At 36.9% G+C, this 72,089-nt stretch overlaps 3 protein-coding genes across 6 annotated transcripts; 2 read left to right on the top strand and 1 right to left on the bottom strand.

Annotated features, from left to right (window-relative positions):
• Positions 1 to 14,814: 14,814 nt before the first annotated feature.
• Positions 14,815 to 28,039, bottom strand: LOC109006876. The gene is made up of 8 exons (XM_035683907.1): positions 27,889 to 28,039; positions 27,682 to 27,779; positions 19,816 to 20,151; positions 19,610 to 19,703; positions 17,700 to 17,821; positions 17,449 to 17,598; positions 15,796 to 15,894; positions 14,815 to 15,245 (listed from the first exon to the last, which is right to left on the bottom strand). Exons 3-8 carry the CDS (start codon positions 20,134 to 20,136, stop codon positions 15,201 to 15,203), a joined length of 831 nt encoding a protein of 276 aa, XP_035539800.1. The 5' UTR covers positions 20,137 to 20,151; positions 27,682 to 27,779; positions 27,889 to 28,039; the 3' UTR covers positions 14,815 to 15,200.
• Positions 28,040 to 42,608: 14,569 nt separating this feature from the next.
• Positions 42,609 to 49,979, top strand: LOC109006878 (digalactosyldiacylglycerol synthase 2, chloroplastic-like). The gene is made up of 4 exons (XM_018986292.2): positions 42,609 to 43,870; positions 44,344 to 44,610; positions 47,705 to 48,054; positions 49,350 to 49,979. The coding sequence occupies exons 1-4, from the start codon at positions 43,589 to 43,591 to the stop codon at positions 49,858 to 49,860; spliced, it is 1,410 nt and encodes a 469-aa protein (XP_018841837.1). The 5' UTR covers positions 42,609 to 43,588; the 3' UTR covers positions 49,861 to 49,979.
• Positions 49,980 to 54,573: 4,594 nt separating this feature from the next.
• LOC108983213 lies at positions 54,574 to 66,788 on the top strand. Of its 4 annotated transcripts, none has more exons than XR_004797795.1 (4): positions 54,574 to 54,988; positions 55,905 to 56,106; positions 65,964 to 66,159; positions 66,355 to 66,788. XR_004797795.1 is itself a non-coding variant. In XM_035683542.1 (4 exons), the coding sequence occupies exons 2-4, from the start codon at positions 64,099 to 64,101 to the stop codon at positions 66,501 to 66,503; spliced, it is 396 nt and encodes a 131-aa protein (XP_035539435.1). In that variant the 5' UTR covers positions 54,574 to 54,988; positions 64,048 to 64,098; the 3' UTR covers positions 66,504 to 66,775. The 4 variants fall into 4 exon arrangements, 3 of the variants coding, with proteins under 3 accessions (XP_035539435.1, XP_035539433.1, XP_035539434.1); XM_035683542.1 differs by lacking the exon at positions 55,905 to 56,106 and adding an exon at positions 64,048 to 64,149 and having other exon boundaries at positions 66,355 to 66,775; XM_035683541.1 differs by lacking the exons at positions 54,574 to 54,988; positions 55,905 to 56,106 and adding exons at positions 63,006 to 63,400; positions 64,048 to 64,149 and having other exon boundaries at positions 66,355 to 66,776.
• The last annotated feature ends 5,301 nt before the right edge of the window (positions 66,789 to 72,089 follow it).

The following is a 72,089-nucleotide window of genomic DNA, read 5'->3' as shown; positions in this document are numbered from 1 at the left end:
TTGTTTAACTGTTAGGAGGTAAGCGGCCAAGCGTCTCCTTTTTCAGCTTGCCATGAACTGGTCATGAAAAGGCAAGGCAGCTCGTCAAAGCTTTCTATGATGCCAATCGACAGAGACTCAAACCAGGCCTAGGCAGCTCTTTTCAGTGTTAGTGGGAAGGCTGGACATGCCATCTCTCCTGGGAAACCGTGCAAGGTCATGTGGGCCTTGAACGTCTACAGGTGCTCCAATGGGTCCTTGGACCAGTCGAACACTTCCATCTGGGGTACCCTAAACTTGAGTGGGAGTGGTACTGTCATAACTCCCACGCTATATGGGAGGTTGGTGCTGAAAAGTAGCTGGTCTACGGTGGATGGCGTGCCCATTCGCTTAGCCATTTCTCCGTATTTGTCCCCGAGCTCTCGGAGTTCAAGGTGCATCTTGCGCCTTTCCTCCTCTGTTGCGGTATTCGCAAGGACCCGCCGCAAGTTCTCCCCTTCATTGCTGCTAGGTTCTCCTCCTCCAACTAGCTCCTCATTGGTCCGCTTGAGCATCGTGTTCTTCTAATGGAGCGTCCCAGTTTCCTCCGTCAGCTTCCTTATTGTCTCCTCCATCCCGGTGAGTCTTGCTTTCATTTCTTCACATTGGTTTTCCTCTCTTCACATAGTTTGGGATCATGTTGTTGTCGGCATTCAAAGTACACCCTTTTATAGAAAAGATCCCACAGACAGTGCCACTGTTGATGTTGTATTTCATAGCCTGAGCAGCTCCACAACAACCAAACTCACTAGACCTGCAACTGAGAGGAAGAAGAGGCTCCAGTGACTTCCAAGGTCACTCCAATGCCAAAGTTAGTAAAGAATTCTCGTGTGATGGGAAAAGTTTAAAGAACTAGAGAGAATGGCAAAAGGGTTCAAAGAGCATTCCTCTGGGAGGGATGATTGTTATTTATACCTGGTTTGGTCCCAATTGCCAAGGGAGATTGTGGTGTGTCAGGTCGTACTTGGGTCAGACCGGCTACCGCCCCCTGTCGTGACAGTGTGTCAGGCCACGGCTCAAATTCCCGAAGGAGATTGTGGCATGTCAGGGCGTGCTCGGGTCAGACCTGCTGCCACCATCCTATCATAGCAAGGTGCCAGGTCGTGGTCAAGCCATCCTTCGATCCCTCTACTAGCAAGTAGGTTTGTAAAATGAACAGGCTACTTGATAGACAACTCGAGTTCGACTCGACTCGAATATTAAATGAGACGTTCGTAAACATAGAATTAGGCTCGATTATTAAACAATACAAACTCGTATAAAGCTCAACCAGCTCGAGTAATGTTCGTAAACAAACTCGTATGAAGCTCGGCTCAACTTGTATATATTTATACATATATAATACAATATATTATATATAATAACCAAAATTTAGATATGTATATAATTTATAATATTCATAATTAAGTATATAGACTTAGTGTTATTACGATAGACCTATAGTCCACTACATATACTATATATAAATTTATAATATTAACTTATAGGCTTATAAAACTAGAAGTTATGATGAATACATGCAATAAATATATAACATTATAAATTTACAAATTACACCATATGATCCATATTATATATATATATATAAATATATATATATATATTCATATTAGTAAATGTATGTTAGAAATATGGTATATTGTCTATTGATATTAGTAATAGTATATTAGTATATGTATGTTAATATATTACTGGTGTTAGAAAGATGGTGGACTGGTGGTGTTAGAAAGATGATACATTCATATACTATTACTAATGTATGGTGGTGTATGATATACTAATATACTAATATTAATATGGAAGAAAGATGGTAGTGTATTAGTATAAGATATTAGTATATGTTACTATGTATGTATGATGGATAATATTAACATATCATATTAGAATTAGTATATACATATGGTGGTGTATCAAAATTAGTGGTGTATTAATAACTATATAGTATTATTAACTTATTAGTGGTATAATCTTACATAATATATAACATTTTAACATTACAAATTACACCATCTCCTTATCATTTTAGTATAATAGTATTATAGTATTATAGTATTATAGTATTAGTATATAATAGAACTATAATATTATATCATGATTAATAAATTTAAAATTATAATGTTTGATAAAATATAAAGTTAGACAATGTTATATACTTATAGTTATACTATTATACTATTAGTATAGTTATATATTATAATAGTATTAATATTATACTATTAATACTATTATACTATTAGTATAGTATAAAGATCCAAGGGCCTCAATAATTCCAAATGTCATACGATACGGGTAGCCTCTCTAACATGTAGCACTACTAACACATTACAATGTTATAAGCTGTAAAATGTAAAACTATATTTTAATATTAAAGTTTTGTACTATAACTTAAATACTAATATAATACTATTATACTATTAGTATAGTTATATATTATAATAGTATTAATATTATACTATTAGCATAGTTATATATTAGTATTAGTTATAAACTTATAGTGATTTAGTATAACTATATTAGTATAAGTATAACTATAGTCTATATTATATATTAGTATTAGTTATAAACTTATGGTGATTTAGTATAGCTATATAATATATTAGACTATATGATAGTATTAATAAATACATATTAAATATATAGTTTTATAGGATATAACTTATAACTTATAACATTGTACTGTTTTGTACTATAACTTAAATATTAACTTAAATATAGCATATAACTTAAATATTAACTTATAATAATATACTAATATATAATTTTATAGTATGTAACATGTGTTACAACTTTAATATTAAAATATAGTTTTACATTTTACAGCCAGTTATAACATTGTAATGTGTTAGTAGTGTTACATGTTAGAGAGGCTACTCGTATCGTATGACATTTGGAGTTATTGAGACCCTTTGATCTTTATATCCAAGTCTGAGCCGTTGATTCATTACAAAACCCTAGCCGCCCCACCCACTTGGCCACTTGCATCTCGATTCTCATTTCTCCTTCAATCGTTTCGCACTTCCTCGTTTATTCTCTCAAAACCAGCGTGAAACCCTAGCCTCCTACGCTTGTCGCTTACCTCGCGATTGCCATGGAATGAAGCCGATTCTTGATTCTTGAAGGCTTGCAGCCATCAAGATTGAGAATGAATACATGAAATCAATGGTAAAGAAAATGACTGCTAAGTTTGACAGATATTTGGGGGAGTGTAATCTATTGATGGCAATCGCTGTGGTGTTAGACCCTAGATTCAAAATGGTCCTGGTCCAATTCTGCTTTCCTTTAATTTATCAAGAGTTGGACGCTTCTAAGAATATTGATTACGCCTCTCAAGTGTTGCATGAGTTATATGATGAGTATGTTCATGAATACAATTCAACTCTTGAGGCACAAAGAGAGCAGGAAAATGCTCGAATAAACGTATCTAGTTGTTCCTCAAGTGTTGGGAGAAACATGCAAAGTGGCCAGTCATTATTTAAATCTTTTGTTAGAAATGTTGATACCGTGCAACCTAGTAAATCAAAATTGGACAATTATTTAGAGGAGAGTATATATATCTGTGAAATGGGTTCAGATGCAAGTTTCGAGAATGGTGGAAAGCAAATAGTCTTAAGTTTCGAACTTTGTCCAAATTGGCCCAAGATATATTGGCTACACCAATTACCACAGTTAGCTTAGAATCAACATTCAATGCAGGAGGCAGAGTCATTGATCCTCATCGAGCTTCATTGTCAACTAAAATTGTCCAGATGTTGTTATGTGAGTCTGATTGGGTTAGAGCATTATATGGGCTTAAAAGATCATCAACAAATTCTGCAAGTGTAATCTATTTATTTTAACTGCCTATTGCTTTTTTACTATTTTATTCTTACTATTATTAATTTATTTACAAAAATACTAATGCCTATTTTTTTCTTCTCAATAGAAGGATGTTCCATCAGAAACTCAGATTCTCTTGCCATAGCCATAGGCCCATACAGACTCAGATTATGTTTTTTTATCATGTTTAATCTATGGAACATTTGGGCAGCTTTCTAGTTTTATCCGGTCTGTATTGTTTAATCTATATGATTTGCTATCTGATATTTGGATAGTTTGGTTCTATCTAATTTTGTTTGGGATGATATAAGTCATGCCAGTTCAGGTAATTTCTAAGTTCTAACTCTTCACCATCCAAATTTCCTAAATTTCTTTAAATGGCAAATTAAATTTTGCATTGCAAACATCCCTTGACAATATTTTCAAGTTAAAAGTACTTGAGTAATTATGCAAGGAAATAAAAATGATATTAATATTTTTTATTGTATCAGTGTGTGCAGGTTGTCATGGTGGTTTTCTTAAAATTTGGGAACTTGCTGACTTCTGTCATGGTGAACTCAGATTTTGTATAAGTTTGGTATTTTCTTGTCATTGTGATTTTGATGAATTTTGGTAAGTGCAGTCTGCAATTGTCTAGTTGATTTTGTTGAACTTTGGTAACTTGTTGTGAACTTGTTTTGGTAAAAAAAAAACAAGTTGTCTATTGATTTTTTCTGGCTATTTTTGTTGGACTGTGGTAACTTGTTGTGAACTTTTTTGATAACTACAGCTGTCTGTCTTGGTAATATGGCTGATTTTGCTAAACTTTGTAAACTTGTTACTGAACTTGTAACTTCTTTGATAATTTATTTGGTAACTTTCTGTGGTATTAGTGTATGCCTATTGACTATTGCATACTGCTGCCTTCTGGTTGGCGGATTCGATTGTTCTTGTGGGCATGTGGCTGAATGGTTGGTAACTGCATGTTGTATTAGTCTATGCCTATTGAAGTTGTCAATTTGTCTACCTAACAGTTTGTTGTTTGATTGATATGAGTCATGCCTATTGCTGGGTCGCTGTTTTGGATCTGTTCTGTGGTAACTGCATAGTCTGCATTTGGTAACTTAGTTGAATCCTTGATGCACATCTTTCTATCTGATTTTGGAAACTTGCTGACTTCTGTGACTCTGTCATGGTGATTTCAGATTTTAATGAATCTGAATCCCTAATGCACATATTTGTTTATGAGATTGCTTGTATAATTGTATTGTGTAACTTGTTGGAGATATGCCATTGATTTTTTACACAAATTAAGTTTTGCAATTTTTGTCAAACATCCCTTGACAGTATTACTAAGTTAACAGTACTTGAGTAAGGGATTAAAAATAACCTTAAATTCTTTAGTGTATTAGTGTATGCAAGGCAACAATGTCAAGATTTCTAGTTCCATCCATCAACAAATGAGGACTTCATTCATTTCACAACCCTTTTTTTTTTTTAAGTTTAATGTATCTTATTTCATAATTTATTGTTGTAATTTGTAAAGTATTTTTTGATTCACTAGTTCCATTATGATGTAAAAATTAAAAATGTAATTTAATGTATCATAGGTCCATAGCCATAATACTCTTGAAGGTTTTATAATATAAATTTGTATTTAATTTTTTATTTTACTGATGCATTTATTTTAATTTTATATTAAACATTTTAGTCTTTAAATTCTGTAATAAGCGATTCGAGCTCGAGCTCACTTCCCTTTTACATGAGTCGAGCTCAGACGCTATAATATGTCTGGCTGATAAACGAGCCGAGCCCGAGCTCAACTCGAGTAGTGAATGAGCCAAGCTCGCACACCCCAGGCTCACTTACAGGCCTACCAGCAAGTTGTTGCATGCTGAGTTCCTTGACACACATCGAATGTAACACGTCTTGGGTCTGGCGTGCCCACGATCGGACACGCCTAGCCGCCTGTGTCCAACGACGATGATTTGCAATGCATCTTATGATAGGGCTAGGTAGGTCATCGAGCCCCGAGGCGATCACGGTCCTAGGGTGGAGTGCTTGGCATGGTCGAGCTTGGTACTGAAACCTTTCTGGATTGACACATGGTCGTGGGCTTGGTACGCAATTTCCTGGCCTAGGCTTATGGCCTGTATGGGCTTTTGCCTGAGGGGCCTAAGGCCTTCGTGGCTTGATCTCTTCGGCCTGGGCCCTTCTCTCAAAGTGGTCCCCCTCACAATATCAGACTAGCATTTTAAAGATAGATGCAAATTAAAATCTCTTACAAATTAAATATTAATATATCAAAGCCATGGAAGGTATATCCTCCACACACTGTCTTGAAAATGCAATTTCTATTTTAGATATTCTTAATTCTATCAAACAACTTATGGCTTACTGTTCCATATGACAACAAACATACTAGACTGTTCTCAACTTAAAAACCAAAAGGGAAAAGACAACAATCCTTTTATACATTCAAGAATCCTGACCTATTCTAACAGTCATTTTCATCTAACCATATTCGTTTAACAGTCACTGTGTACTTAACAGCCATTTTTATCTAACCATCATCTTCTTTATCTAACAGTCATTGTGCACTTAACTGTCATTTGCAGACATGATTTATAAGACCTGATTTGGCACAAAGCATATATCCAAGTCCTATAATCAAGAGGTCTACGAGAACTTCAAAACTAGAAAGCACACCTTCAACTGGGTTTCTATAAACAACATCAAATTTATAATACGAAATGCCAAGAACCAAATAAAACACTTAAAAACCCTAGAAACCCCAAAAAATAAATGGATATGAGAGAGGTGTGTGTGTGTGAGAGAGAGAGAGAGAGAGAGAGAGAGAGAGAGAGAGAGAGAGAGAGATGGGAGGATCTGATCTAGTGAGGCTGTATTGGTGAAATGAATTGTTGGAAATGAGAGTTGCTATGGTGTCTTTTAAGTTATAACACATGTTGGCGCAAAAACTGAGTTTAGCCAAGAATGGACTAATCCAATACAACAAGACCATTTTCATCCAAGTTGGTTTTAATATGCATAATAGCTATATATTGAATTGATGTCAAACTGAGGCAAAGGGTTCTACTACAGGGACCAATGGGTACCCTTTTTAACTTGTCTAATCTTTACGTATGCGTGACAGTGACTAACAAAGTTATATTTTGCACCAAACAGACACACCTCTATTATTTGATTATTTAAATAAATAAATGCTCCTTCATAACAGGGTTCGTATCACACTCATTTCCAAACTTCAAAAGAAAATCTAGCAATTCTAAACACTACATTAGGAAAAACAATTAAGACTGTATTTGGATGTTGAGTTGAGTTCTTTATAAATAGTAATGAGTTGAGATGGTGAAGTGAGTTTTATGGTGTCCACCTAAGATGAGTTTAAATATGTTTGAATGTTAAGATGAGTTTAGATATATTTATGAAAGGAAAATTCTATATACCATACTATCATCTCACTTTCATCCCACTAAGTATGATGTAGCACATTTATCACCATTAAATGATCATATATTGCATACTTCTTTATCATCTAATGGTGATGAATGTGCCACATACCACTTAGTATGATCAAAATAAGATGAGAGTGTGGTGTATAACATTACTCTAAAAGGAAAAGTTGAAAAAAGTTGTGAATCTCACGTGTAAAAAAATGTTGAATTGAAAAGGTTGTGGGTCTCGCGTATAAAGAGGTTTTGAATTGAGATGAATTTAATAATTTAAGAATTGTGTGTTTAGATATTAGACTCAACTTAAAATTAGACTAAACTGAGTTGATCTTAACTGAATCTGTCAACCAAACAGGACCTAAGAGAGACTCAATTGGAAGGTGTTGGATGTGTTCACCCCCGATTGCAGGATGCAAAAGACCCACAATCATTTTTTTCGAGACTCGAGTTCTGGCCTAATCTAGTAATTATTCAATACATGAAGTAAGGATTATACAATAAATAAATTTATTTGCTAGCCTATTAGGGGCTGTTTGGATTCGAAGGTGACTTCGAATATATGAGGATGATTTCAAATATCTGAAGATGATTTCGTACGGTCCCCAGTTGTCTGTCCAACCCGTCTCATTCAACAGAAAGTTTCGCATACGACAAACAAAGGCTTCGTGCCCAACCTTTCGTGAAGTTGCTTTATGCCTTTTGACTGGGCAAGACAGAGGGCGAGTAATGGCTCTTCAAGGCCCTCCCACCCACCCTTCACCCATTCGGTTCACGCAGACTCCTGGCAAAGTCACGAATCGCCCTCACCGAAGCTCCTCAGGCTCAGCTATGGCTCCGCGCAGAGCTCGTCTCAACGCTCCGTAGTCATACTCCCTGCCATCATCAACGCCAGACCGAATGCGACTCACTGAGGCAATTTTGGTTTTTCTTAGAACAGAGGCAACCCAGGGAGGTCAGCCCGTACACATCTCAGTCCAAGCAACCGAGAGCAGTTCCTCTTCCATTCCTGCACACCGTACCCAATCACGTCCCCCTTCCATTACAGAGATTCCCCTGCCCCTGACCCAAACGCTGCGACCCTTTGTCTAGGGTTTTCATGATAGATTCGCAGCAAACAGTGTAGATTTAGGGGTCTGTTTCCGTGGGATTTTACATTACAAATTGATTGTGTCCCCCTCACTAATGAAGGCCACAATTCCGAAAACCACCAAACACCCAACCTCAAGAACTCGAATCCACCGTAACCACCTTCGGGGTACCCGTATCACCACCACGGCTCCGAGGACACGATCCTTCCAAGTATGTGTATCTCATCTCAATGCATCTACTGCCGTCTCCCTTATGCGAAATGTGTAAATTTTTCTGGGCATTACTCTTGTTTTTTGAACATGAATTTGAGCCTAATTTGGTTCGGCTTGTGGTTATTGACCTTGATTATTATGAATAATAGAATGCATGTTATCCTTAGATTAGATGAATGAAAAAGTTTGGTTACTCACAAATCTCTGTGGATGCGCCCGAGGCTTTTATTTTTCCCCCATGAAGTTCGGACTTGAAGCAGAAACTGTATATTAGCCCCCTTATTTCCCATATATATGGGACACCTAAGTGCACTTTCATTTTAGTACCATTCCGCTTACTTGTTTATAGTGCATGAGGTTAGACAAATCTGCTAGACCGTATGTAGATGCTGGGTAATTTATATCTGTTGTATGGATAGTTGAACATTGCCTCATTTTCCAGGGTAGATGCTTGGGGCCTCATTTCATAGGTTAGTTGTGAGTGTGATTATAATTGATTATTTGGGAGTTTTGGTTTTGGTATGCATGTGGTTGAATGTGGGAATGGGGTGTTAGTTTTTCTTTCAAAAATCTGCTACAGCCGTGCACCATATTTGGGGACATTTTTGCAGTTGCATGTATTTTAGTTTTTAAACATTAGTTTGTTTTGGTTTTGGTATGCATGTGGTTGACAGTGGTTGAATGGGGATGCAGAATTTTCTTTGTCAAATCTGCTACTCGATGCATAAATATTGGACACACTTTTTGCATTTGCATGGATTTTGTAGGAGATTATTGTTGGCTGTAATGTGGGGAGATTTTTGCATTTGCATGTATTTTCTGGTTGGGTTATTAGTTTGCTTGGGGCATGTATTAAGTGTCTATGAAATCAGTCCATTCATTTGCAATTTTGACTCATGGAGTTGATGGCATAAAAACTTCCCTATATTTTTACCCCACCAAACAGCACCATTTCCAAAATCAATATAGTCCCCAAAGTACACTGATAAAAAAAAGTTTTGAAAAAGAAAAAAGAAGTCCCCAAAGTTTTGTGGACGCACTACGTATCCACCTCACCTCCCCCTACCCTTCGTAATTGCCACACTAGCATGCCCCATCTTATGCCAAACCACATGTCTCTTGTGTACATGTCTTTTCTCCATCCTTTTAATTTCATTGATTGGTTTTGCAACATGAGCCAAGCCAATAAACTCTTGTTCGAGCTATGGTGCTGGCTCCTTTGGAAAGTATTAGGGATGGTTTTAAAACTCAGTACGTTAGTTAATATCGAAAACAAAATATGTTTATATAGTAAGCCAATATAACGAGTTCATCTGTTTTCTTCCTCTAGTTCTTGGAGTCTTAAAACTGTGAAATCACGTTTTTAGTTGGGCTGCGGAAGTAAATACTACAAAATCAATATGCCAAACCCTTTCTTCTTTATTTTATTTCTATGAACGATATAGGCGTAAGCAGATATCATTTTTACCGGAATAGTTTGTCAGTGATTGGAATGGTCCATGCATGGGTTTGTTGTAATTTTTTTTAAATATTTTTATTTTATTTTACTTGCCTTTTGCTTGGATCTTTTACTTACGGAAAATGTTTGGTGTCCCCGATGACATGTCCCGACAGTGGGTTCCGATACTTTGTTTTTTTTCTTTTTTTTTACTTAATACTTGAAAAAGTGTTTTTTAATGATGTGATTTTTTTTTTAAATATTTAAAGATATAAAAGGCCAAGTGGCCTTGTCGGGACAAGTTCTCGGTAGTGTAGTGTTTTGATTTTGGTTTTTCTCCTACAACTGTTGTGTATTTATATACAACAAAGCTTCATGGGGATTAATAAACTTACGTCATCCATATTTTCTTTCAAAAATATGCTGTTGCCTTGCACCATATCTGTGAAAGATTTTTGCATTTGCATGTATTTTATAGTTGAAACAATTATTTTGCTTGGGGCCTCATTTTATAACAGAGTTATAAATGGGATTATTGTTCTGTTTTTGGGGGTTTTGGTTTTGCTATGCATGTGGTTGAATGTGGTAGTGTAGTGTTTTGATTTTGGTTTTTCTCCTACAACTGTTGTGTATTTATATATAACAAAGTTTCATGGGGATTAATAAACTTACGTCATCCATGTTCCCATAGCGATACTCCTTACGCTCATCTGCTAGACATCAGCCGTATCAACAGGTATGGGTCATTTGTAATTCCGGCTCGTTACTCATATTAACGCATATAACGTAGCGTAGTTGACATGCAAAACCTTTTTTCTTTTTTCCTTATATTACCATTTTAGCTATTTGAAATGGAGGACCCCGAAGATACGAGCCGGGATAATGTGCTTTGGGGCGATGCCATGGAGGAGATATTCATCGACATGCTCTACCAGGACGCGCTTCAAGGTAGATTAAAGGGCGGAAAGATAACGTTTAGAGAGCATGGAGTTTATGCACAGCGACTCACTGCTGTTGGGAAGAAAGTGTTTGACGGGAACCAGGTTCGTGGAAAATTGACGAGGTTGAAGGGGATGCGGCGCTTGTTTACCGATTTGTTGAGCCAAACTGGTATGGGTTGGGATCCCGACACAAAGACAGTTGTCGCGAGTGACGAGTGCTGGGAGAATGCCATTAGGGTAAAATTTTAATTAAACTTCCCTATATTATTATTGCACCCTTCAAATTTGTTTTTTGAGCACTCGATGTTTGATTATTAACTGCGTCTATTTCTTCTATAATTGTTAGGTTAAATCGAAATGGGGGAGGTTTCGTACTTTTGGCTGCCCAAAGTACGAGGAGCTATGCACCATATTTGGCGCGTCCGTTGCATACGGGACTATGCAACACGCATCAACACAGCTCCCCGCAGATAGCGACGACGAGCGGCGCCTGGATGAGGAGATGCGAGCTCGAGTGCCTCCCGCACTAGGCCATCGACAGGGATTGCCCATTGGCAATGATGACTTTATTGACTTGATGGGGATCGGGTCCCCTGCAGTGGATGCCGTGACTGGGTCATCACGTAGGCCGAAGCCAAGAAAGAAGAGCGATTTTGAGGTGCAGCTTTCTGAGGCCGTCGAGGAGGTTAAACTGACGCAGAGAGCGAGGCGTAAACGATATGAGGATGCAGAAGCTGTGGCATCATCAAAGCGCAGCAAAGAGTCAGAGCCTAGTGAGGGGACCAATGCGGGGTATGATCCGATTAGTCATTGTGCGACGTTGCTAAGCGAGCTTTCCCCTCCGTTGGATCCATCCCAACTTGTTCGCGCAATTAAGGAATTACTGAACCCAGAGATGCGACAGTTTTTCTTGTCCTTGGATGCTGCAAGGAGGGACTCTTGGGCCCGTCATTGTTAAAGGATTTGGGGTTTTAATTCTTAGGCTATATTTTCTATGGCATTGTCACCCTTTATGTAGAAGTGAGACTATTTGTATTTCGTTGATGAGTTTATAAACAGCCTCATTTTCCAATGCGGGGTTGTCTGTTTGATTTGTTGTAATTTGATTGAAATGAGGACGGATTATGGAGGACCTGTTTTAGGCTCTGTTCGGGTTTTGTATGATTATATTGGATTATGTTTAATATATTATATGATTATCGTAGTACCGCCTTATTATTTTGTTAACTTGTGACAGATTATTTACAATTGTTGTAAAGATAAAATAGTACGAATTAACCCACTGTGCACAATGGGAATTGGTCAGCAGGAAGGTACTCGATGAACGTGAATCGAGATTCAGATGATACGTTCCCTAATGTGTGTTTGACTGATAGTAGTGAAGATGACCTTGCAACTGAGGATCTTGAGACCCTCGCATTTCTTGTGAGGGCTGGTAGAGAAGCACAACAACAGCTTAGACAGCCACAACACAATATCGGATTACGGGGACATCAATATATTTTGGAAGTTTTGAATGGGAATCCAAGAAATTGTCGCGAGTTATTTCGACTTGAGGTTGATGCCTTCCGCGCATTATGCAGCTTGTTACGTTCAAATAGTTTTTTGAAGGATACTAGAAAAGGGTTGACCGTCGAGGAACAAATAGGCATGTTCACATCTGTAGTGGCAGCTGGAGACGAACAACGGATTGTGGGGCAGCGCTTTCAACATTCAACAGAAACTGTTAATGCCCATGTGAGGAACGTTATGAAGGCCCTGTGTAAGCTGGGGACACATCTTATTTACCCAACTCACACATCCGGGGTGCACCCAACAATCGCAGCCAATCCGAGAAATTATCCTTGGTTTGAGGTAAGTTGTTTATAGTAGATAATAAAATATAATTCTGTACATATTGGATAATTATTTTGTAAATTACTTAAACTGTATGTATTCGTATGTATCATGTCCGCTTACTCGTTCGCAGGGATGCATTGGTGCAATTGATGGGACCATGATCGACGATGTTGTACCTACAGAGGTGCGTGAGGCATATCGCAACCGGCATGGCAAAGTTGCCCAAAACGTATTGTGTGTATGTGACTTGGACATGAAATTCACATTCCTGTACACTGGTTGGGAGGGGAGCTCGCATGATGCACGTGTATTCATCGATGCATTGTCTCAGGGCCGCAACGCATTTCCAATGCCTCTCGATGGTAAATCAGTTCGACAGCCACAATTATTTTTGTCTGATTATATTGGATCTTTATATCTGTTGTTTTTAAAAAGCTCGGGATTCGTTGCTTGGGGCCTGATTATCTCATAATATTAATGGTTGACAGGTCATTATTATCTAGTCGATTCGGCGTATCCATGTACTCGAGGATTTATGCCCCCTTACCCTAGAGAGAGATATCATAGAAGTGACCGTCAGGGTCAGCGGGGATTTAGGGGGTATAAAGATTATTTTAATCATCGTCATTCATGTATTCGTAACGTAATAGAACGTACATTTGGGGTCTTGAAATCACGATTTAGAATTCTAAGACTCATGCCTGGTTATAAAGTTGGGAGGCAAGGGGATCTGATCATTGCATGTTGTACGTTACACAATTTTATTAGAATGACGAGCCCGAATGACTGGTTGTTCGAGGAGTGGAGAGATATGGAGCTCAGTCCAAGCGGTCGTGCATATAGCGACGCCGCTGTTTCAGGAAATCATCCTAACATGACCGTCGAATCAGCCCGAGCTATGGCTGCAATTAGGGATGACATTGCCAAACGTATGTGGGAAGCTAGGAGTGGTCATTGACTTATATTGATAAATATTGACATTATTGAGACTATATAAGGGTGTAGTTAGAGATTCAAATGTATGTAAATTTTATTTTGGTCTGCCAATATATAAGCAATAATTTATATACATAGGGAAGTTTGTAGCAAATTTATTTAGAAATATGGTTGCTAATATTATAAGCTATATACGTAAATTTAGTTTCATAAATAATTGGTCTTCATGTAAATTTTATCGTACACAAATTTACAAGGATTGATTTTATAATTTAATGATGTTATTTTCCTAATTGATTATCATTGACTATAGTTGAAAATTAGAGGTTGGAAAAATTTCCGATTACTACGGTGAATATGGGAAATGAATTTAAGCACAGCTAATTGAACAAATTATTTTATAATATATTAATATTATTTAACGTGTTTTTTGCGGCTAATTACAATTGGGATTTTTGAGTAAATGATTAAATTTATTATGGAAATTTTGTTGTATTTTCATTAGAAAAGACTATTGTAATCCAAACATTTTTATTATTCATTTCATTAAAAAAAAAAAAAGTATATGGGTAATTAATAATTTATTTAATACTTCTTTATCAATAATTTATAAAAAACATTTAATATAAAGTTAAAACCATATCAATTCATAAATAAATTACAACAACTTATAGCCTTTATCTCAACTCATCTCACTACTATTCATAAATCATCTCAACTCATCTCAACTCATCTCACTACTGTTTAAAACTCATCTCAACTCATCTCAACCCATCTTCGAATCCAAACGAGGCCTTAATACAACAAGCACACCACTTTTGTGAAACCATGCTACATCAGCTTATATATATATATAATTTATTCATATTTACCACTTTTATGAATATGATATAATAGATCCTAATAAGGGGTCTATTATATACCAGGCTTGTAAATAGCATTAACTCTTCTAATATTTGTATGTCAAGAGAACAGTTGGGGTAAATAATTTCAGACACCTTGTCAATATATATATATATATATATATATATATATTAAAAAAAAAAAAAGAGTATTTTCTCTCAAGGAAGTAAATAAGCCAAGTTTTGGCATGTAGGGCCGATTCCAAAATTTAATGAAATCCTTGAATCCACAGTTCAATTCATTACAGCAACGTACCCTCTTGGATTTCTCAGCTGATTCGAGCATTCGAAATAAAAATGACTCAGGAGCTGATAAATAGGAAGCTATAAGGGCTGAGGGACAAAACAAAACCATTCATAGATTTCCAACCTTAATTCTATACATATGAAAAGTAACGAGGCAATTGGAATTGGATAGATGACAAGGTGATTATAATTGACCACCATTTCTCCTATGCTTGTCGTATAGACAAAGTAACAAGATCAAAGTCCTCTCCAGTTTGCTGATTGCCGAAAGTTGGGACGGCAAAATAAGGACAAAACTTGACACCAATTCAGCTGCTTTCGGGGGAGGACTTCTCAATGAGCAACTCAATTTTCTGGTCATAAAGTTACCAAAAGATCATTATCTTCAATTTTTACATAAATGAAGGCAGTCAAAAAAACAATCGAAGCATCAATTTCATAAAAAACAATAGATGATAAGCAAGAAATTAGAGGCATAGCTTCTCCATCCGAAAACATGGAAGTGTTTAAACTTAAAAACAGAATGAAATAGGAGGAACGGCATTTCCTTTGGTATGGAATTCAAAATATATATACTATATGATAGCACTGCCTGTAGGTGGGGTGGGGCTCCATCATGGATTATCCCTTCGATAAGAATCTATTTGTTATTTCTTTAAATATCCAATAAAGTTGTCTGAGTTTCAAAATCTAAAATGGTCACCATCCTAAATGACAACGGAAGTACAAGTTCATTTTTGTTGGGGACAGACAGCACTGGAAGAAAATAGGATTGGAGGTTTTCTTTCTCAAAGGAAATCTTTGCGGATTTCAGGAATTTCATAGGGACTTCACTCCTATGGCAAAAAATATAAAATTCATTTGTATGCACTTCCTCCCTAAACAACTAGAAAAGTTATTCACCTTTACTGATTTATTGACTTCTTCCAGTTTGTTTAGCAGCGCTTCCCCAGTTGCTATGCTTCTGCGCTCTATTGTAGCATGGCGCGGTGAACTTATCATCTGCATTAGTACAATTTTAATAATACTAATCAACATTAATTCCAAACAATCAGCTGATAGAAGATAATAAATACGACATAAGAATTTATGGCACAGAAATTACAATAGATAAATAACAACAAAAACCACAAACAAGCATTATTAGTGTGCCCCTAATAAGACATGCATTTAAATGCTCCTACATTTATTTTTATTAATAGTTATAAAAAGAGAAATGATATTTGCAATCATAGAGTACGCAAGCACTGCACACTCTTTCTGAAATAAGTAAAGAGAAATCATATTTGCAGTCGTGGAATACGCAAGTGCTGCGCAATCGTTTTAAAAAAGAGTGGAGTCCATTATTAAAAAACTAATTTTTTTAATAATGGACCCCACTCTTTTTCAAATGAATTGTGCGGCGCTTACGCACTTCACGACTGCATGTAGCAATACTCATAAGTAAATATAAGACCTACATGAAAAAATTAATGTTTTAATGGTGGACTCCACTCTTTTTCAAAAAGAGTGCGCGGCGTTTACACAACTCATGATTGTATGCATTACTCAATGTAAGCTAATATATGCGCAATGAAAACGGTAATCCGTTTATTCGTTTATCAAGAACACACCCAACAACAACAACAATAATAATATAACAAAAATAACAATCATAGAGATTTAGCAACCACAAACATAGTTGAAAATGGGATCCGTACTTGTGGGCTCAATCAGGCTTCAAAAACCTTAGAGATTCCACATTTATATAAAACCAGCCCAGAAACAAACTTTCCAAAAGCCTTAAATTGTCTTCTTCGCATGTATCCACCACAACCCCCTGCCCATTATAGCTTTTCTGGTTTGAAGCTAACCTTCTCCAGTTCAGATAGTTAATTCTGAACAAACTCAAACCAATCAATCCCTATTTGTTACCATCCAGGCTTCTGACAAGTCTCAGAAGTCAGAGAGATGTTTGGGGGACACCAGACATCCCAATTAGCAGACATACTAGAGCTAAGGAATCCAAACGGGAAGCAAAGAACTCAAACATATTCTAACAAGCTGGTAAAGAACGAACACCTCAATGGGTTCATATAGTGTAGAATAACAAATCCTGCGATGCTAAATTTCTAGAATAGAAATGTGATTTGAAACCAGTTTTATAGACGTCACTATCAGAAGAAGGGAAAATATAGTTACAACCCTAATATTGGATAAAGAACATCTTCTTAGACCCTCAAGCTCTGAATACTAGAGACTTTACCATAAAGAGCCTAACAAGTGTTCTGTACCCATCTCCCAAATAGCAAACTAATATTTTGGAGATGGACCATGATATATGATCCTCCAACCGGCATTGTGGGTGGAGGGAAGGAATAGACACCAAGCTTTTCGATGAGACCCTAGAAGGCTCCCTGCCTGCATGGCTTGCATGGTCATTTCAACAAATTTAAACCGGCTCAGTTTGTGGTTTGATTATAAACTGACCCAAAAAAAGGCACATCTATGCTGTTACAAATATTCTTGTCAGGATCTAAAAGTTTTAGAGTCTCGGTAACAATTTGTTATCATTACCTTCCAGTTTTTTAATGGTGATCTCAAAACAGCTGGCCCCTCAGTCAAGGATCCCATACGACCCATGCTTTCTCCTTCAGCAGATAGAGCTGTAGGCCTCCAACTTCTACCAACATCTTGTATAATCTTTGAGGCTTCTGTTATGATGACCTGCAATACATGCAACTCGTTTAAGTTATTCCATCCATTAATTGCCTCCTTTTGATGATAATGTGAAACTAGGAAGGTATGAGAAAAGAAGATTAAATTACCTTTCTCAGAAGTCCAGGGTTAGAAACCCCTTGAACCTGTAGTTCATCTACAGGTGCAGCTTTTCCATGAGCTATACTTTCAACTCTGAAGGTATGGATTCCATACACTGATTGTAAGCAACCTATTGAGAACAGGACATAAAAACACTGTAAGTCCTTTTAAGCACACCCAAAAGAACATCGAATCAAAGTCGGATAAGTTCATATGATCAAGAGGCTAATGGATACCCATGAACGAAATTGAAAGACGAAGAAGGACAAGTTACTAAATATGTTCTTCTCACTTAAATTCCTGCCCTACCATTCCCTTTTTTCTTTTCTGTGATGGTGGTGTTCAGGTTTGGGAGAGGGGAGTGAAGGCTAACATGCAAAAACAGAAAGTCTTCATGCTAACTCAAGAATGGGACCAACCACTCCTTTTAGCCATCTTCGATGCATCAGGTGTAAGAATAAACAATTAAATTATAGAAAATCTGGAATCTGCCAAACAAAGAGAAACACTTTCTAACGAAACGTTATTCATGACAGCTAATGATACATATGAGATCCAAAACAAACCTTTATATGCTACAACTCAACACCCTATTTAACTCTTAATAGAGAAAACTACAAACCATATAAAAAACTAACCCAAAACCTTTCTCTCACATAAGAATTCTTATTAATTTATTCTTTAAAATAAGGAAACAAGCCATATAAAACACAACCCTAGTTGTCATTCATACTTTTTGCAATTGCAGTCAAAAGCCATTTCCAATGGAACATTCTGCTCAAACCACAGTGTGAATTGTGCTTAACATGATCTTTCCACATTGTATTCTATCCGAGCTCAGAACTTCTAGAGGACATTTTGTTCAAATGAATTCAGAGCACAATTCAAACATCTTCCTTTTCGAGTGTCCTTTATTTCAAATTAGATCCATCAAAGGGCGACAGTCTCATGTCTCTCAAGAGTGGGAGGAATAGGTGGTCACGGGGATTTTTGTCAGCAGGCTGGTCATGAGCGACACCTCAAACTCAAAGTATAATGAGTTGACCTAAACCAATGGCAAGTTTGGCCAAAATCTTGCAAATCTGAGTCATCCTCCACCTATGTTCCTTAATTTCCATCCACAATGGCTTCCCTCCCTCCCACCAAATAACATCAATAGGATTTCTTTCTTCAACCCCATTCTTAGTCATCTCATCTGGCAAAGCCTTATTCTGATACCAACTAACCATTTTAGAAGGTGTGAGGATAAAGGATTACCCAGTTTAACCCCTAAATAATCTAGAATCCACCAGAAAACGTGAAAATATTTTTTAAAGTTGTTCTATTCGAGACGGTAATGATACTGTGGTCCAAAACACGTCTTTATATTGTCTAGAATTCAATACTACAGCTGAATTTCAATTAGAGAAACTTAATAATGACTTCTACAATAAGGAATTGATAGAAATTAACAAAAACCATTCATTTCACATCAGGAAACTTGTGATCTAGAATACCACTTCCAACATAACATTCTGCCCGATTCACTGTTTCACCAATACTTTTCATGATCATTGCATGATGTATTCTGTATAAACTCAAAACTTCTCTGACGAATTCTGTTCAACTCGTTTTGAACACAGTTCAAACACCTTTTCCTAGCTTTCTTCCACTAAAATTGTTACATATAATCTTGTGCAAATCCAATGGGATATGTCCTAAGTCAATCTTAAGAGATATGCACATAGACTATTAACACATGAATTCAGCTACAGCCACATTTATTATTTTGATTATAGCTAAGCTGATAATAACTGTGGACCCTTACGGTTTACATGGCCATGAAAGCAATAATAACCAGGAAGAATACAATATGAATGTGACATAAAACAATTACTTAGTAATCACAACACAAATATGAAAAGGGTTGCATTGGTACCTTGTTCAATAATTATATCAATCACCATGGAAAGCGGTACATGCTTCTCAATTAATGCAGTGCCCCAAAAGGGTATAAACGAAGGCCTTGAGACCTTCATAGAGAAAGATGAAAAATTATATATACAAAGCTTCATGAAAAATTACCTCTACAATGCTTCTTCTTTTTAAAAAGAACAAAAGAACCGTTCAAACAAATTTGTTTACCTTGTATACTATCTCGCTAGGAGTAACATACAGTTTTCGTGAGGAAATATCCTTCTGAAGCACATATCTCTTAATGGGCAGATATAGAAGCATAATGATGCCCACTCCCCAAGCTAAAACTAGCAACAGTGAGATAGAAAGCCATATTACGGTGTCATACTTAATGCTATTGCTTGCAAGCTCTTCAAAGGAGGCTGAGAATAGTATTTTCTCAGGACAATCTATGGAATCACCATCGTCTAACTCGGACTCAGGATCGCTAAGTAGTTGATGCTCAGGTGACCTCAGTTCTGATAGACCATCTGTATGACCCATCAACATTTCTTCAAGCTGAAACTATAAATGGGAAGACAAAAGAATTCATTACTAAAAATCATGTACCCAATAATATCATAACCTACATATTATTTTCTTCTTTGGGTGTGATGTTTTTTGGCAACCAACACAGCTAATGATCTGTCCAATCAGTTGCTTGTTTAGAAATATTTTCTTGAGAAATCATACCATCACATAACTAAAGGCTTGTTGATCAAGATTCAGATGAGATTTAAGGGGACTCTGATAGTTTGATGCACTAATAAATGACATGTAATCGTAGATGCACAATCTTCTGTCCACGCTTGAGGTGAAACTGTTTGTAGACAACAATGGTGATAAGTGTGTGTGTGTGTGTGTGTGTGTGTGTGTTATGAACCCAAGAAATTGTTACTAAAATATGTACTTAAAGTCCAAGTAAACTAGTCAATGTTACAATTGAAACTCGGAACCACTTATTTCTAGTTCCGCCTACTAAGGTGATGTTTGGATGTAAAAAAGTTGGGAAGTTTTTTATGAATAAATAAGAAATGAAGTTGTGTAGATTTTTGTGAAAGTTGTGGGTCTCACCTTGAAAATGTTTGAAAAAATAATTTGTGAGAAAAAAATTTACGAAAAATATATTATTTAAATTAAAAACAAAAACAAAAAAGCAAAAGAACAAAGGAACAGATCATGGGTAGCCGACGGGGGTGGCCAATGTCACCTACCCACAATCAGGTGGTTAACCAAAGGGCCACCCTATGGTGTGCTAGCCACCAAGGGCTGGTCGAGGGTGGCCCACCATGGGTCCGTGCGACTTAACTATCATAATTTATCCACCCAATGTAACACTTATCCATGGTGTTACAATGTGTGTGTGTGTGTGTGTGTGTGTGTGTGTGAGAGAGAGAGAGAGAGAGAGAGAGAGAGTAACGCCCCAATAGAAGGCCTAAGTCACATGGCTTATACTCCAAAAGGACTAGTCAATAATACAATTGGAGCCACATTGGAACATTATAAAGAGCAAGAACTTATCATTTCCAAGCAATGTGGGATCTCATACACCACCTACCCTTATCACTTATCAAAATGAGGAATTGCACAGAGAGAGAGAGAGAGAGAGAGAGAGAGAGAGAGATTTCCCAAGGAATATTAAAATGCACATCTCCGTTCAACGTCCAGAATCTCCATTCAATGTCCAAAATTAGGTCAAGTGATTTATTCCCTGCTAGATTGTTGGTGCTTGAATATTAGCATAGTGTAGAAGTAGAGACATTGTATGACCAACCTAAATTGTCAGCGGAAATCATAAACTACCTTATATGACCTTTGTTACTCGTTTTCTTTTAATCTCTAACTTGTTAACAATCATCAAGAACCGCAAATATGTTCAACCATTTGTTGATAAAAATATCTGATTGAAAATCTCAAAATTTTGATACTCCATTTGGTTGGTGTAGCATAAGAAGATGTAGGACATATAAGTTTCAATCATAAACATTGATGTGGCAGTTATGTAGTTGGTGCCACTTCAACGTTAAGTCATGTAATTGATTTCATATCATCCACCTAGGCTGCATGTCAATTCCTAAGGCTCTTGGAGTAAATTTGATAGTATCCTAGGCATTTTCCATGGCTAAGCACAAAAACAACCAAATGAGGATCTTGAGAAGGATGAGCATTCGAATATCCACTCTGAAGATTCCCTCCTATCTGGAAGTGACGATCTTTCCCTCTCTGCTAAAGGGCCATCACAAAGGTTCGTATCGGTGCATAGTGAGTCTGTCTGGGAGGGCAGAAATATTTTTGAGGAGGAGGCGAGGGAGCTGCCCATGGATCTCAGAGCAGGGGAGCCTATACCTCTGAATTACATGTTACCAGACAAGTATAATGTTTTGGACTAGGTTCTACACAAGGTGAAGGAAATTCAACATTGAGTGGGAATGTATTGTGAAGGCTTTGAGGAACAATTTATGGCTTTGCTTATAGCCATAGAAGTGGGGCATGTTCAGCTCAAGAAATCCGGATCTAAAAGACAGAGGGAGTTGAAGAGGCTAACATGGTCGTTGAATTATGAGGGCAGTTCCAGCTGGGATAGATCCAAAGGGAAGGGGCAGGTATTCCCCTTATGAAGCCTAAAATTGTGTCTTGGAATGTTTGAGGGCTTAACAAGGCCAATAAGCGTCTCCAAATAAAAAACTTGCTTCGTGAGTGGAAGGCGGACATACTATGCTTGTAGGAGACAAAGCTGAGATTTATTTCTAGAAGAATTGTGCGAAGTATTTGGAGCTGCGCGCACATGGATTGGGTGTACCTAGCATCGAATGGGGCATCAAGAGATGTATTGGTGATGTGGGATAGCATGGTGGTGGAGAAAATGGAGGAATTCATAGGAGAGTTTACAGTGGCATGTTCCTTTAAGAGTGTGGAAGACAACTTCTTATGGGTTTTTGCAGGTATTTATGGGCCAAATTCAGACAGTACCCGAAGAGCATTATAGGAAGAATTAGCTGGAATACACAGTTGGTGGGACATTCCATGATATATAGGTGGCGACTTTAATGTCGTAAGATTTCCAATTGAATGTTCGGGAGATAGTAGACTACAACCGGCAATGATGGACTCCTCTGAGTGTATATTTGACTTGAACCTAGTGGATCTTCCTCTCATGGGGGGTACTTTCACGTGGCCTAATAACTAGACATGGACTAGACTGGATAGATTTTTTATATCACCAAAATGAGAAAGTCATTAGTCGGATGTATGTCAAAAGAGACTGCCCCGTCTCTGTTCGGATCATTTTCCAATTTTGCTAGATTGTGGAAGTATCCAACGAGGATGTGGATACTTCAAGTTTAAAAATATGTGGCTGAAAACTGAAGGCTTCGTGGACAGGGTCGGGCAATGGTGGTCTTCATATCAGATACACGGGTACCCTTAGCTCCATCTTTGCAAGCAAGCTAAAAGCTCTAAAAAAAGAGTTAAAGCTTTGGAATACTCAATCTTTCGGTGACATAAGGGAACATAAGAAAATCAAGTTGAAGGAGATTCAAGAATTAGAGAGGATACAAGAGGATCTGGTCCTCTCCCCGAAAGAGTTATCCCGGAAGACAAATTGGTTGCAGATTTAGAGAGGGTTATCCTACTAGAGGAGATTTCATGGTGTCGAAAATCAAGAGCATTGTGGTTGACAGAAGGGGATCGAAGCATGAAGTTTTTCCATAGAATTGTTAACTCTCTTAGGCAAACCAATACCATTGAGATGCTGAAAATTGATGGTGTGGAATGTACAGAGGGTCAAGTGATTCGAGAGCATGTTGAGGATTTTTTTGAACAATTGCTTACAGAACAAGAGGGGTGGAGACCGAAGCTTGATGGCCTCAGTTTTGAATCTATTGGGCCGCATGATGTATCTTAGTTGGAGAGGCCTTTTGAGGAGGCAGAGGTTCATGATGTGGTGAGGAGAATGGTCAAAGACAAGGCACCCGGTCTTGACGGCTTTTGTATGGGCTTCTTTCAAAAACATGCTGGGAAGTAATGGAGGAGGATCTAATGAAGGTGTTCCAAGAACTATTCTTGATTGGAAAATTTGAAAAAGCCTTAACGCTACTTTTATTGCTTTGATACCTAAGAAGGTCGGGGCTTCGGAGGTAAAGAAGTTTCGGCCTATTAACCTTATGAATGAGGTTTATAAGATATTTTCTTGCAAATCGCCTTGGGGAGGTTTTGGAGAAGATTATTACAAAATCCCAAAATGCATTTGTAAGGGGCAGACAAATCTTAGATGCGGTTCTCATTGCCAATGAGCGTCTGGATAGTAGATTAAAAGATGGCACTATTGGGATCCTTTGCAAGTTAGATATGAAGAAGGCCTACGACCACGTTAATTGGGACTTCTTACTATACCTACTTGGGAGGTGTAGATTTGGGGAGAAATGGAGGTGGTCACTGGTGGATCATATAGTGTATATCAACGGCAATATTCTCAGTGTTGGTCAACAGCAACCTAGTTGGCTTTTTCAAAAGCACCCGAGATTTAAGGCAAAGAGACCCTTTGTCCCCACTTCTCTTTGTCATTGTAATGGAGGCGCTTAGCTGTGATACCCCATATGATATAGATAAGGATAGGTGGTGTATGGGATCCCACATTGCTTGGGAAGGAGAAGTTCTTGCTCTTTATAAGATTCCAATGGAGCTCCAATTGTATCATTGACTAGTCATTTTGGAGTATAGGCTATGTGGTTTGGGCCTTCCATTAGGGTGTTACATTAGCAGAATGATCTCGGCACTGGTTAATAATGGTTTTATGGCTGGCTTCCCGATTGGTGACCCCAATAGAGGTACTACTAATATTTCTCATTTGTTGGTCGCAGATGATACGTTAATCTTTTGCGAGACAAACCAAAATCAAGTTTGGGCCTTGAAGGCTCTTCTTCTCTGTTTTGAAGTAGCATCCGGTTTGAAAATGAACTTTGGCAAATCAGAGATGGTACCAGTTGGAAGGGTCAACAACATAAGGCAATTGGCTAGCACACTAGGATGTAAGGTTGCTTCTCTTCCCATGAACTACCTTGGCCTTCCATTGGGGGTTGTCTCAAGAGCTATTCCATTATGGGACACAGTGATCGAGAAGATAGAAAGGAGATTGGCAGGCTAGAAGAGACTGTATTTGTCAAGAGGTGGCAGAATCACCTTAATTAAGAGTACGCTGTCTAATTTGCCAACTTATTTCATCTTTATTCCCTATTCCAACAGGTGTGGCATACCGGATTGAGAAATTTCAGCGTGATTTCTTGTGGAGTGGAGTGAGAAATGAATTCAAATTCCATCTAGTTGGTTGGGACTAGGGGTGCAATTTAGTCTGGTCCGGTCCAGGGGGTGACGGTCCGTCATTTTCCCCGGACTGGACCAGACCAAACATCCCTAGGGACCGGTCCGTTCCGTTCTGTCCGGTCCAATTATTTTTTTATTTTTAAAATAAAATAATAATAAAAAGTTATTTAAAATACTAAATTAAAATTAAGTAAATTATTAATATAGATTATGTAACTAACTTAATAAAAAAATATTTTATATAGTCAATGATAATAAATTAAATGAAAATTACATTATTAACTTATATAATTACTATATAATTAGTTGATTGATATTATACATTAGTTAATTGATAGAATATTAATTTGTTAATAACATATTTAAAATTTTATATTTTTAATGGTGATAGGTTAGATGAAAATTACCTAATGAATTATACAATTATTATATAAATAATATATATAAAATAATTTTTTTTTAATTCGGTTCAGTCCGGGGTGGGAAACCCCTAAACGGGGACCGGATTGGCGGATTGGACCAACTTCGGTCCTCTATTTCGGTCGGTTTCTCTGGTCCAGACCGACCGGCTAACACCCCTAGTTGGGACAAGTTATGTTCCTCAATCTCCTCTGGTGGGTTAGGTATTAGAAATTTGAGAATTCTTAATCCGGCATTACTTGAAAAATGGATGTGGAGATATAATCTAGAACCGGAAGCCTTATAGAAGTCGGTGATTGAGTGCAAATATGGAGGTTTTTTTTTTTTTTTTTTTGGGGTTTGGTGTAAGAGAGGTGAGTGGGGCTCACGGAGTGGGAATATGGAAGCATATCAGGCGAGGATGGGGGTTTTTTACTCGAAACACAAGATTCGTTCTAGGGGAGGACTCTAGGATTAAATTCTGGAGCAACTTATGGTGTGGAAATGGTGCTCTAAAGGAGCTATTCCCCTCTATTTACCGGATTGCATGTGAAAAGAAGCTTCAGTTGTTGATCTCATGCCAATATCAAGGGAGCAAGTTCAATGGAACATCAATTTCAGTAGGACGGTCCAAGATTGGGAAGTGGTCAGCTTTGAGGATTTCTTTAGTCTATTGTATTCCACAAAACCGAGCAACCAGAGAGCTGATATGTTGTGGTGGATACCCACAAGCAGAGGTACATTCTCGGTTCGCTCCTTCTATAAGGCTCTCTCATACTTGCCAAATAATCAGTTTCCATGGAAAAGGATTTGGTGACATAAGGCGTCTCTCAAAGCGGCATTTTTCACGTGGACAGCTTCCTTGGGTAAGATCCTGACAACAGATAACTTGAGGAAACGCAGGGTGATCATAGCACGGGTGTAAGAAATCTAGTGAGACTGTGGATCATCTCTTACTATACTGCGAGATTGCTAGAGTATTATGGAATGAAGTGTTCAGCAAATTAGACTTAGCTTAGGTCATGCCCGCTACGGTGGATGCACTTTTGGCCAGCTGGATAAATTTAATTCGACAAATCAAAGCGGTGTGGAAAATGGTCCTTATCTGTATTCCATGGTGTTTGTGGCGAGAGAACAATGCACGGACGTTCAAAGATGAGGAGCGTTCAATAGAGGAACTAAGAGCTTTTTTTATTAGAACTTTATGTACATGGGCCATAGTTATAGACTTTAATGGCCTCGATTTGCATTACTTCCTTGTCTCTATTGATTCCACATAGATAGAGCATACCTTTGTATATCTTCTTGTGTACTTGGGCTATGTCTATCATTATTTAATACAATTGTTTACTTATCAAAAAAGAAAATTCCATGGCTAATATTTTCCAAAGCCATTTTCCAATTATTTCTGCTAAGAAAAAGAAAACAAAGTTTGATTTACATTTATAGACCGTATGCAAAATGGATTGCCTATTGACAGATATGAAACTTCCAAAATGCCACTGTGGGAAACAATGTCACTGCCAGAGATCTTTGTTATCTCAAGCATCATTTATCTAGTATTTTGAAGTAAGTTTATCACTTCCTGAAAACAACAAATATTCACATATTTGCTCAAAATAAGGAAGACTCCCTTTAAATACCAACTAATAGACAAATTATTAAATATGGTAGTATTATTATGACTATTTTTCTCTTGATTATTCAACGATGTTGATGCATTACATGAAAAATTGAAAATCATGAAAAATCTATTATGTTGCTATAAGAATGAATCAAAGAAAAATTCATTCCCTCCCTTGATCATTCCAAACACTAAAGCTTTGTTTGGCTCACGAAAAAAAGAAAGAAATGACAGAATATCAGCACTGATAGCTTCCATTACCAAAATCCAATACCTATCACTTCAATAGACAGCTAAAACTAACCGGAGACAAATTATTAGAAAATATATATATGAAAAAACGATCAGAAATTTAATTGATAACTCTTCGAAAATCAGAAAGGTTTCTGGAAATTTTTTGAGAAATCAATTAGGGCATTAACTGGTGAAAGAAAACAAATATGATCTCAATGAAGGTAAATGTAAGAACTTCATTAGGGCCTGGAAAATGGTTTAGGAACATTGAGTTCTACGCCAAATACACTATTACACACATACAGATACAGAGTCAAAGAACGAAAATTAATTTAGTTGCCAAAGAGTCCAGCGATCAAAATTTACAGGATTCTTAAGAAATGGGAAAGGAAAAAGGAGAAGCACCTAAGAAAAACAATAGTAACCAAATATAATGAGAAGGAAAAAGGAAACCAACATAAAACAAAGCGTATACATACAGGATTGGCAGGCCGGGGGACGGGGAGTGCAGTGGGTCGACGGCTTTTCGATCGGTGGACCAGAAAGAAAAAAGAATTCGCTGATCCCAGCAGTAAATCTTATTCCCCAATTCCCACATTAACAAAATCCAAATGAGTATCAATAGCCGGCTAAAAACAAACGGATACAAATTCTTTGAAAATAAACAAACGTCTAGAACTTCCTACCTGGGAAATTTCTTCAAAAATCTGAAACGTTTCAGGGAATTTTTTAGAGAAATAGTAGAGTATCTAGGGGACAATTGGGGTTTTGGGTGAGTTCTTAGAGGAAAGTAGGGCGGTTTTGGAAGGTGAGTAAGCCAAACGACCGGTCGGTCTTTTTTACGCTTCTACAGTATTAGTAACAGTCTAGCTCAACCAGCTTGCTTCCTTCCATCTTTCATCATAATTATTATTATTAATTATTTAAAAATAAAAAATGACATTTAAAAAAGAAAGGGAAAAAAAAATTAAGGATCAAGAGTTAGGGAATGTTTTGGTAATGAGATGAGATGATGAGTTTTTCAAAATTTTCAAAATTTTTTTTTCAAATATCACTTAAATATAAAATATTTTTTAATTACAAATTTTCAATTTTTTTATCTCATTATTATAATTTTTACAAATTTAAAAATAAAATACAAAAAATAATACAACTTTTTCAAATTTCATAACAAAAGTAATATTAAAAAATTATATTCATATAATTTTTTAAATTTATAATATTTTTATTCAAATTTTTTCTCTCATTTTCGAAAATCTAATAAAATATCTTAACTCAAACTATTTCACTACTATTTATAAACCATTTCGTTACTATTAACAGAATTATGAGATAATCTAAGTGTCCAGACGAGCCCTTAGAAACCTCACATAATAATTTCGTTGGATCATTTCAAGCAGGGGTGCTACCCGCACCACACGGTGCGGGGGCAACCCCTCCTCGCACCATGCGGGAAGAGGGTTTCCAATCTCGCCCCAGTACTGAGGGGTGGGGTTGAAACAGCCCCCCGCTCAACCAAATGACTTATTGGGTCTATAAATTCTTTTGGGGTCTAAAATTTTTTTTAGACCCAAATTATAATATAATTTAAATTATAAATTAAAATTTATACATTAAAAAAAATATAAAATCATTAGAGTTGTATTTTAGATTGCGTAAATCTCATATTACTTAAGTATGACTATTGTATTACATTGGCCTCCTATATAAAGGTTGGCCTAGAAGGCCAAGGCAATCCATTAACTTGAATTCAATTTCAAGTTTTTAACAAATTGTATATATCTATATACCATATATTTATATAAATTACTTATATAAATATTAAAAATATAATTTTTTATTAAATATGGGGGGTGCAGAGCTGGGTGCGAGGCAGGGTCCCGCTGGCGTCAGCCCACCCCCCACTCCTACTAGGGGTTTTCCATGCGGGGTAGGGCAGACTGGGGCAGGGTAGCAGGGGACGGGCCCTTGCTACCCACCCCTAATTTCAAGATCAACATGATTATTCAAGTCTTGTGGATATTAAGGTTGTATTTAGATGCTGAGGTGATCTCAAATTATCTGAGCTGATCTATTAAAAGTAGTGGGTCTCATTGAAATGTGTTTGAATGTATGAAATAGATTGAGATGAGTTTAACTTTTTATGAGAATTTGAAAAAATAGTGGGTCATATCAATGATTGGTTTGAGATAGGTTGAGATCATTTTAACTACAAAACATAACGAATTCTCGTATTGAGAGATTAGTCGGGAATAATAATATCAAATGGACCATGAAGCTAATGTGAGCTCCACTAAATACAAGATTTTTTTTTTTTTTTGGAAGAAAATACAAGATTAGTTTTTAGTTATTTGGACCATTTGATTAAATAGATTAAGTATATGTTTAGAATTGTGGTGAAAAATATAACTTATAGCTTTAGGACTTATAGTTTATAACTTAAATTAATAAGTTCTATTATTAAAAAATTATTTACTGTTTGGTAACTATATGTTTAAAGCAATTTGAAACACATTAGGTTTGTTTGGAAACAAATTAAAAAAGTAATTTCTAAAGTAGAAATGACGATTATTCAAATTTTTAAAGATTATGACCATATCCTTAAGTTTGAAAGTTACGCATTATCTGGAAAAGCACAAATGATATTTTTCCTCAAATGTACTTTTTAACTTATTTGAAATTAAAAGTGCTTTAATATGTAACACTCAAACCACCTAATTTTTCTCTTAAATGGCTTTTAAGACTATTTAAATACTTTTTAAGACTCCTACCGCAATCTCAAATAAGCCATAAGTTAAAGTTGACTCTTATATAACTCGAGTTTGACTTGATACGACTCTTAAAGTTTAACAAATACAAACCATTAAGATTATATTATAGTTATACACCATGTTATAGACAAATTTTAAGATCATGAAATTTTTTTTACCATCTTTATCTAAACATTTAAAGTCCGTTAACATTTATTAGAAATGATAAAGGGACAACCAATAACTTTGGCACAACTTTTTAATAAAATCTATCTTTTTTTACCTTTTCTTTTATTTTAATGTATTTAAATTAAAAAATATATTATTTTATTATATAGTTATAAAATAATAATGACATGATTGTTTTTATACTCAATCATTATATAACACTAGTTTGGGGGCACGTTTAAGGCACATGCTTGATTCCCGATATATAATAAACTTCAATCGCAAAAAAAGTAATATACCTTGCAAATTCAAACACAAAAATATAAAGATGTGCATGTCTTATGTAATAAAGAATTTCTTGTCTTCTTGCTTTCGATCATATTCGATCATTCACCTTCATAATTTCATTTGCAGACCTACGCCCCTCTCTTTCCCCTCTGCAAACTCTATCTCTCTCACATGGTTCGTCCCTCCTCTTCCTCTTCCTCCTATTCTGCCCCTCCCAAACCCACCCTCCCTTTGCAGGTACACCTTGAGGGGCTCCACGTAGTCCTCAAAGCCGAGGGTGGTCATGGCCCACTATAGATCGTCGCCATTGATCGTCGCTTCTCCCTCTAGCACTTGTCGGATGTCTCACTGGTGATGAAACTTATGATCTATTTCATTTTCTTTGAGATCTATTTCATGATCTATTAAATTTCCTTTGAGATCATCGATGACCTTCACCTTGGGAGGAAGCAAAGGCTTTGGGTGGAACCTCGTACTGATCTTTGAAACCTTAAAGGAGATATCCATATCGGAGGGTTTTGAGAAAGTGGTTCAAGGTGGTGTTTGGGTCATGGGAAGTTCTCTAAGTTAGATTTATATATCGCTGAGTTAAGTTCTTCCCTTGAAAAGTCTTCTGCTACCCCCTCTTCTAGCATTTGATCTCAAGTCGGCAGTTATAGCAAGCTGCAGTCAACATTGTTAATTCTTTGCATCCGAACTCACTACCTGCTTGTTCACTGGCACTGCATGATCCTAGTTCCTCAGTATCTCGAGAAAATGGTTCAAGGTGGTGAATGGCGACAATGAACAGCTGTTAGGGTTTGAGGAGAAGTTCTCTGGGAGTGATAATTCATCGGGTCATCAGATTCAACCGATAATTGTTTGTAATAAATCAAGATTGGGATTGATCTGATGAACCCTACTTTAGTTGGGGGGCCCATGTTGGGTATTTCGAACTGATCAAGCCCAAGTTTTTTATGCACAACCTTAATTATGAGCATAAGTTATAGATATGTATATGCTAGGTGTTAACGTCGTGTTTCATACGCCTTTAGGCTGGATTCCAGCAGCTCAGGTCTTCAGAACTGGGCTTGCAGAAATAGAGAAGGAAGTAGCTAGGAAAGGGAGGCATTGGGCCCAAGGAATCTCCGATGCCAAAGTCAATAAAGTTTCTTGGAAGTTTGTAAATAAGTGAGAGAGTCTAGGGATCATAGAGAGGTTTCTCATACCTGGAGGTTGCTATTTATACCAGGAGTTTAGGGGAGGACAGATTGTGTCTGTCCCATGGAGTCTGTGTCCTTTTACTGTTCCTTCTGTCAGACTCCTTTAATGCATTGTGCCTCTACGACGGCATCATTGATATGACGTGTAGCTCGGGTAGTGGTGCCATACGACGTGGTTTCCCGATTTGCTTTACCTTTGGTGGTCTGTCAATGTCCCTATGTTAGAGGATCAAGGGTTCTCCATCTTTTTCGTTTTGCCCTGTACAAGTCGCCATGAGCAGAGCGTGGCCAAGCGATGTTAGGCCTATCCGACCCATTAGCCTTGATCGTTTACTTTTCCTTATAGGTGACTTACTCTAGGGGCAAGTATGGATCGTGGGGCTGGATATTTGGTCAAAGCCCAGTGGGCTTGTGAAGTGGGGGAAAATCCCCTCACACTAGGATTGTGCTTCCATTGTTCAACAACAAAACAAAAGTGTTGATGGTAAATGATATTTTTCCTATTTTATAATATAGTACAGACTAAATAAGTAACAATTGAAAACAGAGAAATGGTATATGGAATCCTTACACCATACACATCCACTTAATCAATATATGATTTGTCATTTTTGTCTTTTTATTTAAATACACATATTTAACATTAAGATAAAATGACAAATCAAATATTGATTAGGTGGAAGTGTGTGGTGTAAAGCTTCCATATAGAATTTCTCTTGAGCTCGAGGAAATATTGCCCAATTTTTCCATTCAAATAACATAATTAATCGATTTTTATACTTTAACAACCCTAGCAATGGATGCCTTTTACAACTATTGGAAGCAATATATATATATATAGCAATACATGTGCAACTCATAGGAGCAACACCATTACCCATATTATTACCAATTATTTTTCAATGAGTAATGCTACTAATCATCTTTTTTCTCATCATCTCATGATGTGTCATTAAATGATTAAAGACTATTTATTATATTTTATTTCTGAACCTATCATTTAATGACACATCATGGGATGATGAGAAAAATAATGATGAATAGATTTTTTCTTTTCCAATAGATTCAGGCATGCAAACATACTTCTTAGACAAATTCTAGTGAAAATGAAATTACCTTCCAAGCTGAGACAAGTGGTGGAAGACAAAGGCTTGAAGGTCAAATGGAAGATTTCAGAAATGCTCTTGAGGCAAACAACCTGGTTGATGTGGGATGGAACAGTGAGAAGTTCACGTGGAACAATAGGCATGAGGATGAAACTTTTACTAAAGAGAGATTAGACAGGGGTGTGGCTAACATAAAATGGTCAAAACTATTTGGAAATATAGAGATAGTCTTAACTGCCAGATGTTCTGGTCATAAGCCACTATCTTTAACACTGAATGAAGAGAGTGTGGTAAAGAGAAAAAAGAAGAGTACTTTCAGGTATGAAGCTAAATGAGAATTGGAAGAGGAAGTGAGATTGTTATAAATGAAACTTGAGAAAGAAATGTTGTTGTACATAAACTTTTCAAAAGAGTGCAAAACAAACTCCAGGCGTGTAGGGGGCTTTATCCAAGTGCGACCTGCAGAAAGTAAGATCAAATGAGAGTGATATTGGTGTGATTACCAAAAACCTCAAGCAAGAACAGTTGAATGAGGGCCCCTACAATGTTGCCACCATCAAAGCCTTACAAGATCAAGCTGGTATTCTTCTTAAGCAGGAAAATATCAACTGGAAACAAAGAGCTAAAAGGAATTGGTATTAGCTTGGTAATAAAAATACAAAGTATTTCATGCTTGTGCTAGTCAAAGAGAAAAAAGAATTGGATCAAGCAAGTTAGAGATCTACAAGGAAGAACAATGATTGAGTAGGGAGGGATTGAAGTAGCTTTTAATCAGTACTTCCAAAACTTGTTCAGCTCCTCAAACTCATCACAAAAGGCCATAGCAGATTGCCTTGCCCCTATAGAGCAAAAAGTGACCACTGAAATGAATATGGATCCACAAAGGGAATTCACACCTGAAGAGGTGGAGGCAGCATTGCAGCAGACATCACCGCTAAATTCCCCAGGCCTTGATGGATTTGGAGCAAAGTTTTGAATTACGTTTCAATGATCATTTCAGTTGAGGTATTAGAACGGAATATTTTGGTATCGGTACGTTTCGGTGTACCGTTTCGGGATAGTTATTATATGAATAAATTATATATATAATTATATTCTAAATCTTAAAAATATCATTACAAGTTATAAAAATACAATAAAAAGTAAAAATACTCATAAAGTTTAATAAATAATAAAGCATAAAGAGATTATTTTTATTAGTAGGAGTGCTCCATAAAGTTAAAGAGAGAGAATAAGAGAAATTTTAAATGCATGGTATGTAATTCTCTGTGTATTGGTAAAGAAAAGCAAAGAAGGAAGCATGACACTCAAATTGGATATGTCGAAGGCATACGATATAATTGAGTGGAGATTCTTAGAAGAAATTATGAAAAAGCTTGAATTTGAAAATAGGTGGGTTTCACTCATTATGGAGTGTGTTAACTCAATAACATACTTGGTTCTCATTAATGGACAACCTAGGAAGACCATTAAGCCTACAAGAGGTATAAGGCAAGGGGATCCCATATCTCCATATTTATTTATCCTTTGTGCTTAAGGGTTGAACTCTTTAATTGAAGCTTCTAAAAAACAGTGAGAGACAAAAGGGGTTGCAGTTACAAGATGTAGAACTAGCAAAAACTATCTATTGTTTGCAGATGGTTGTGTTATATTTGGAAGGGCAACAACCAGTGAATGGACAAAGATACAAGGGATCTTGAACAAGTATGAGATGGCATTGGAGCAGCTTCTAAACAAGCAAAAAACCACCATATCTTTTAGCTCAAATTCTGCAATGAATGTTAGAGAACAAATTTTGCAAGTGGCGGGAATATTAGTTTGTGGTAGCTATGAAAAATACTTGTTTACCATCTATGGTAGGTAATTCAAAGTTGTACACTCTTAGACTATTAAAAGAGAAAGTTTGGAAGAGAATTAAAAGTTAGAAAAATACCTTCCTCTCTTAAGCAGGAAAAGAAGTAATGATAGCAAGCACTTCCCACTTATTCAATGAGTATGTTCAAGCTTCCATAGAGATCGTGTACTGAAACTTATTCTATGCTTCTGAGATTCTAGTGGGGTAAAAAAATAGTGAAAAGAAGATTATATGGAGAAGTTGGACAAAGATGGGTGAAACAAAGAAAATATGAGGATTAAGATTTAGAGACCTAGAAAATTTTAATTTGGCATGATTGGCAAAATAGTACTGGAGGTTGATGAAGAATCCTAATTCTATGGTTGTAATCATTTTGAGGGAGAAGTATTATAAGCATAAGGAACTGCTAGAAGCAAAGCTGGGATCAATGCCTTCATTAATTCGGAGAAGGTTATACTCATATCTAGATCTAGTTAAAGCAGGTATGGCGTGGAGAGTTGGGAATGGCAACCAAATAAAAATCTGGAAAGATAAGTGGTTGCCAACACCAACTTCTTATAGAGTTCAATCACCTGTTAGAATCCTAAACAGTGACTCCAGAATTAGTGAGCTGATAAAGGGGTGTGGTCAGTGGAAGGAGGACCTGGTGAATGAAGTATTCTACAAAGAAGAGACAGCTATGGTTAAAAGAATCCCATTGAGTAGTTTGAATGCAGATGACATATTAATTTGATGACCAACAAACATAGAGTTTTTTAACAGTTAAAAGTGCTTATCACCTACAACATTCTAGAATGCGAGCAAGGAAGGGGAAATCTTCTGACTTGTCAGAAAAAGAAAGTGAATGGGAGTCGATTTGGAGGCTAACAGTGCAAAATGCAGTGAAATAATTTTTATGGAAGGCAGCACATGATATACTTCCAACCAGAGAAAATCTTTTTTAAAAAAAAGATAACAGGAATAGATTTGTGCCCAATTTTTGAGAGGGAAACAAAATCTATAATTCATGAATTATGGAGTTGCCCTGCATCAAATGATGTTTGGACCGAAACAAATAGTCCAATTAAAAAATGGTCTAGTATGGAGGTACCTTTCTTGGAGCTATGGAATAAATTAAATGACATATTACATAGAGAAGATATTGAATTGGTGGCTCATACAATGAGGAGGATCTGGTTTAGAAGAAATTCCCTTTTGTTTGAAAACATGTTTGAACATCCAAGGGATCTGTCCCGGTCAGCAAAACAAAGTTTAGAAGAATTTATTCTAACACAAAGAAACAATAAGAAAGGAAATCACTCAGGAGGATCAGGGGGAGAACATGCCACTTGGAAGAAACCAACTGAGATGATGTACAAGGCAAATTGGGATGCTATAGTGGACAATAGAAATAACAACGGGGAATTGAGGTTGTCATAAAAAATAATGAAGTTGAACTCATGGCCTCTCTTTGTCAAAATATTAATCACTCAATGAAACCTATAATAGTTGAAGCATGTGCACTTAGAAGGGCAAGAGCTCTGTGTCAAGAACTGGGACTGCCAAGTGATGTTTTAGAAGGTGACTCAAAGGTGGTGGCAACCGCTACAAACAACCTAGAGGAAATCCATGCAGATTTTGGTATTGTAATTGAGGATGTTCGCAATATATATACTTGCAGAAAGACACAACTGGAGCGTTTGTTTTACTTTTAGAGAGGCATTTTCTCATATGCTAGCAAAACTTGCTATTTCCATTTCAGGTGAAAGGGTGTGGGTTGAGGATGGACCTATGCAAGTTATTCAATTAGTTTTGAAGGAAAAGTATTATAACGATTGATTATTTCATTTAATAAAACCACTCTGCTTTTGAGATTAAAAAAAAAAAGTGAAAATGAGTTTTTCTAATTTCTTTTGTTTTTTTTAATATAAAATAGAGATTTCATTCTTTATTATTTTAATGCATGTGATATTCATTAAATTAAGAAAAATTCTTTGCATCATACTATCATTCTACTTTTATCTCACTAAAGTAAGATGTGACACATTTATCACCATTAAATGATCATTTATTATATGCTTCTTTATCATCTAATGGTGATGGATGTGTCACATACTATTTAGTGAGATGATAGTATGATGTATAGCATTACTCATCATTTAATATTTAAGATACAAGCTACAAAAACGCATGTATGTTGCAACTTCATATAATAAGTTTATAATCAAGACACGAGAAGTTTTTTAACCACAAATGGATTATATAAAAATAAATTCACAAACTGATATATATGGTTTCATGTAATCCGTTAGATCTACTTTACAATAAAAGTAAATTTATAATATGACGTACCACATCAAACCGTGTCAATTTGTAAATTTATTTTTGTGCAATCATTTTATGATCACTAAAGTATTTATCTCAGGACATAAGGTACAAACATCATCATCTCCAATTTTTATTTTTCTTATTTTTTTAAAAAAAAATGGAGGTTTGAAGTGAGAAAAGCAAAATACATAATCAAGATGCAACCCCAAAAAAGTACATATCCCATTTCTAACTGAGAATGAAAAAAAATACAAAATACGTAAACACAAAATCTGTTGATTAATTGGTGCTCCTTCATAATTACATATATGTTCGTATCCTCGTGACATTTTTCAAGAAATTTCAATTCAAATCAACACTTAAAACATAACAATTTGCAACCTAAATAGCCCCTTCAATAAAGTCGGAAATCAAAATGAAGAAAAAAAAAATAACAAAATCCGACTTCAACTTCGACTTACATAGGCTTCGATCTGATCACTCCGATTTATTGGATCGGAATTGGATTTGGGCATTTTTTTTTCATACTTGGCCCATTTTTAGAGATTACTTTTATGTAAAATTGATTGTTTTTTGTGGCCTTTCAAGTTTACTAAAAACATTATCAAAAAAGAAAAAAGATTTTAGATATGAAAAAACCAAAAATATAACTTAAAATATGCTATGCAAACATGAAAAATAAATATAAAAATTAAAAATATACAGTAGATCCTTTAGGCTGTTCTTGATATATTTTCATTCATAATTTTATATTAGAATCTCAAACTCTTAAATCAACTAAAAAAATAAAATGATGGTTCAACTATCTAGCCAATATCCAAATTAACACACAAGGCCTAAATTAACAACTAACAAGTAAGAGCATCCATGAGCCATCGTGATCTAATGGCAATGTCCATCATCGAATCATTCATTCCTGAATAAATTATAAATAGGAAACATAACCAACAACTCAAATATAAGCTGGTACATGACTCACTATTAGCTAGTCAAGTTTCATCTACGTTAATATCTGTATGAGAAATTTTTAGCATCAGCCCATTGTTTACTGGAGTACACTACACACCTTACGTGTCTTTTTTTTTTTTTTTTCCTATGAAGCACGTTTCCCTTTCTCCCTATTCGTCCTTTCACCACCAAAAGCTTAGGATCTGCAAGTCTGAAGCTTTTCTTAATATTTTCTCTCAACCCATAATACAAAGCTTTGTCCTCAGCTTCTTCTCTAAGGCTTGGATCCTCTTCTTGTTCTTCACCTGAGGAAGAAAATGAAGATAAGGCTGGCTCAGTAGGGCCACCGAGTTGCTGTGGCTTTGGAGGAAGAGGCAGGTTGGCTCAGTAGGGCCACCAAAAGGCAGAAGAGGTGAAGACAGGAAGAAGTTGATCTCAAAGTCTATCAAGGCTGGGCTTCAATTCACCGTGGGTTGGATTGCTTGGGATTTGAAGAAAGGTCGCTACGCCGAAGAAGACCCCCAAGAAAAGCCTTCATTTCTACTTATTTTGTATGCTAGGGTTTTCTTGGTTTTTTTTTTTCGTTTTTGATTGTGGGCTTACAACTTTTTTACTCTGTTAGGAACAAAACTTGATTTTTTATTTTTTATTTTTTCGTTTCCATTGTTTCGTCTGAAGGTCGTATTTGCAACAATTGGATCATTTCGGAGTAGTTATCTAATATATATATCCCTATGCCTTGAGAGAATATGAGTTCTCATCGATTTGATGAAAGTTTATCGCATTGTTTGTTTGTTTTCCTTAGTTTGATATTTTTTGTTAGAGTTTTCCTTACTTGAAACTAAATGGCTTAGAGAGTGAAACTTTCGAAGCATTAGTTTTGAATTTTGGAGTGGTGTGGAATGGAGAGCGGCATTCAAACTGAGTTTTGATGAAAAAAAAAAAAAGGAAGAAGAAGATGACAGGTAAGGTGTGCTACAGATCAACCATGAACAGTAGTTGATCCGTAGCACTTCTCTTCTTTAATAATTATCTCATTGATTATTAGTATGTTAATATTCTTGAATTTAACTATATAAGTTTAAGACTTTTTATATGAGAGTATATATATGATCAATATATAAATAATAGATATTTTTGTTAAAGTCGAAGTCGAAGTTAGAGGTCAATTTAGAGTTGGTAGAGTCGGAGTTGGTCATACAGCAAATCCGACTTCGACTTCAACTTTGAATGCAAAAAAAAAAAATTTAACTCTGACTTCGTTTTGTCAAAATTTTAATAGAGTTAGAGTCAGATTGTTAAATTTTTGCATAACCCTACTTGAGAGAGACCACCCTTCTTGATAGGAAGCGGGGAATTGAGGGAGAGAAATACGTCGCGTGATGGAAAGAACATCAAGTTTGGGAGTGGTGGGAAGCGAGCTTTGGGCAGGAGAAATGTAAGGTTTTGGTGTCCCTAACTTGGTTTGACCTAGGGGTGGGCAGCGGGGCCCCGTTCCCCGCTGACCCGCCCTGTTCGCCCCGCCCCCGCACATGCGGGGCGGGGGATCCGGCCCGCTAAAGCGGGGTGCGGGGGGCCCCGCCCGCACCCCATGGAAGATGCGGAGGCGGGGGGCGGATGGGGCGAGGCCCCGCCCCGCTTTTCCCCCGCCCCGCTTGAGTTATATATATATATATAAAATATAATTAAAATTATATATATATATATATAAAAAAAACAAATAAGTAGAGTGAAACGGCGCCGTTTTGTTATAGACAAAACGGTGCCTTTTCACTTAGGTCCGTCTGGTAAGTGCCGCCCCTCAACTAATAGTGAAACGGCGCCGTTTCACTTTCTAGTGAAACGGCGCCGTTTCACTATTAGTTAAGGTCCCCCCCTTCCCCGCGTCTGCTTCCCATTTCTCATTTCTGCATTCTCCTTCTCGAACTCTCTCCTCTCTCACTCTCTGTCTCTGAGTCTCTCGCCGATCTCTCACACTCACTCTCTCTGACTCAGTCTCGCACTCGCATCCACAAGCCTCTCTCTCTCTCAGTAGAATCTCTGTCTCGCACGAGCAGCACCACCGCTGCCACTTCTCCGTCTCCGTCTCTCACTGGGATTTCGCCGCCTCTCAAAGGTAAGAAATCCGAAACCCATTCTTTTTTTTTTTTTTGTTTTGGATTGGAGATTGGAGGAAGGTTGGGTTGAATCGGAGATGGAGGATGAGAAATTTGTGAATTTGTGTGCTGTGGAGAATTTTGTTTGTGTGTTTGATTCGTCTGTTTCTTTGTACTTGTGTGTTTGTTTTTGTTTGTAGATTGGAACCCTAAATCAATTTAGGGTTCCAATCCGAAATTTGTGCTTCAAATTTAGGGGTTCAATCCGAAACCCTAAATTGAGTTAGGGGTTTCCATTGAAACCCCTTAATTTTCAATTTAGGGGTTTCAATTGAAACCCCTAAATCAATTTAGGGGTTTCAATTGAAACCCCCTCAATTTAGGGTTTCGGATTGAACCCCTAAATTGATTTAGGGGTTCAATCCGAAACCCTGAATTGAGTTAGGGGTTTCAATTGAAACCCCTTAATTTTCAATTTTGGGTTTCAACTGAAACCCCCTCAATTCAGGGTTTCGGATTGAACCCCTAAATTGATTTAGGGGTTCAATCCGAAACCCTAAATTGAGTTAGGGGTTTCAATTGAAACCCCTTAATTTTCAATTTTGGGATTTCAATTGAAACCCCTAACTCAATTTAGGGGTTTCAATTGAAACCCCTAACTCAATTGAGGGACTTTCAATCCGAAACCCCAAATCAATTTGGGGTTTCAATTGAAACCCCTAACTCAATTTAGGGGTTTGAATTGAAACCCCCTCAAGTTGAGGGGTTTCGGATTGAACCCCTAAAATTGAGGGGGTTTCAATCCGAAACCCCAATTTCAGTTTAGGGTTTCAATTGAAACCCCTAACTCAATTTAGGGGTTTGAATTGAAACCCCCTCAAGTTGAGGGGTTTCGGATTGAACCCCTAAAATTGAGGGGGTTTCAATCCGAAACCCCAAATCAGTTTGGGGTTTCAATTGAAACCCCAATTTCAGTTTGGGGTTTCAATTGAAACCCCTAACTCAATTTAAGGGTTTGAATTGAAACCCCCTCAAGTTGAGGGGTTTCGGATTGAACCCCTAAAATTGAGGGGGTTTCAATCTGAAACCCCAATTTCAGTTTGGGGTTTCAATTGAAACCCTTAACTCAATTTATGGGTTTATGTTTGGAATTATGTCGTACGTGATTGATAAGTGCATGTTTGGAATTATGTCGTATGTTGATTGATTTTTTTATTTTTTGTTGTGTTGTAGAATCAGGAATGTATTCTCAAAGAGAGTTCACTAATAGCTCTCCCACCCCTACCAGTACCCCTGCCCCTACCAGTACCCCTGACCCACAACCTAACCCTACTCCAACCTCTGGGAGTGGGAATACACCTTGCCCCGCCCCTAAGCCCACACAAAGTAAGAAACCTGTTTCCGTAGTTTGGTCTCATTTTACCAAACTAGAGGGTGGTGACCCCAATAACCCACAAGCTAAATGTAATTATTGTGGGAAAATATATGGATGTCACTAAATGTTTCTGGGCCATTTTCGGCCCATTACAGCGTTTTCTGGGCCAAAAAAGGCCCAGAAACCGCTTCTGGGCCTTAGGCCCAGTAGTGCTGCGGGGGTGCGGACGGAGGACCCCCTCCACCCGCACCCCGTCAACCGGGACGGGGTCCCCCGCCCCCGCACTCCGGGGGCGGGGGGCGGATGAGTATATTCACCCCCCGCCCATGCGGGGGCGGGGGGCGGGGTGGGGGCTACCCCGCCCCGTATGGGGCGGGTAGCACCCCTAATACTTTGTTTGACCTTGGCGTGCAGTTGTGATGTTCTAGGATTTCTTAACGCTACAAAAATTACCTAAGTTACCTAGCCTTTGAGCTATGTAAGACCTAGACGACATAACATTTAAGGCTTGTTTGGATAGAAAAATTTCATTTTATTATTTTAATATTTTAATATAAAATTTAATAAATAATTTAAATTTTTCAAATTTTAAAATAATAATAATATTTTATTCAACTAATATAAAATTATTTCATCTAATTTAATTTTACTATCTAAACAAATCCTTATGCTGATAACTTTTGTTATAATCAATGACTTTGATGTGAATCAAACACAAAATTAATGGAATAAAATTAAGATGTTTAACCAATTTAATTATACAAATTCATATACTATCCGAATCTTACTTGGCGCTATCCAAAATCAATAGATTTAATATATTTAAATATTAAGATAGAATGATAAAAATGACAAATCAAATAATGATTAAGTGAATGTAAATAATATAAGACTGCTATATAAAATTTTTTATTATTAAATAGTCTTATGAAATAGACAGAGGAGACTCCAATCATATAATAGGTTCTTATGCCATTAAAAATTAGCATTTATGCTATGAATATTAGTGATTTATAACTTTGTGATAAAATAGTAACAAAAATTTAGTATAGGTTGTAGTTAATTTTCCAAACAAATAGACAGTACACCTTGTAAATTTAAAATGTGGTTTGAATAGTGAGTTGAGATGATATAATTTTAGTTGAGTTGAATAAAATATTATTTTTTAATATTATTATTGTTTTAAAATTTAAAAAAGTTGAATTATTAATTATATTTTATATAAAAATTTAAAAAATTTATAATAATAAAATTAAATGAGATATAACGAAGCTGACATCATTTTTCAATCAAACGGGCCCGAATGAAAAAAAGAAAAAAAAAAGCCTCTCTCTCTCTCTCTTCCTCGAAACATTTGCTTCAACGGCAATAGTAACGTGTATTCTGTTTCTCAAGTTTCCCAGATTCCTTCATTCTCTCTACGCCATAATTTTCCCAACAAATTTCCTAACGTCTCGTTTCTTTCAGGCTTTTCCAGAGTATTTTCTAGAAATAAATTAAGGCACGACTTTTGTTGGAAAATGAAAGTCGTGTTTCGAAATTAATGTCTTCCTTTTGTTTTCTAATCTCTGTAACGTATGGCTGCCGAGAAGAATCTTGTTTCTTTTTTTCTCTTGTCCTTTACTCATGCCCATTATTTTGGCTCTCTTGACCCGTGTACGAAGTTGGTTGCATGTTTGATTCTCTAGTTTTGAATATTTGGTAAAATATTCGGTTCTTGAGTTTGGGTTAGGATGAATTTTCTGTGAAGTTCTTTTTCACAAATTCGGTGTTTATTGACTAATCTGGGAGTTATTTATGTATAAGTTGGAACAATGAATATTGTTGATAGAAAACTTCCAGTCGATTATTGGAGACTGGGATCAAGTTAAGCCAAATTGTTTACTTTTTTGGAATACAAGTTCTTGTGCGGTGTAGATTGATAAATTGGATTGCAAGTTGAGGTTAAGACTTTACTCTGTAATAAATTTGATGTCATTTAACATATTAGAAAGAGAAAACGTAATGATGGAAGACGTCTTATAAATATTTTCCTTTCCGGAGAAATGCCAATTGTACTCAGAATTTTTTATCTGCAGAACCCCTTTCCCCAAAAATATATATTTGTCTATAAATATTGATTGGCGTGTGTTAGTTTTGTAAGTTAAACTCATTGAGAGAAAACGTAATGATGGAAGATTGATTTGTGATTCTTGCAATGCGATCTTCTTAACTTCTGTAAGTAGTATGACACAAGTTGTAACAGAGGCTAAGTGAGCCTATGGAGATGGTTGGATTTCACTGTTGAACTAATGGATAAAAAGCAGCATATTGCAATTTTCACAACTGCCAGCCTTCCGTGGATGACTGGAACTGCTGTCAACCCTCTATTTCGTGCAGCCTATCTTTCAAAAAATGGAGAGAAAAAGGTTACCTTGGTGATTCCATGGTTATCTTTGAAAGATCAAGAAATAGTATATCCCAATCGCATCACATTCAACTCATCAACAGAGCAGGAGAAATATGTCCACCAGTGGCTCGAAGAGAGGACTGGATTCAAATCTTTTTTCAGCATACGTTTTTATCCTGGAAGGGTAATCATATTTTCAACTTTGTACAAACCTTGATGCACTTATATGCACCAAATTAATTAATTTTGGAAGTGGGTATAACATGTTCCAGAGGAGATTTGAATGCCTTGTTGTTTGCTTGAGTAGGAATGTTTTGTCTTTAATGTGTAGTTGTGTACACTAGCTAGAAAAAAAACTTTACTTTTCCATCTAAGGCTCTATGAACTATGAAGTGTTTAGGGCAGTTTATCCCCCCGAAGTACTTTTCTAATTCAACCATAATACTGAACTCAGCTATAACTAAGCTTTATAGGGATTGGGTTAGCACTAATGACCACTAAGGTTACACCATTTACCTTTGGCCCTGTGCGGAGTTCTCTTCTTTAGCTAGGATAAACACTGAGCACAATATTAAGCACCCAGTTTCCTTACCATTTTATTTCTTACATTCAATTTTAGAGAATGATACTAATACATAGCATCACCTTGTTGTGCAGTTTTCTCAAGACAAAAGGAGTGTTCTTGCAGTTGGAGATATTTCAGAAGTCATCCCTGATGAAGATGCTGATATTGCTGTTCTTGAGGAGCCTGAGCATCTTACATGGTATCATCATGGGAAACGATGGAAGGTTAAATTCCGCATGGTTATAGGAATTATTCATACCAATTATTTGGAATATGTGAAGAGAGAGAAGAATGGACGCATGCAAGCATTTCTTCTAAAAGTCATAAATAGCTGGGTTGTTAGTATCTATTGCCACAAGGTATGTTTCTTGATGGCTGTTAGTTTTTGTGAAATTTTGTTTTTTTTTTTTGCTGGTTATATGTTGCTAATCTCCTTTTTGTACTGATTTGGCGTTTTTACCTTTCGAATCATATTTGGGAAAATAGTGCTGAGTTGTTTTTGAGTCTGGAGTTTTCTTTTTCAAGGTCTACCAATATCTGAACATTGCTTATTGGTACAGATAGTGAACTTTTCCATATCCTCACATGTAGTGATATTGCTGCAATACATGGAAACAGAATCAAATTTTTATTATTATTGGGCATAAGTATCAAATTAGTTCAGTTCAAATTCAACTTTTTATATAAATGAGACAAGGCCCCTACCCTGGTGCTGGTTTTGTATCTCCCTGTAATCATTTGTCTTTTAAGAGTGGATCTGCATTTACACTTTCTCCTGTTATGAGTTCCTGTCACTCCTACATAATGGTGGGCTGGCTATTGATAATAATGGATTTTAAAAGATCATTATGGCCTTTCTACATGACACTATGATGCAGCATAGCCTTCTGAACTTTGGGGTTAAGGGGCTGTCAAGCTAGGAAGTTGATGACAATGAAGTCGTAAGATTTGGAGAAGAGGATTATAAGCTTTATGAGGTAAGATTGCCGAGTAGTTGAGCAAGAAAGAAGGGAATAAAGACCTGTAGAATTCAGCAAGGGGAAGGAAACAATAGCTGAGAATGTCTGCAAGAAAGAGAGGAAGAGCTGCTGAAAATATTAGCAAGAGAGAAAATACCATTGTGATTAGTGGGCTAGGTGGCAACCCTTTCCAAGCATCAGAAGGGTCAACTATTCTTTTGGGCATGACCCATGCCAAATCATCCCGTTTGAAAAAGTCACTCCATAGCATACTAGTAATCTCACAAGGGAGTAAAAGATGATCCATAGACTCCCCACTCTTACACATGTTGCACCAATCAGCCACTATAATGTGTCTTTTCCTTAGGTTATCTATGGTTAGAATTTTTCTCAAGGAGGTTGGCTATGAAACCTCCCTATGAAAAAAACGCAGCTCTCGAAGGGGCTCTCTTCCAAGGAAAGGGGTTGCCATTATCAGGAATAGAGACATTATAGAAAGAACGAGTATTGAACATTCTTTTGTTGGGAGGGGCCCTATGAAACTTGTTGTCACCTTCTTGACTCAACCTAGCAGAATACAATAAATTAAAGAATACAGTAAAGGCATCTATATCCCAATCATGGCCCACTTTATTAAAGCTCACATTACACTCAGTAAATCACTAGATATCGCCATAGGTTAGTCATAGAAGTATTTTTAGTGTGTGCAATGCACAAATTAGGGAAAGCTTCTTTGAAGGTCCTATTTCTGCATCACAAATCATGCCAGAATCTAATCATGTCACCACTTCCTGCCACAAATCTAGTGTAGTAAGAAAACTTCCCCCACCCATTCTTTATGAATTTCCGCACTTCAACCTCATAAGAACTTCCTACTTCATGAGACCACAATCAACCCCATATACTACCATACTTGATTTCCACCACTGAGCTTCATAACGTCTCCCATAGCAATTTTCCCAATGGCAGGGCTAAACACCAACAAACTTCTAACTCCAAAGCCTCTTATGAAAATTGTAGAATAGTACCCTGCAACGGTACAGACCCGGTTTCAGTTCCTAGTAGGTGGAAAGGTGCAATCCTTAGTAATTATTCCTTACCTATAAAAAGACTTCAAACTCCCAAACCTCTTGAGGGAATTGGTGTGCAAAATCTGGTCCAGTTGACAAGATGATCTTTGTTACATCTCCAATACCTCCCCACTAAAAACTCCTCTGGAACTTCTCAATGTGATTTCACACATTCTCTGGGATAGGGAATAATGACAAATAATAAGTGGGCTAATTGGGTTGAGTACTTTTGATCAAGGTTAGCTGGCCACCTTTCGACAGGTAGAGTTGCTTCTACCCATCCAATCTACACTTCATCTTCACTGCAATGCCATCCCAGATTGCCCTCTAAAGCTAGTTCAAAGTATTTCATTAGTAAGGCCCACTCTACACCCTAGGATGCTAGCCAGGCCACCAATATCTGCAGCATTCTTTGGGAACTAATTCAGATATGGCAAGATAATCTTCAAACCTAGGTTTAAAGCCCTAACTTAACTTTATCGCAAAGATCCCAAACACCCACTTGAGAGACAGGTGCGGGAGAGAAAAGGGGGGGTTTACTTACCTAATTACCCATTTTTGTTGGCATCAATCAAAATGATTAGTTGCATAGCATAGCGAACTAGGGTAATTTATTTTCAGGATAGTTACATGCTGGTGGCGCACAGAGCATAGAGTACCTGAAGTAGGGACTGTTTTTTGTTATGCTACAATATAACATGGGGTAGTGATATCCATTCTTCTACATTTTTTGTTTTGCTGGAATGTTAGGGACACTTTGGGCATATAAAGTCTATCTTTGCTGTGTAGCTGAAGGCCATTGGTGTATCATATTAGGAATTGAATGTAGTTGCTATCTCAATGTTAAGGCCTCGTTTGATTACACAAAAGAGATGAGATGAGAAATCTGTAAATAGCAGTGAGATAGTTTGTGAATAGTAGTGAAATGGTTTCAGTTAAGATATTTTATGAGGTTTTGGGAAAGGAGAGAAAAAGTTGAATAAAAATATTATAGAGTTAAAACATTGTTAGAATATAATTTTTTAATATAATTTTTGTTTTGGGATTTGAAAAAGTTGAAAATTCGAAATTGAAAAATGTTTGTGTTTGAATGGTGTTTGGATGTTGAGATGAGATGAGATGTGATGGGATGGGATGGGTTGAGACCATTTATGAAACCAAACGGGGCCTAAATCTTTGTATGTTTTTGGGGACCGTGAGGCATTTAGGTTTTTCTTTTTGGCCGAATAGAGTAATGCTAGGCATACAGTGTGTGTGGCTGCAAGTGGCAATGAAATGTAAGATGATGGTAGTGATTACTAATTGCTAACCATAGAGAATAAACCTTTATGATTACTAATTACTTTGCTGTTTTCTACATGCCAAAATGTGTCATCGTCCTGGAATAATTGCTTGCTTACTGGATATTTGTGCTGGGAATGCAGGTTATCAGATTATCTGCGGCGACACAAGATTATCCCAAGTCAATCATCTGCAATGTTCACGGAGTCAATCCCAAGTTCCTTGGGGTAGACAAGCAAAAGATAGAGCAACTACAAAATGGGAAACAAACCTTCAGCAAAGGTGCCTACTACATTGGGAAGATGGTATGGAGCAAAGGCTACAAGGAGCTGCTAAAACTTCTTCAGGATCACCAAAAGGAACTAGTTGGGCTTGAGGTTGATTTATATGGAAGTGGTGAGGACTCTGATCAAGTTCAGGAAGCTGCTAAAAGGTTGGAAGTATCTGTTAGAGTTCACCCTGGGTGTGATCATGCCGATCCTCTATTTCATGAGTAAGGCCCCATTTGGTAATTTTTCTCACAATATGACTTTTGTTATTGTAACATCTTGAAAGCATATGATATTTTTTTGGTTATCGTGTCACCGGAAAGTTTTTGTTAAGTGTTTCAGGAAGTTTTTTTAAGTGAGGAAAACTTGTAGGCATTATTGAAAAAATTATGGGTGACTCTCTGCAAGCTTTGGAGGAGGGAACTTCCTCTCTGTATGTGGTTGGAGGGTGGATTCTTCCCCTCCGCTTAAGATGGGGAACTTCCCCCTTGTTGTGTGCATGGTGGAGGGTGGAGATCCCTTGTGCTCAATGGGGGAGCTTCCTCCATTAAAGTGTTTTTTTTTGTTCTTGAAAATCGCTACCAAATGCATCCCGGGAAGTTCATCCAGTAGTTAGTTTAAAAAATGTTTTGAAAATACAAAAAACAAAACTAAATATGTTTTCGGATGTATAACTGATATATATATATATATATATTAAGTATAGCGATTTATCCTTTTAAGCCCACTATAGAATTTCCCATTTACCCTTAAAAGGCTTCTCAGATGAGGGGGTGGGATCCAACCCCGCACCTTTCCTGGCACCAAGGTGAGCCAACTCTGCTTAGATGGGCGATCCTCTTTTCCTCCTAGCATGGGAGATGCAGAGGGGCGGAGGGGGATCTGCCCTTGTGCTAGGGCTGGGAAGGAGGAGGGTTGGAGGCTCGTGGGGGCAGATCCCCCATCCCTTTTTTTAGTTATTTTCATAAGCCACATGCCCCGCTTTTATATTGAATCCAATTTCATGGTTTTGGGTTTGTATATGGGTTGGTTTCATGATGGGTTTCAAAACTGGTTTTGGAAACCTCAAGAAGCCAAGCACGTTATTGGGCTTTTGGTTTTGAAACTGGCTTCAAATCCAGTATCCAAACTTTGGCCTAAATTTTAATGTTTCCTTTATCTTCTGCCTAGAAGCAGTTACGTACTACCTGCTTTCCCAAGGTTTAAATTGTTGGCTTGGCGAATGGTGCATGAAACTGGTATTGTGGTTATAAACAAATAGCAAATGTAGCTCTAGTTGCATAGGACCTTCTAAATGGACGCCAAGTCTGAGGAGATTGCTTCCATTGAGATGGCCAATATGGTTGGATCAAATTCTATTTTCCCTGTTTTTTTTTTTTTTTCTGTAATAAAGTGTTTCTGAATCCACGGATATGGTTTGCACCACCACAACTAGTCATATGATATTATTCCGTCGAGTTTGTTACCCAATTGGTGTTGCTGCATATTAAAACCTTCATTTTTTTGGTTGCTCTTTCAGTTATAAAGTGTTTCTGAATCCAAGCACCACAGATGTGGTTTGTACTACTACAGCTGAAGCACTAGCAATGGGCAAAATTATTGTATGCACCAATCATCCCTCAAACGAATTCTTCAAGCAATTTCGGAATTGCTGGACCTATGATGACAGCAATGGGTTTGCTGAAGCCACACGCAAAGCATTAGCCGCAGAGCCTGTGCAGCTGACTAATTCACAGAGGCATGAATTGTCATGGGAGGCAGCTACAGAACGGTTTCTTAAGGTTTCTGAGCTGGACCAGGTATCTACAAGAAAACAGTCAAATATTGCCACAAAGAACTTTATGTCAACATCCTTCAATTTTCAAAGGAACATGGAGGATGCATCTGCATATGTCCATTTTTTGGCTTCTGGGTCTGAAGCATCACGAAAAATGTTTGGTGCAATTCCGGGGAGCTTGCAACCAGATGAACAACAATGCAAAGAGCTAGGGCTAGCCATTCCTGCAGGAATGCAAAGCTCAAGAAAATGAAAGCATTATGCTTATGTGAAAAATGTCGGGGATTCTTTATTTACGCTGAGTCTGTGCATAAACTGGTACAGGTGTAAAGCATTTCTCTTGTTTCTTATACATTATTTGTTTTCCTGAAATCGAAAATCCCATATGAAGCATGTTTCCGCTACTCTTGTGTATTCCCTGAGCATTGTTAGATGGTATCTTGTGATATCTTCACTTGGATAGAGGAGGATCCCATCCTTTGATGGGCATCGAGTTGTGACTGTATAGATATAGAAAGTACATGAGAAATGATACATATTATATATATATATATATATATATATATATATATATATATATATATATGTAAACTAGCAAGGGGCAAACACGTGCATTGCACGTGTGCCCAATTGTGAAAATATAAAAAATATTTTTAAAAATAAAATTTATGAAATCTAAAAATATGTAATAATAAAAAATAAGTTCATATATATAATTATAAAATGTAACAGTTTTATCTATATTTTAAAATTCTCATTGATCATAAAAATAATCATATATATTATTTACAGAATATCTATGATTATAATATAGAAATTTGCACGAACATATTTAAAATTTTATTTCTTTTTAGTTGGTCTATCTCTGAATTTGTTTTCTCTATAGATCTGAATAGATCTTATATATTTGAAGAGATTCATATCCTGATTTGAGCGGTTGTTAATTTTTCTTTTCTTTACTTTTTCGTTGATTTCCAAATTTCTTTTTTTCTTTTGTTGATTGTTTTTTTTTTTTCCCTCTATGGTCTGGCTGAATGTAAATGAAGAAAGAGGTGCAAATTTTTTCTGCCATTTTCTCTAATTTTTTTGTTTTCACTTCCACTCCAATATTTTCGATCTTTTTATTTACTTTGTTTGTTATCTATTTTTTCGTTGCGTTTATTATTTTCTTATTAGGTCTGTTAATAATACTAACATGTTTACTTGTTATGTTTGTTATTGTGTGAGATGTTAATGTTATTTTTTTTAGATGTGTAATTTTTTTTTCCTATCTTGTGTGAATTTGTACATAAATGTACGACTGTTGATTTTTTTTTTCCTATACATCTCAACACATCTTCACATATTAGATTTGTATGAATGTAGGTAACTTCTTTTGTTTGTTTTATCTTTTTCAGTAGTTGTAATTTTTTTTTTTTTTTGTAAGCGGTTTGAATTATGTGATTTGGTATTCTGTTTGTGTATCATAACACATTAAATTTTATTTCTCAAGCTGGCGTGGACCTGAGAAATAAAATCCATATTCCATAAAATTATGTAGATAAGTTTCTTTGTTTGTTGTATGTTTTTTTGTAGATGTAATTTTTTTTTTTTTTGGTAAGTGGTTTTATTTTGTTTGAAGTTGATGTGTTCTAACCTGTGATATTCATTTTTCTATAAATCTGAACAGATCTCCACATGTCTGACCTTATTTTGTATAATATCGTTTAATTTTTACCTTCGACTAGTTGTGTATTTATAATTTTTTTTTGTAAGCGGTTTTGTTTATGTGATTTGGTATTTTGTTTGTGTATCACAGCACATTAAATTTTATTTCTCAAGTTGGTGTAGACTTGAGAAATGAAATCGATATTCCATGAAAGTATAGACAAGTTTTTTTGTTTCTTGTATGTTTTTTTGCATATGTAATTTCTTTTTTTGGAAGTCGCCATATTTTGTTTGAAGTTAATGTGTTCTAATCTGTAATATTTTGTATAATATCGATTATTTTTCACACTCTAAACTTTTTTCTGACATGCATGTGTATGTATTATTTGATGCATCCATAGAAATTAGTGGAGGCAAGAAAGTTGGAAATATCAAATCCATAAATGTTTAACATTTCTATTAGGAGACACATATTTAACTAAGCATAAAAGCAAAGACAAACATACCTAATTTATCCCGAGAAACTCACAAATGAAAGAGTTGAGTCGACCAAATTTAAAACTCAGAAGGCAGCAGTTAGATTTGTGATTTCATCAGATTGCAAACAGTAGAAAGAATAAGACATAGCAATTGCTTTTATACTAAAGCACAGGCGGTGAAAGCAGCGTAAAAAAAAGTAGATCATCTGATATCCCCTTGTTTAAGCGGTGGTGAAATTTTAAGATTAAATAATTTATAACAAGCGGTTCAATTACTAAATAACAAAAAAAAGATGGGAAAAAAGAAATCAGAAATGGTAAAGAAACCGAGAATATGATAAATAAGAAGAGAAACGAAGCGGTCAAAGCGGTGGTGAGATTTGAATATAAAAAAGTTTATAACAAGCGGTTCAATCACTAAATAACAACAAAAAAGATGGGAAAAAAAATCAGAAACTGTAAAGAAACCGAGAATCTGATAAATAAGAAGAGAAACGAAGCGGTAGAAGCCGTGTGAAACATCGAAGAGTAATCTAGAAAATAGTGCGGAACATCGAAGTGTAATCTAGAAAATGAGAACATAATCGAGAAACCGCTACCAGGATGTAATAGGAAGATCAACAAAAAGCAAGGGTAAAATTGTAAGAAGAGAAATAAAACAAAGACATAGCAAGGAATCAAATACAAAAGAAGGGGTAAAAAGGGTAAAAAAATTTAACGGAAGGACATAGACGAGAATAAATATAAAAAGTAGAGATAAAAAAGTAGGGGTAATATTGGAAAAAAAGTATTAGACAACTAAAATTGAAGGACAGAAATGGAAAAGGAATAGATAAGGGGGGGGTAAATCAAGAAAAAAGATGGACGAAGACCTGCCTGCTTATTGACGCTTATTATATATAAGATATACACACACTTGTGTAGTGCTTTTCTTGTGGTTAAGACTGATGAGTGGGTCATAATAATAAGACCTGAAAATTAACTATCCAGTCTTAATTTGTGCTTTTACAACCACTTGTTTATTTTGTTTTTGTTAAGTCACTTAATTTCATTAGCAAAAAGGAAAAAAAAAAAAGTTGGGTTGACTATGTGACATTCTCTAGAGCACAAAAGAGGAAATAGATACAAGCAGGAGCAAGCAATTATTTTTTTTTAGAGGACATAAGTCCATTATTTTATTGATCATCCCTCACTTCTGATGGAAGAATATCGTAATAACAGGTCATTTGAGCCGAGAGATCATGGCTGTAAAACTGACCCATGAATGCCCAAGAGGTCAATTTGTTCAAAAATTTTCATGCTCAATTGAAGAGTCGAGTTCCTTCATGAGCTTTTTTTTATTGTGATAATTTGAAGGTCATGTACTCTCAATTTAAAATTCTCTTGAGATTTCTTGGGACTCAATTTAAATATCTTCACACCAAAACAATTTTAAACGTCAAATACATCTTTTGTTGATTTTTGTAACCAACGAAAACCAAAACAACTTTCAAACTTCTAAAAGGAAACCTCTCACCACAAATTTCATTCCAATATATTTTCAATGAATTCCACAACTTTTTTAAAGTCCAATAAAAACATCTCTAAAAAACCTATCTCAATCCAAACATATTTTATTGAATCACACCGCTTTCACAAAATCTTAAAAATATCATCAATTTTTAAGCGTTTTCAAAAAAAATTAAGAAAATCTTAAATCTAAATATCATTTATCGTGATCTTCATTTATACTTATATCATACCAACCACTTTTATTTTTGTGGTATGCGGAGATAATGAGTAGTAAAACTCCTAAATTATATATCCAGTTAGTTAAGAGCATGAGTTAGAAAAGAAGGGTTGAATTCAGCCATTCAATTTGAATCAACCGAAAATCAAACTTAATTTAATGTATATTTTGAATCGTCAAACCGATTTTAGTGTATGTTTTGAATTGTTCATAAAACTAGTTTATTCGGCTTATTCAAGAATAATCTGACTGATTTTAAATTAATTTGAATTGAATTCTAAGGGATTTAAAGCTCTCTCTTTTGGATTGTGTTTGATAAATGTGATTCTTTTAATAAAAGAATATGATATAACTAGACATTATTATAACTTCCCCACCCTTTTAAGTACGAAGGATAGAATAATTGAAAAATAAAACATGGAGTTATTTTAAACTTGTAAGTTATAAAAATTAGTCAATTAGTCATATTTTAAACTCTTTTATACATAACTTTTAAATACTTGAATTATATTATACCTAATTATAATATTTTTAATAACTCCAAAATACTTAATTCAACAAATTGAATTACCCTATTCATTGAATCCACCCCTTACCGATTCCTAATCCAATTATAGATTGAGTGATTTGTCTTCTGCTTAAGCATAAGGATAGCAAAGTATCATTTTTTGAATTGTTTATTATATTTTATGTAATAATTTAAAAAAATAATAAAAATAAGATGAGATGAAATACGTTCACTATCCGAATGTGAGCTTAATTAATTCAATAATCTTAAAGACTATGGAAATTATATAAAAAAACATTTATTACAGATTATTTTTTAAAAATAATTTGCACTCACGTGACTTTATATATCCTAAACTTTTAAAAAAAAGTAATGCTAGAGAAAAGTTATTATAGTAATACATATTTTATATTCACTACGTGGTTGCTTCTGATTGATTATTTTCAACACTCACTTGGGGATGCTCCTAATAATACCATATCATGTATATAAAATAGATACTCTTAATAATAATTTTTATCTATATTTATTCTTTGAAAAATAAATAGTTTGTCAGCATACGACAAAATACAAAGAAACGGGAGTCGTTTCGATGCTGTCAAAGGGCTGCTCTCGTTTGCGGAACTATAGAACCACCGTCGTTTCAAAGACTTTGCCGACGACTGTCGGGGACTAGAACTGAGAGCGATACACCGCCGGAACTGACGAGCAAATTCGGTGCCGCTTTGCACGATCCTTCAAAATACGGCGTTTTCAAAGGATGGCCATCACCGGAACTCCTTCAGGGAATTGAAATCGACGTCGCACCTAAGATTTCTAACTTTCTCATGGAACCAAACATCAATGGCGGTGTGTTTTCCTGGAAAACGACTCGCTCTGATGGAGCTCACCCCTACTTGGGATTTTTCATGTCTGCAACAAAAAAATGGAAAAACCATCCGCTGCAAAGGAGGAGAAAAATAAGCTGCTTGGAACTTCCAAAGAAGATTCTGAAGCCAGAGTTTTTAAGGCTGCAAAGGTAGAATTGGTAATATGCCTAAATAGGGCTCGACCCATTAAAAAAGGAAAAAAAAAAATTGATAGAATACACACACTCACAGATTCTGCTTAATTGCAACATTAAAAAGGAAAAGGAAGTTAATTACGTTCTCTTGTTGTTATAGCCCCGTTTATTCTTAGGGAATTTGATGGTATTTTGTTTGGATGTTTGTTTTCGACTTAACAAGATGTACTTCGTGTTTGTTAGTTTACTTATTAAAAAAATGCGTGTTTTGTTAGTTATGGTAGGTTACGTCGGTGCAATAAAATGCATAAAAAAGAATTGGTTTTTTTTGGTATTATAATTTGAAGAATGATATTAACATTGCTATGACTATAATTTCTATTTCCTTCCCTGGTTTTGAAGCCATTAGTAAAATTGGAGATATGATTATGCTAATTTAATGCGAGAATCCCGATAATTGTTATGCATTTGAGTGTTCAACTGATACCAACTGCTCAAATTGCTTTACTAGAAGAAGGTTCATAGCTATGTCTTAGAAGCATGGTAATAGGACAGTGTGCGTTCAAATAAAAGAAAAAACCCAAGAAAATGATTATGGCATATGCTGCTGATGTCCCTGACTCGAGGGCTGTTCATTCTTCAAGTGAAACCAGTATCTTCAAGTTGTCTCTGTATAAAAGAGGGACTCCTTTTATTAATGACTTGAACTTTTTTGTCTGTGTTTGCCCTTTTGTCAAGTGAAACTAGTATCTTAGTGGTCTTGTTAATCATTGGACCACCCTGATGTCCCTGTGCTCTGGATTGGATTAAGAATAAACCTATTCTAAAAGTTCCTCTTCTTCATACTTGGACACCTGCCTGGATGATGAATAGTTCCCATCTTATATATGAAGATAAAAAGGATTGCCTCCTTTTCTTGCATTTCTGGCAGGGAAGCTAATCAAGCCAACCCAGGAACTTCTAAGGTCAAGTGGATGAGATTGGTCAAGTGGTCGGAGATTGAATTACATGTGTTTATGGACTGAACGAGATTGAATTACATGTGTTTATGGACTGAACAAGATTCGAGCCGAGTAAATGGTCAAATTGCCAGGGGTGTGAAATGAATAGCCTTGGGTCTTGAGAATGAAAGTGTAAGGATTGTTATGTGTTATATCCTCTATTTTATCTTTTTTATCAAGGGAAATGGACCTCTCCTTTCTTATATTTCTACATCTAGGATCTGACTTGTATCATTGATACTATTAGAAAGAACTGAACCATTATTTGCTCTTTAATGTCCCTTAAGAAGGAGAGAAAACAAATATTACAGAATAATAGGAATGATTCTCTTCATTTCATGCATATTTAAGTCATAAACATGTGGAGAGAATGTGAACACGTGGTGTTAATGCCATCTTTTCTGTCTTAGGAATTACCCTTTTAATGGCCTTGTTCTCATCGAAAACTTAGGTTGTTTGAACTATTTCTCAAACAGAGGAAGTAAAAGAAATATATTTTCCGGTCCTTCAGAGGAAAGCATCTTTTTCCTATATGGCTGATCAGAACTCATTGGGCACAATTCCTAATGGCTGGATTTTGAAGAATGAAGTCCGGAAAGATGGATCTAAATTCTCGGTAGTTGACTGCCCATCATCATTTATGTGGCATTTTATGTGCTTTCCAAGTTCTACTGCTGGATATTTCATATCTATGAGTTTAGTATAATCACTAGCTTGTTTACCTGCATTTATACAACAACTTCTGATACAGATTTTACTTTTAGGTGGTAGACTGATACTATTAATATAAGTTTATATGGATCTTGTTACCTAATATGTTATGCTTGCCTCAGTTTGTTGAATTTTGGGGGTACTAAATTTGTTCTTTCTTTCCCTGAATGTCACCCCTTACCATTTTGGGTTGCTGGAAATAAGAGGGGTTGATATTTTGACGGGATGGTTTTTACTCAGGTAGTTTCTTGGTCGAGCAATAATTGAAATGTATACTCAATATATCCTTGTTGAACTGACTACCCTTGTAGATATTAGCAGGAGAATTGACAATTTTACAGTCCAGATGGTCTCCAGTCTGATACTGATAAGAGTCAGGACTGGCCCCTTAATTGTATCAAAGATCATTTTATTACAAGTCTTTGACGGTACTGTAATTTGAGTTTCCAGACCCTCAAGCTAAGTGGTTCATAGGATCATTCCGGGGCCTATTTTGCTTTGTCTAAGGATGCTGCTTATAGTAAACGGATTACTAGGGCTCCGCTTGAGTCATGGGCTGAGGATGTAATGCATTGTAGGCCTTTATGATTATAATGCTTGCCCATTTGTAGAGCCTAGAAGGTAGAAAAGCTATTCTTTGTCTTCATGGAAGCTATGGTAAAGTTTATCAAAGGGCAATACAACCCTTGTGTGTAGCCTTTTAAAATTTATATGGTGCCTCCATCCTCCACCAAGACTAGCACTGTTCCTCCTACTGAGCCTTTGAGCTGTAGGTACAACACTAACAAGCATGGAGGCAAGGTATACCAAGAGAGTTCATATAAAATTTATATCTAAAATCAGTGGAAGCATCCCTCCATGGTGCGAAGTTGTTCACTTTGATAATCTCTTGAACTCATCATGATGGCAGAATATAATTGTATTCTTCTGATGCCTTGACTGCTCATGAAGACCCAAAAATTACACAGACCACCACGACAGAAGATATCGGCGCATAGAAAACTTCGCTGATGTCAATGGTGATGTCTGCGAGTAGTGGAAAGGTCGTGAGTTCTACCTTAGAGGAAGGGGAAGTTTTGGGACAAAAAGGCGAGGCTGCTCAGGTTACTATGGGCGAGTCTTTGCCTTCTAATCAGACACAGATAGTCCCGAATGAAGTTGAGGAAGCTATGGGTGGGCCAAACGAGAGGTTTTTGGTGTCAGAAGTGGAGAAAATGGTCTCGTTCTTGGCAGGAGGGGACTCTGTTGATGGAAAGGAGACGGGTACCAATCAGCTGGATCTCTTTGTGGATTTTGTGGGCAGTGAGGAAGAGGAGATGGGGAGCCCGTCACCCTTACAGATGCTCCCACCTCCTATAGCACCTCAGGCATCAGATTGGGTATTAAAAAAAGTAGAGGAGTTTCATGGTTGGGTGGAAATTTCCTATGATGGGTATGAAGACCAATTCATGGCCCTCCTAGTAGCCATGGAAGCTAATCGATCCACGGTAATGAAGTCAGCCGTTAAAAAGGATAGAGAGTTGAAACGATTGCAATGCTCCATTAACTATGATAATAAGGAGGGCACTTCGGGGAGAGATAGAGCAAAAGGGAGGGATGTTTCTTTTGTTAATGAAGCCTAAAATACTGTCTTGGAATGTGAGAGGGATCAATGAAGTGAATAAACGGCTATGTATTAGATCCATCCTCCGAAGTTGGAAAGTAGACATTGTTTGCTTACAAGAAACTAAATTGACAGTTATTTCTCTTTGTATCATTAGGAGTTTGTGGGGCTGTTTGCAAGTGGGATGGCATTATTTACCGTCCAATGGAGCATCCGAGGGTATACTAGTTATGTGGGATAAAAGTGTGATGGAAAATATGAAAAATTTCATGGGGCATTATGTGGTGGCATGCTCGTTCAAGAATGTCATGGATGGCTATCAGTGGGCTTTTGCAGGCGTATATGGGCCTAATCTTGACCAGTCTCGAAGCCTACTTTGGGATGAGTTGGCCGGTATTAGCAGTATTTGGGACTTACTTTGGTGTATTGGAGGTGATTTCAACGTCACCCATTTCCCGAGTGAGAGATCGGGTGGTGTGGGCTTCAACCAACCCATGGTAGATTTTTCTAACTTCATTTCTAAACAGAATTGACAGGATATACCTCTTGCAGGTGGTTCCTTCACTTGGTCTAGCAACCGAGATCTTCCATCCTGGTCAAGGATAGACAGATTTCTAATCTCACCGGAATGGGAGGCACATTATCCGGAGCTTATCCAGAAGAGACTACCCAGGTTGTGTTCAGATCACTTTCCTATTCGGTTGAATTGTGGGGGCATTAGAAGAGGCCCAAGGTACTTCAAATTTGAGAACATGTGGTTGAAGTCAAAGGGTTTTCTGGACAGAATAAGACAATGGTGGTCTTCTTACCACTTCCATGGAATTGCTAGCTATAAGATGGCTTGCAAATTAAAGTCTTTGAAAAAGGACTTAAAGGATTGTTTGGTAATGTGGAAAGCCATAAATATGTTCTAATGGAGGAGCTTAAGGACTTGGAAGGTGTGGAAGAGGTGAGGTTTTTTTTTTTCTGAAATTGAGTGGGCCTGCAAATCCCAAGTGATTGTGGACATTGAACGATTGTCTCTTTTGGAAGAAATATCATGGCGTCAGAAATCACGAGCGTTATGGTTGAAGGAAGGGGATAGATGCACCAAGTTCTTTCACCAAGTGGCCAACTCACACAGGCGGAACAAAGCAATAGATACCCTATTGATAGATGGGGTGGTCTCATTCAACCATACCGAGATCTCAGACCACATTGTCCATTTCTATGATACGTTGCTTTCGGAACAATTTGAGTGGAGGCTGAGACTTGACAGGTTGGTCTTTGATGTTCTTGACCCGTAGGTTGCGGAACTACTCAAAAGGCCTTTTGAGGAGGTAGAGGTCCGGCCGGTGATCAAGGGTATGGTGGGTGATAAAGCTCCAGGTTCCGATGGCTTCTCCATGACTTTTTTTCATACGTGTTGGGATGTGCTTAAAGATGATATCATGGGGATTTTCCATAAATTTCATGGAAGCGGGCGGTTTGAGAAAAGTTTTAATGCTACTCTCTTAGCACTCATTCCTAAAAAGCCAGGTGTGGAAGATGTGAAAGATTTTCGACCCATTAGTTTGGTGGGTGGTCTATACAAAATTTTATCTAAAGTATTGGCAAACAGATTGAGGTGATGGAAAGATTGATTTCGAAGCCTCAAAATGCATTTGTTCAAGGTAGGCAAATCCTTGATTTGGTACTGATAGCCAACAAATGTCTGGAGAGTCGTGTTAAATCGGGAGAGCCTGGACTCCTTTGTAAGTTAGACATGGAGAAAGCTTACGATCACGTCAATTGGAGTTTCTTACTTTATATGCTGGAGAGATGTGACTTTGGCTCTAAATGGTGTTCCTGGATCCTTCATTGTATTTCTACAGCCTGTTTCTTTGTATTGGTGAATGGTACGCCCAAAAGTTTTTTCAAAAGCTCCCGAGGCTTGCGACAAGGAGACCCCCTTTCTCCTCTTTTCTTTGTTTTTGTGATGGAAGCTTTCAGCAAGATGATTTCAGGGGCGGTAGAGGGAGGATTCATATCAGGATTCTCAGTGGGAGAGGCAAGTTCAGGTTCTCTTAACATTTCTCACCTATTGTTTGCTGACGATACTCTAATCTTTTGTGAAGCCAGACATGAGCAAATTCAAGTTGTGAGAGCTCTTTTATTATGCTTTGAAGCCATGTCAGGCTTGAAGGTGAATTTGGCTACATCAGAGATAGTGCCAGTGGGACATGTACCCAATGTGGAGAGTCTGGCGTCCTTCTTGGAGTGCAAGATATCTCAGTTGCCTATGAAATATCTTGGTCTTCCGCGGGGGGCGGCGTTCAAATCGAAATCTATTTGGGATGTTGTAATAGAAAAAATGGAAAGGAAACTAGCTGGTTAGAAGAGGATGTACTTATCCAAAGGGGGCCGGGCAACTCTCATAAAAAGCACTCTTTCTAACTTACCAACATATTTCCTTTCACTATTTCCACTTCCCGCTAAGGTGGCTCATTGCATGGAGAAAATTCAACGTGATTTCCTGTGGGGAGGGATCAAGGAAGAGTTTAAATTTCACTTGGTGAAATGGGCCACAATTTGCTCCCCCATCAAGGAAGGAGGATTGGGTATACGGAATTTGAGATCCTTCAACCAAGCCTTGCTTGGCAAATGGTTATGGAGATATCACCCTGAAAGGGAGGCCTTTTGGCAAACCGTCATTGCTTTTAAGTACGGTGAATCATGGGGAGGGTGGTGTTCTAATGAGGTGAATGGACCCATGGAGTAGGGCTTTGGAAACATATTAGAAGAGGATGAAATATCTATGCAGCACATACTTGCTTCAAAGTCGGCAACGGTGTTAAGGTAAAATTTTCGCATGACTTATGGTGTGGTGATCGGGCACTCAAGGATGTTTATCCATGAGTTTATAGCTTAGCAAGAAGGAAATAAGCATCTATTGCAGATCTAGTTAGCTTTTCCAATGGCTCCTCCCAATGGAACCTCACTTTCAATAGAGACGTACAAGACTGGGAGATGGATGATATTTTGGCCTTTTTTGACTTTGTGTACTCCACTCGAGTGTTGGGGGAAGGTGAAGACAAGTTATATTGGCGTCCTTCTAAGAAGGGAGTTTTTACGGCCCGTTCTTTCTATCATTCCTTAAATGTGCACAACTCAGTCCCGTTCCCATGGAAGAGCATTTGGAAGACAAAGGCACCTCTAAAGGCAGCGTTTTTTGTATGGACAGCCTCTTGGGGAAAGATTCTTACCATAGATAACCTGAGGAAACGCTGCATTATAACTATGAATTGGTGTTACATGTGTAAGAAGAGTGGTGAGTCCGTTGACCATCTATTACTACATTGCGAGATTGCCATGTCCTTATGAACCGAAGTCTTAGCACGGGTGGGGTTAGCATGGGTGATGCCGGAAAAGGTATGTGATTTTTTAGCCTCTTGGAGAGGTATTAGGGGCAACTCTCAAATTGCATCCATTTGGAAGATGTTACCCATTTGTCTATGGTGGTGCATTTGGAGGGAGCGAAACGCAAGATGCTTTGAAGATCAAGAGAGATCAACGGAAGAGCTTAGAACTTTGTTTTTCAATACTTTACTCCATTGGTCAATTGTAATTGATTTTTAGGGCAGGTCTTTTCATGATTTCCTTGTATCCCTAAGCTAGACTTAAACTTGCTCATGTATATGTCCCGTATACTTGGGCATTCTCTGTCTCACTTTTGATCAATAAAATTTTGTTTACCGATAAAAAAAAAAAAAAAAAATTGTATAGAATCATTGCTACCAAGACCAAAACACAATAACAAAAAAATAGGAAACGAAAAAGAATCCTTGCAACCTATCAAACCAAATTATAAAAAAGTAATTAAATTGATTCCTAGCCATCTAAAACTCCTTGCATATGTTAACAACTAGAGGTTGGCTCAAGTGGTAAAAACGTTGGTCTTGGTGGTATGCTCCCTCCATGGTCCAAGGCTCGAATCCCACCGGATGCAAACAATCTCTATGGGCCATCAGACTGGGAGATCTTCCCTTGAATTACCCGAGGTATACTTGCGAGAAACTCCTTGCCGAGGGCCTGTGCACCCTCAAGATTAATCGGGACGTTGCTCCCGGACACCCAGTGCCAATCAAGAAAAAAAAAATCCTTGCATATGTTATGAATGTGATAAGGGATGGAGGGCAGTCATGGTTTCAATCTCATGTAGGTAGATGTTTTATGGGTGGCAATATTCAGCACTTTTAATGGGTTATGCCCTAGAGGGAGGTGGAGACAATGGAGTTGTTGGGCTTGTTGGCAGAATCCTTGCGATGGTCATAGAAATTCTTTGTGCTTAATGTGGTGCATTTGGTAAGAATGCTATGCCTGAACTTTGGAGACTGTGAGAGGAAGGTGTCACAATTAAAATCCAAAACTTCAACAATCTCTATGCTTGGATGACTGCTCATGACAACTCTCAATTGTCTATACTATGAGGCTATAAAGAATTTTGCTGTTTTTCTTCTTCTTGCTAGTTGGGTGTATCCTTTTGTATACTTCCTATGTACTTAGGTTACACCTCTCTGCGCTTTTAATTAAGTTTTTATTTCTGATAAAGGAAAAAAAAAGTAATGCAATTGGTTGATGAGCACATGTAGAATTGAGACTACCCCTTTGGTCGCAAATACAATGTCTAAAATAAGATAGTGCTAGATGTGAACCAGCCACCACAGAACTAATCCCTTGGCATTAAGTGTGTTGAGAGGTAAGCATGCTGCATTTGAGTATGACAGGTACCTGAAACACTACTTGCTTGTAATTGCTGTACTTTGCCTTAAAAAATTTCTGAACATTTATTTACTTCATTTGGATTCTTGCAAGTTGACACAATTACAGTTTGTAAATCATAAATTTAACGAAATGAAATATATCTCAAGTACTTTTGTATTTTGTAGATTAGCATATGAGGTAGAATAACATTTCCTTCAGGTACCATGACTGAAATTACATACGTGCATGGGGTTTTGTGGACATAAAAAAAATGGACACTTGTGCTTGGGCTTTCTAGACTGAGCAGAAGTGTCTGCAGAAATGATTTACTGAAGAAAACTGATGAAAAAAAGCCCAAGGGAAACACCAAACTCTGGGCTGGAAATAAAGGTAGGTGACAGAGGCATTCTGAGCCGACTACTATTACTACATGCGCATCAAGTGCAGTGACTTGGAAGCAAGCTACCTTGACCATCTTCCGAAGTTATAAATATTCGTCTTTCCCATATCAATTGTTTCTTTATGTTATAGCAATTTTCCTTTTTTAAATGCATTGCTTTAACTTCTAGAAGCATAGATGTGAAGAAGTAAGCTGAGGTTGATCAATAAACAGCCTAACATGTAAAATCTGCTGCTCAATTTGTTTGGTTAGCTGGTTCTGGTTCAACCAAATTAAAGTAAGCTGTAATACTGTTCTAGACTTAGGCTTGTGGGTACTAAGGTAGGTTCATGATTAATTCACTTCTTTTTGTAGGTGAAGGGTACTTGTATATTGTTGTGAATGAAAAATGTTTGCTCTTTGCTAGAAGTTAGTGTGTAACCTAATTTTTCCTTTCCATATTGCACCCATGTTTGTCATGGAACTATCTGCTATTAGATATCTACCCTTTTCTTGCCTTAATGGCACAAAGCATAAAGATATAAATAAGTTACACATGGAGCAATAAATATTGAGATTAGAAAATTTAGCATGGTAATTATCAATGCAAAACTGGTTTAAGAATTTAATGACTATGTTTTATGTTTGGTTGTTTTAGTACTACTTCTGTCAGGCAACTGGGTAACTTTTTCTCACCTATGAAGATCTTATGTGCTATGTAAAATATGCTAGGGAAGCAAGGGTTTCCATTTACTCAACGGTGAGTTTGATTTTCTAAAGCTGTTGTGGTTTTTTTTTAATAATTTGTGTACTGTTATATGTATGCAGCCTAAATATTACGGTTCTAAGATTGGTACAAATATTATGAATGTATGTTAATATTTTGTATTCGTTTAGGATGGCCTTTCCACTCCCGTTGGTGATGTTTGTGTTACATTATTTGCATGGATCTTTAGGCGTATTCCATGATAGATTTGAGTATGGTTCTTTGAAATTTTACATGGTTCAATGGATAACAATTGGAACAAGGTCAAACGCTTAGTTGAGTTTGGTGAATTAGAATATTATTTGAATTGTCCATCTGCATTTATTTCCTTTCTCCAGTAGCAACTACTAGCCCTACTTTACTCTATCATTATGGTTCAAGCATTGGAATAGATTTTGCCACATTGGACTTTGTATCTAGAGCTCGAATGGATCATGGATGAATTAAATTTCAAGTAAATTATCTCGGTGGAATACTCAATCAAAGAGATTGGGGCAGCATATGATGAAAGAATCCTGACAAGTAGCTTTCCTTTTGCTCAGATTGATGCTTGTAACATCGTAGGTTCCTAAGAATTTTTATACAACATGATATGAATAAAGTGCTTTGTATACATAGCCTTCTGATATTTGTGCTTAGCAGGACTGAATTGTTAACCGCTCTTGTCCTTCCATTCTTTTGTGTCTTGAGCAAGATTGTGCTTTTTTTTTCCCCATTTATAGCTGCTTGCAAGACAGTGCTTGATTAAGAAAAAAACAGTTCTGGGCATGTATCACTCAGTGTCCAAGGCTAAGATTGCCTCCCTCTTTTACACATTTTCTTCTGTATGTGTGGCTTCAACTTTGCCAGGATAATTAGATCAGTGTGGGAAAGATTATGCTTTTTAATGCTCCTAATTTATTTCATGTTGGAGGCTTGCTCAAGGAAAGCCAACCTGTTTTGGACAATGGAAGTAAATTTGGTTCCTCCCCAATAACATTGGGGAGAGGGGGAATAAAGGGTTTATAACACATAGTAACACCCCCTTATTTTTAGCTGGTAGGAGAGGGCCTCCTCTGAGGGACGTTTCTATTGGCAGTATGCAATTTGGTACTGCCATTACCTGTGTAAGGCATAGGAATTGAAACACTTCAAAAGTTTTCCCACTTATATTGAAAGCCATTCCTTGCACATTCTGTACAATCCTGATCGCACATTGGGAAAAAGAAATAATTTATAGTGGTTAAGTTATAAAAGTAGTCATGGATGCCAATGGCCATATTGGCTACTTATTTAGATGATATTAGGTTTATAAGTGATTTTAGGGAAGCTTCAAATTGACTAGTCTTTTTGGGGTTATATCACAGGTGTGAGTAGCAGTTTCTCTAGGTCGTTACACATTCTCTATGTCAACTTCCACCTTAACCCTATAAACTTGCCTATTCCCATCATTGGTTGTTGAAATCTTATTCCAATGTGTTTTACGTGGTAAATTTTGTAAGAGATATTTTGGGATTCCTATGTATTAATCTTTCTCGCTTTGTTGTAGTATTTTCGAATGATTAAAGATTCAATTTATGTTTTCAATCTCTAAAACTTTACCACATATTCCCATCCATAATATTTCTGAGAAGCAGTTTGTTTCTAATGGTATATCCTTCCTAATATTTGTTAATTAGATGGCGAGCTACTTATTGCGAAACTCGGTCCTTCCTTTTTTCTGTTTATACCTAGAAGCTCCTCATTTATGCATTTTGGCCAGGAGTTTTGTGCCATATAATCAGACATGATATATTCCATTTATTTTCTCTTTTCACAAATCGCTGTAGGAATTCAATGTCAAGAAACTGAAGAAGAAAGCTGGGTTTTTAGCTAGGAGGAAACATTTATTCATAGAAAAAGCAAGGAGCAAACATTTGACCGGCCAAAGCTCAAGGTTGTTGGCTGTCAAAAGGAGTAAAGTTCTGTTATGTATGAGGAAAAGTTTATTGGGTCAGAGCTCAAAGTTGTCAGCTGTTGATCAGGGTATATTTCTGGAACTTTGTCTTCAAAAACTGTAGTCTTTTAATTCTCTTCATTCAACTGCCCATTTAAAACCGCAGTTTGCAACTCTGGCATTCATTGTAGTGCTCTCATCTCTACTGCTTTGGCATAAGTTCATTTGGGTAATGATTTTGACTTCTTGTTTCCTTCTCATGTGAACTTCTATATCTCCTCCAGGTGACGAAATCAATGACTTGGCGGAGAGCACTGGTCCTGAGGACAGCCCTGGTTTGGGAGAGAGGGCTAAAGCCGACTGCCCTCATCGGGCTGGCCTAGACGCGGAGCAGGTACCCAATCTTCAGAGCAGTGACCCAGCTAGTAACTAGTTACTGCTCTTTAAATAAGCAGGTCCCCTGACTACATTTAACAGTTTTAAGCTGTTCTAGTAAAACAAAACGGCATCTTATGCGTTTGTTATAACTTTAGATCTTTCAACTCTCTTTGCGTTTAAGTTGGAACTTTTTTTTTTTAAATTCCATCCTTTTGGGATTCACCTTTGTTGGTAGATGGTTGAACCATAATATCCTTTGCTTTGGGTTTTTTTTAATCAACTTAATTAGCTTTTTTGTTTATTTCTAGTTTGCACCTAATCCCCAGGGGTTGGCACAAGTTGTAGGGCCTTGATCTTGGTGGTATACTTCCTCCATGTCTAAGGTTTAAACCCCCGGATGCAAACAATTTTTTATCAATGAAAAGCCGATGATCTACCAGATCGGTGTGGGGACTTTGTTACATGGTCTAGGGATTAATTGAGTCCGGTTAAAAGATATGTTGCATTTGCACCGTCTCAAAACCTCGTCATAAAAAATTAGTTTGCACCTAATCTCAGTATGTGATGATAATTATAATATGCATATGTATATATATATGCATATTATATATATACATAATATATATAATACCAAAGTCTTGCTTGGCTGAATGCTTCGAATAAAATACACGCTTTTGTAGTTGGTTCCACGCACAATTTGAATCACGACAAGATTATGACACAACATAAGGGAATTTTCTATTGGAAAAATATTTGCATCAGCCCCACACCAGCACACACTCAACCTATTGAGTGTAAAAGAAAAAAAAAAAAGTAAAAAAAAAAAAGTGATGTGAAGTGTGTGCTGGTGTGGGGCTGATGCATAGCATTTCCCTTTTCTATTAAATCAATGTTGTTTAGTTTGGTAACAGGTAAACCGTCTACATAATTCACTTCTCTGTACAAAATCATGTGCCTGTTAGATCGTCCTTTATTTCAAAATAAAGTAATGTAACATCCGCAATAAAGTCACTTTTAAAATTCGGAGTTGGAGTGCTATTACTGGACATTGACTTAAAAATATTTTTTTTTATTCTAAAAAAAGTGCTAAGTACAAAGATTCTATAAATAAAATAATTTTTTATTAAAATACCGAGATCATAAAAGAGAGTACGCGGAAGCAATTATTAAAATTTCTCAAACTTCGTGTCATGAAAATCATAACTTAAAATTTTTATACATGATCTAAGCCACTGTCATGCCTCCCTAGACTAAGTCTCGTCTTGCAGTTTTATCTTCATAATTATCCTAACCTGTGGTGGTTTAAAAACATAAAAATAAACTAAAACAAGTCGATGGCTCAGTAAGAGACCCATCATAATGTAAATATAATTAACATAAGATTTTTCAAAAAATATTTTATGCTGAAAACTTAAAATCATGATCACTCATGTATGCTTAAGCCATGCATGTGTTGTCTTTGAGTTATCTAACTTATCATACTTATCTTACTGACACACATACTTAACCATGTGTGCAAGGTTGTGCACCAGCCTCACATCCTGCAGCTGTAAGGGGGCCACTAATAGTATTCTAGCATATTATAAAATGTTACTTATTTTATACAACGTGAATTGCATAATACATACATAAATATAATATGTAAAATGAAATATGATGAATGACGTGCTTACAAATATCATGACATGCGCGGTATGTAAACGCTGGCTTCCAAAGAATTGGCTTTAATAATAATATATATAACTAGCTAACGGATGTTAATCCTAATTTATGATCAAGCTACTTACCTCGTAGTGTTGCTTCCTATAATTTTCGACACAAAATTGATCACGATGCTGAACTAAGAGGTTTATCATTTTTTTTTTCCAAATAACACGCGAAAGAGAGATATTTATAGAGAGATTTGGACTCGTCGAAAGAGAGATATCAAGTCGACGACCAGTTGAGTTGGACTCGGTTAAAGAGTTTTAACTTGAAGATGACTTGTAGAGTTGTATCTCTGTTGGAATAGGATGTTGACGAGTTCAACTCGGTCACAATCATTCAAGAAGAGTGTTTGAATTTAAAAACATGATCTCGTAGTTCATTCAATATAGGATTGGTAGTGACAGAGACTGCGTAGGGGACTTCAATCAATGATGATTTTAAATTGAAATAAATTTATAATGGTCGATCTTTAAATTCTAAAATGAGTCTAACTCGTTCAATAAATAATAAATAAGATTTAACATAGTTATTGAGTCTAATTAAAACTCTTAATTAATCTCAATAATTTATCGCTCGTGGGCTTATCCAATATGGTCCATTAATATAATTTAAGCCTAATAAAAATTATTAATATCTCGACCTAGAATTATTGAGCCGGGTCGTTACAAGTAAATTTGTTATTATTTAAATTAGAGTAATTTTACAGATCAGCCACTGTGGACACCCCACACCCCACATCTCGTACAAAGCAACTCTTTATTTCACTTTCTCTCCTCAATCTCATCTAACCCTTATCTCATCAAGCTCTCTCTCTCTCTCTCCTCAAACTCTCTCTCATCTCATCGGACCCATCACTCTCTTTTCAAATTCTTTTTAATTTTTTCTTTTCTCGTCATCAGGCCCCCTCTCTCTTTCTTTCATCATTTTCACCTATCATTTCACTCTCTTTCATCTAATCAAACTCCTCTCTCTTATCAAGCTCTCTCTCCTCAAAGTCTCTCTCATCTCGTCGGACTCATCTCTCTCATTTTTGTTAATAAGAAGAAGAGAGAGGAAAAAAAAAAGGAAGTCCATGTAAGTTGTGGGGTGTAAGAAGGGAATAGTGACTGATGAGGATAATATTTTTTTAAATTATATTATAACATGTTATTTCATGTATGGACTAGAGTCTCTCTTAATTAATAAAGCCAAATTACGAATTCAATATCTTAATTCTATAAAATGTCAAATCATTACTTTTAAAAATAAAAACTTAAGCAAAAGAAATTGATTAATTTAATTATTATTTAAATTACAATTAGAAACCACTATGCAAAGTTGTAGTGTTCTCTTTCTACGGATCTAAATTAAAGAAAGGTAAGAGTTAGAATTAAACAAATGACTGAATAAAATTAAGCATAAAACAACTCTATCATTGGGACTGAAAGCCAGCTTGAGGAATAATTCAGTACTATTTACATTGGCGTGTCTCAAGAATTGCTTTATTTTAATATTTTAATAGGATGCGGTTTGGAAAGTGAGTTAAGATAAGATTAGTTGAGATGATAGTTGAATAAAATATTGTTAGAATGTTTGTTGATGTCGTATTTCGTGGGCTTGGACGGTTCCACGCTGACAGTGCTCAGGACACAGTGCTTGAATTATTCCCTACAAGGAGGAGATGGAGACCTCAGGGTCCATGGTAACTCCGACGATCAAGTTAGTTTCGATGTAGGAGATAAAGAGAGAAAACAATAGAAATGTATGTAAAAATGTTGACCTTATTGTCGGTTGTAGAAGTCGTCTATTTATACCTGCCGGTCTGGTCTCCATAGTAGTGGAGTGTTGCTCTGTAGGAGATCGGACATTCATGCCCCTACTCGTCGTGTTATAAAGCATTTAGGTTTGACGTGAGTGTTCCGAACTCTAGGTTGCATTGAATGTGGCATGCTTTCTTCCATAGGTTTCTCCCATCTCATTAATGTGGCGTGCCTTCCTCTCTAAACTTCTTTGTCTGTCATGTCTGGGTGGCGATATTTTCAGTCGGCGATTTCATATGTCCGTTGGCTAGTGGTTTCCAGGCTATTTTCTTTGCCACACGTTTTGCTATGATTTTTCTATCTACTCATCCCCTTGATCTGGGCCCATTGATGTATACATGGCCCGACCCGACTCCCATGTCTGGGCTTGGGCCTGAGCCTAGATCTAACCCAGGAAATATTCCCTTCACAATACCTCGTGAATTTTTAGCACCCTTTGGGGGCAACTGGAAATTATAGAGAAAATTTATTGTGTTTCTTTAAATTCCAATGGGGGGCTTTTATGGAGGGCAGGGATATGCGCACGTGCATATTCACCCGTTCCCCCTTTCCAGGCCATTGGGATGAGAAATGTTCCCTGGACACGTCGCCTTCCCATGCGTAGAGCTAATAATGGTTCCCACCCTCATTAATTGAAGCTGTCTCTTCATATGGACTCTTGTGCATGGACGCGGCATGCAGGGTTGGTTCGTGTGAGGTACATGCCTTGTTAGTAACTGTTGGTCTGGTTTCCCATGACTGACACATCCGTTAGGATTTCGTGCTGCCGTTTTAGAAGTCCCACCATCCCCTCGCACTATTTAAGCCCATTATTTCCTTCTTTTTTCCCTCTTCTACCATTTTTGTTACTCCAGACCTCTCATTCCGTCTTCTTCCTTGAGCTTCCCTTATTTTTGAAATATCAAAGTTCTAACCTCTTATTTCTTTTGTCATGTCTAACCGAGGCGATACTGATGCCCGTTTCAGCTATTTTGTTGGAAAGTGGTGGCTGTCCGCCATGACCAGTGACGACCTTCATGCATACTGTAGGTTGTAAAACATTCCTCCAGACACCATTTTGGAGATTCCCGGTTCTCGTGTCCCTTCCATGGATGTTGACGGACTGGCAACACGAGTTGCCCTTTTTCACTATATGTTCACCAACGGACTGCGGTTGCCGTTCTGCCGCCCCATTAGGGATATTCTGGACTTTCTTGAGTTGGCCCCGGCACAGCTTCATCCCAATGCCTGGCGTCGGATGATGGCCAGTTGCATTGCATTTCGAATAGCCCTTGGTGGTTCTTTGAAGGATTACCCCAATTTAACAGCTCGTAGTTTTTATCGGTATATTGCATCAATCGGCTTGCTGAGAATCTCTGTAGTTTCCATGCACAATCTTCAGAGAAACGTTTTGTGTTCTTGGAGAAGCATCATTCTTCAATAAAAGAGTGGCAACGATGCTTCTTTTTTGTTTCTGGTTCGGGCTGGGAGTTCTCGGAAGAGGAGTTGGAAGGTGGGGAGTTCCCCGTCCGTGTGGTCTGTGCCAAGTTCCAAGTCCCTTTCCATCAAACTGTCAGAGAGGGAAGAACTTAGGGTTGCCACCATGATGTCCTGGGCGACGGCTCACCCCACTTTTTCTGAATCAGATGTGTTGTTGATAGACTCCAACATTCGGCCCTACATAACGTTTCCCTGCCGCTCGCATGTGCTCGGTCGGGAGTTCTTGATGGTTCCCCCATTCCCTCCTAGGGAAAAACGTCAGGCCACCTCTCCTCCAGAAGGTGATCGGGTGAAACGGCCAAGAATAGGTGATAGCCCCACTAGGGCTGGGTACTTTCACCCTCGTCCCTCCAGACCATCTCAAGCTGCTTGGTCTGCCCGTGGTCATGACTGACCTTCTGGCTCATCATTCCGCCCGCCAGTGGGGTCTCCTTTTAGTGAGTATGGTGGAGGCTCTCTCTCGACATGTAATACCCCCATATGATATAGATAAGGGTAGGTGGTGTATGAGATCCCACATTACTTGAGAATGACAAGTTCTTGTTCTTTATAAGGTTCCAATGGGGCTCCAATTATATAATTGACTAGTCCTTTTGGAGTATAGGCGATGTGGTTTGGGCCTTCCATTGGGGCGTTACAAATGGTATCAGAGACTA

Source organism: Juglans regia, chromosome 12, assembly GCF_001411555.2.
Source record: "Juglans regia cultivar Chandler chromosome 12, Walnut 2.0, whole genome shotgun sequence".
NCBI lineage: Eukaryota > Viridiplantae > Streptophyta > Magnoliopsida > Fagales > Juglandaceae > Juglans > Juglans regia.
The sequence above is the reverse complement of the archived record's forward strand: the minus strand, read 5'-3'. Positions and strand labels throughout refer to the sequence as shown.

What these genes read in the sequence shown, in the direction of transcription:
- LOC109006876 (XM_035683907.1), bottom strand. Translation starts at nt 20,136, where the DNA reads ATGTTGATGGGTCATACAGATGGTCTATCAGAACTGAGGTCACCTGAG. An exon ending in TGATATAATTATTGAACAAG is followed by an intron (nt 17,822 to 19,609) that starts GTACCAATGCAA and finishes TGTTCTCAATAG; the next exon opens with GTTGCTTACAATCAGTGTAT. An exon ending in CACCATTAAAAAACTGGAAG is followed by an intron (nt 15,895 to 17,448) that starts GTAATGATAACA and finishes GTACTAATGCAG; the next exon opens with ATGATAAGTTCACCGCGCCA.
- LOC109006878 (XM_018986292.2), top strand. Translation starts at nt 43,589, where the DNA reads ATGGATAAAAAGCAGCATATTGCAATTTTCACAACTGCCAGCCTTCCG. An exon ending in TACGTTTTTATCCTGGAAGG is followed by an intron (nt 43,871 to 44,343) that starts GTAATCATATTT and finishes CTTGTTGTGCAG; the next exon opens with TTTTCTCAAGACAAAAGGAG. An exon ending in GCCGATCCTCTATTTCATGA is followed by an intron (nt 48,055 to 49,349) that starts GTAAGGCCCCAT and finishes TTGCTCTTTCAG; the next exon opens with TTATAAAGTGTTTCTGAATC.
- LOC108983213 (XM_035683540.1), top strand. Translation starts at nt 54,896, where the DNA reads ATGGAAAAACCATCCGCTGCAAAGGAGGAGAAAAATAAGCTGCTTGGA. An exon ending in GAGTTTTTAAGGCTGCAAAG is followed by an intron (nt 54,989 to 65,963) that starts GTAGAATTGGTA and finishes AAATCGCTGTAG; the next exon opens with GAATTCAATGTCAAGAAACT. An exon ending in GTTGTCAGCTGTTGATCAGG is followed by an intron (nt 66,160 to 66,354) that starts GTATATTTCTGG and finishes TATCTCCTCCAG; the next exon opens with GTGACGAAATCAATGACTTG.